The 72,089-nt window shown below is 41.0% G+C and overlaps 2 protein-coding genes across 2 annotated transcripts in view; one reads left to right on the forward strand and one right to left on the reverse strand.

The window, feature by feature from the left end:
- Nucleotides 1-8,909: 8,909 nt before the first annotated feature.
- Nucleotides 8,910-36,744, reverse strand: cdk5rap3 (CDK5 regulatory subunit associated protein 3). The gene is made up of 14 exons (XM_039739569.1): nucleotides 36,625-36,744; nucleotides 32,466-32,511; nucleotides 31,814-31,945; nucleotides 23,561-23,661; nucleotides 22,385-22,433; nucleotides 22,120-22,298; nucleotides 21,853-21,989; nucleotides 21,611-21,758; nucleotides 20,752-20,853; nucleotides 20,546-20,627; nucleotides 15,187-15,275; nucleotides 13,665-13,870; nucleotides 10,265-10,436; nucleotides 8,910-9,735 (listed from the first exon to the last, which is right to left on the reverse strand). The coding sequence occupies exons 1-14, from the start codon at nucleotides 36,628-36,630 to the stop codon at nucleotides 9,670-9,672; spliced, it is 1,515 nt and encodes a 504-aa protein (XP_039595503.1). The 5' UTR covers nucleotides 36,631-36,744; the 3' UTR covers nucleotides 8,910-9,669.
- Nucleotides 36,745-66,863: 30,119 nt separating this feature from the next.
- prr15lb (proline rich 15 like b) overlaps nucleotides 66,864-72,089 on the forward strand; it is a 15,499-nt gene continuing 10,273 nt past the window's right edge. The window contains exon 1 of the mRNA XM_039740090.1: nucleotides 66,864-67,077. The gene's annotated coding sequence lies outside the window, so the exon portion shown is untranslated. The remainder of the gene's footprint in view (nucleotides 67,078-72,089) is intronic.

Consider the following 72,089-nt stretch of genomic DNA (forward strand, 5'->3'; position numbering starts at 1 on the left):
CATTTAAAGAGACAGACTTCCCTTTTTTTATTCATCCCCCAAGTCTGCCTGAGCAATCGTCTTGCAGTTCAGTTTGAGCCTTAGTGGTGCAAAAATATCAGCAGATTCATTAAGCAGACCATTATGTTTTTGTACTTGAGGCGTAACCTTAGTACTTTAGTCCATGTGTAGGGGTGCTTAAGATGTGTGCGAAAGCCGTTGTGTTTTGTAAAATAACATTCTTAAACTCACTTAACCCAATTCAGGGTCATGAGGGGCCAGAGGCTTTCCCAGCACCACTGGAAACATCCCTGGATGGTGCAGCAGCATATCATAGGGATCACTCACACACACACACACACACACATCCACACTCACATAGGGCCAGTTTGGAATTGCCAATTAACTCAACACACATGTCTTTAGGCAAGTGGAAGTTAATCTCACAATGATACAGGGAGAACATGCAAACTCCACATAGCCAGTGTGGATTTTAAACCCAGGATGCTGGCTAGCTTCTGCAAAGCCATGATTCCCTGTTCAGTTTTATTGTCTCTCTTATTTAATTCTCGAAAGAATCACTTTACCTCAGCAACCCTTATAGGAACTGGGAATGTCAAGTGGTGAAGGCATTTACAGTATGCAAAATAAGAAGGGAGGGTATAAGGGAGTAAATTAGCACAAAGCCAAACATCACCTCTCCATCCATAGTCCATTACATATTTGGGCGCCTGAGCCTATCCCAGCAGCATTAAACACAAGGCAGTATCTGATGAGAGGGCACTCGGCAGCAAAAAAAGCTGCAAAAAACAGGGGTACTGAAATGTTGGTTTTGACAACTTTCTACATGAACAGCCAAGTTTTCTAGATGATTCTCAGTGGCACAAGGGCAGTATTGTTGAACTTGATGCAGTTAAGTGTGATCACTACTTTGGGATTGCACTACTAATTCAGTGACTGCATTTTCATTCCAGTCAGTTTTTTTGTATAGCATTTTGAGCCTGCACTAATTGAAGACAGCAAGTTCGGGTAAATGCAATTACAAACTTTACAGATTCCTTATTATATAATAAGGACACATAAAGACACTGATTTGGTTAAACAGACATGAAAACAAAACATTAATTCATTGCAATGATACTTGAGGAGCTAGAGAAAGGTGATGAGGATGGGGGCAGCCAGGCCTGTCCATCTCAGCCTGTTGTCATTACAATCCTCATCAGCAAAAGCTTAATAAACTTTGTGGAGGAAGAGTGCTGAAGAGAGAACAGTGACACAGATGGAAGATGATAAAATCTCAACCGAAGACTTCAGTACCCGCTGCAGAGTGGTACGACCAGCTTCGGGCAATGTCAAAATGATGAGTTGACTGCTGCCAAGGTGTTCACATATTCTTTAGTGAGCTTGATACTCCTGAAAGTATTAAGCTCAGGTCAGAGGCATCAGTTTCAGGTCACACTCATCCTCATGTCCACAGTTATTCAGGTTTAAATGTTGGTTAATATGATCTAAATATCTTCAGGATGCTGGAGAGAAGCCACATGGACAAAATAAGGAAAGGCAAACTCCACACAGCAACCAAGATGGGATTTGAACTAGGGACTCAAGCGGTGCAGTAGCAACCCTCACTAGTGTGCTGCCATCCAGCTAAGATGAGTGAATGAAAATTCAGGTTATTGTAATGTACAGCATCAAAGCTGGATACAAGGGGCATTGGAAGATTTGACAGGATCTAGTATTCAACAAGTAAGAACTTGGAGTTGGAGTTCATATTTATCTGGGTGATGATGCCACTGAGCCAGGAAATGTGCAACATGTAGATGGACATCATCAGCTGTGGAGATAAATGGTAGGAAAGGTGGTTGAGTGGAAGCCTAAAGACACTGAAGTGCAATAACAGAACCTATTGCAGGTAGCTGGAGATTGGATTTGTCATTTTGTAAATTGGACAGCATGGGAGAGGTATGAATGGATAGATAGATAGATAGATAGATAGATAGATAGATAGATAGATAGATAGATAGATAGATAGATAGATAGATAGATAGATAGATAGATAGATAGATAGATAGATAGATAGATAGATAGATAGATAGATAGATAGATAGATAGATAGAGGGGGAACATTTGTAGGGAAAAAATGGAAGAAATCTTGAGAAAAGCAATTCAGAGAGAAAAACCCTTTCCATATAGGTTGGGCATCTAATGGGTGTCAAAATGGGGTAAATACAATACAATACACAGAACAAACCACAAGTTATCCTCTTCACAGATCTAGATGGTAATCTGTCATTGCCACCTCAGGAATACAATAGTAATAGTACAAGTACAGAGAATTGCAAGAGTAGATTATATCACATAAGAGGATTCAGACTTGTTTAGAGTCCTGGAGACCTCAGCCAACAAGCTGCCCCCACCATTACTGGCCATTCCACAGCCAAGTCAGTGCTGGGCCAGCCAATCTGATGAAAAGACCTTTCTACTCAATGATTCCAGTGCTCCCAAGATACTCTGCTGTCAAAAATAATATAGAAACACTAATGAGAACCTAAATATTTTCTTTGTTGTATGTGGATAACCAAAAAGCCCATGAGGCTGTCCTTTAAACTTCAGTGATGTTACATGCCACACACTTCCAGTTGACCTTACCTAGCAACAACCTAGCCACTGTCAACAGAAGGGTTCTAAACTGGCGGTCCCCATAAGATAAACAAAATGGCACAGTGGAAAAATGCATTTCATTATTAAGATCATTGAAACAAAAACTAAATAATCGAATTTCTTGGCTTCCAAAACCTTGAAACTATTGTTTAAAATACTTGTTGAGACTAAGGAATAGTTGTAAAAAATGAAAAACAAAAGGCAGATCATGACGCTTGGTACACTGGATATGCTGATACTCATTAGTTGACATTCTGGACACACATTATGCACAGACTTGCTCATGCTTAATTGGTACTGAAGAATGGATTCAGCTTGCTGATAGCTAATCTATTTAGTGCAGGCTATTTTACAAATTTCCATTCTCTACTTTTCTATTATCATTAGGTCCATGATGGTTTTCCTGCATTGTTGATGTCAAACCCTGGTCAGATCCTTCGTCCTTTTCTAAATGATGTCCTGTCACAAAGATATTGTTGTATGCAGGAGTTATAAGTATGTGAATTTCCCCTTGGGGATTAATAAAGTATGTATCTATTGTGGAGGCTGGCCCGGACACAGACAGGCGGACACGTTGATGTCACCCAACACACATTTATTTAAGTGATCCATATTTACAAGTAGTGCTCACAAACCCCACAAGTCCCCAGAGTCCTGGCCTCAACACCAATGCCTTGCTTCTTCAGGCCGCCTCTTTCTCTCCTCCAGAGCCCCGTCCTACTCCACTCCCGACTCTTGGCATCATATGAAGGGAGGCGGCCCCTTTTATAACCCCCTGGATGTGCTCCAGGTGTGTTCCGACAACCTCCCACGACACGCCCCAGTGTGGCAGAACGCCGGCTGCATCCCTGGAAGCACTCTGGGTGTCCCTGCTCTTCTTCCCTCCAGCACTTCCGGGTGTGGCGGAAGTGCTGAGGTCCAGGGTCTCCAAGGCATTGGGGCGCCCCCTGGCGGTGACCACGGGCCACTACAGGGTGGAGCTTCAAAGCTCTGCACCCATGGCTCCCAAAGGTACCAGGATGGTCACGCCCACATGGTCTAGGGAAGGCGCAAGCCCTCCTCCGGTCCTCCTGGGCGTCCCAGCCGAGTCGCCACCCCAGCCATCTCTGACACTGTCTATCTATTTACAGTATCTATCTAAATACAGGGAAGACGGTGTAAGGCCTCCAACAATTCATTCCAACTCATAAAGCAGGCCATCCAACTGCCCAGATATGATCTCACCCCAGGCAACCAACCCCCATCAAGCACTGGCAGGCTTTGGCCTACAAAGGTCTAAAAATGGGCCTTTGCTTTAAAAGTCCAAAATACTAAATATCCTTGAAAATATGCAAAATATCACTCACGGAAGAGGAACTGTATAACCTCTGGCTAGATGAGACATGTCCAGCAAGTAAATAAATACAAGAGTTTATTAGCAATTACAAAAAAAGCAAAAGAGGCAAAAAGGAGCACAAAAGCATTGCCTAAAAAAAGCATCATAGTGCAAACAAGTCCCAGTACTAAACCCAAGAATAAACAAATGAAGAATGCCTGCAAAACATTCTCAGAACCAGAAGATCAAAAGAAGACACTACTCCATTCATCCATCCTTACATTTTACAGTGTTGCAGGGGAGCTGAAGCCAGTTCTGGCAAGCATCAGGTAGAAGGTAGGAAGAACACCCAGACTAGTTACCAGTCCATTGCAGGGCGAACACACACACGCACACACACGCACACACAAACACACAATCTGAAAACTCCAATAAACTCAATGAGCCACTGCCAGGACCTTCTCTCTTACCTCAATATCAAGACAGAGAGAGGACCCAGCAGCAGCATTGACAGGGTGGCCCTGCCTCCTTGGCTTCCACCCACAAAACACAAAGAATGCAGAAACATTTGACTATATAATAAATACTAAACAATAAACATAATATTAACAGAAAGTACATCAAAACATTTCAAAAACAACAATAAAAAGGAACATAAACACAAGCCAGGAAGTAAAGCTTAGCTTAGCACAGCCCACCACTTGACCATGGCCTCTGAAGGGTACTGTTCTTGGTTGACATTGACTAGGTGACAGTGAACCTCATTAGGTGTATTATTCTCCAGCATTAGAAATTTCCTGATATTTCGACACTAGTATTATAGTTTTGGCAGTTATGTTAAGTTGGTTGATTTGCTCCTGGAACACCAAACATTAACTATAAACAACAAATGTTAGAAACGTGCAACTCACATGTTTTAGGAGTGAATATTGGGCTACTTACTTTAATCAGCACTGTAGCATATCCTTTTCATTTTAAGTTTGAAAATGTTTTGATCGCTCCTTGCATGCTTTTCACCCAGACTTAACCTGCATTTAGTCAAATATACTGTATATTGTACTAAAAGTATTAGATGCTTCATGACTTGTCCGAGATAAGGCCCCTTTCAAAAGTAAACATTGACAGAATTGTTGGGCTAATTTTTTGCCAAATTTTCCACTGGGGACAAATAAAGTTCTATCTATCGATCTCTCAATCTAAAGACAGCAGTCAACTCACCCTGCTGCTTGATGGCTGCTGCTGTTTGTCTTTCACAATGGCTACCATCTATGTTGTTTGACCTCTTCAGATATCCCAGACGATGAATCTTTGTTTCTGACATCTGGACACAGCTGAAGAGAAAAGAGACAAAACTTTGGCTGTGTTCTGGTTGTATCAGAGTCTCTTGTCCTGATGATGTGCTGCTTCCTGCTCCTTTGCAGTTGTTTGTTTCTAAATGTTTAAAAATCATCATTGAAAGGCAAGCTAAGATTTTTTTCCTATAATACTTCAGTTTTTGTTCTTTTATGTGAGGGTGGGCTTCTGGGCTAGCATTAGGCTATAAATTATGCGATTTTTTTAGGGAATATGTGACCCCTGAAAAATGTAATAATTACCTCAGATAAGTACAGCTTTGGTATTTCCCCTCAGCATAATAAAATGCTCGGCCACCTTTGAAGCCCTACAGGTATTGGCATCCGCCCTTGTGGGACTACCTCTAGGGACATCAAGATGCTACTTGATCTATTTGAGCTTGCTAAGTGTTGCCCTCATTTGCTCTTTATTATTCTTCTGTAATTATTTTCCTTCAAAAAACAGTACTATAAAGAGTACAGCCAGATTGATTTGCTGTTACTAACATCTCTGCATGTACAATCCAACTATGTTATTCAAGTACAAGTGCACTGCATTATTTTTGGCTCTGCAAAATGTTTACTTGCATTACGAAAGATGTTATGCAACGTTAAAATGGATTGTCCCTTTATTACCCAACAGTGTAAGAACAGGTACTAGAGGCTTCATACAAACTAGTGGGAGAATTTAAAAAGATTGTTTTTTACCTTGATTAATACTCATTTTCTGGTATGTGACACCATCTCTTTGAAACTCATTTCTGGTAGAGAACCCTCTTCTTCTGGCCCACCTAAACACTTGTGCCTCCTTAAAGACATACTAAATCCTCACTTTTATCAGAAGGTGTGTGCTTCATTATCCTTCAGTGAGCCTGGGCAAGTGACTAATGCACTTAAGATAATACAACAGTGTTGATGGTTCAACCTGCCATTGCCTCACTTGTCTTATAGCTGCCATAGGATAATTACCCCTGTAGAAACAGACCATGTGAAATAAAAGTGGCTGCTTTGCTGACATGACTACTCTCACTGAAACTGCTAAACACTTCCTTGCTCACAGTCCTGACTTGCTCGATCATATATCAGTCACATTTACATTATAGTTTCTGATCTGGACCAAATGGTCAGCGCCATGTCCGTTTTTTTCCTCTGCATACTCCTGTTTTCTCCTACATCCCAGACCCTTGCAGATTGGGTTGATTCCATAATTTTCTTGTAATTGTACTGAAAGTGAGAAAGAAGATGCTATAACCAAACTGGGAAATGCATCAAAGTCGTGGACAGAAAGTGGACAAGAAGAACTAAACACCTTAAAATGTAAAACAAACTCAAGGTCAAAAAAGGCCACACAATGATTCAAAATACAAGAAGAATGAGAAGAAGCATCAAAGGTTTTTTTTTTTTTTTTAAAGAATTGTATCTAATCACAGATACCTGGAGCTGCTAATATTTTTAGTGTCACATTATTGATGTCAACTGTCATGCCGTGTAGAGCCATACTCCCTGCAACCAGGAGAGGCGTAGCAGGCACAAATACAAAGTGGCAACACAGTAAAAAAAAAAAAACATACATAATTAATAGTAATAATAAACATTTCCCAAGAGATAAAGAAAAATTACAAAACCCAAGTGGAAAGACATTTAATCAGACATTATGATAGGGCAAACATAATTTCTCAAAATTAATATTAACCCCTGCGGTGGGCTGGCGCCCTGCCCAGGGTTTGTTCCTGCCTTGCGCCCTGTGTTGGCTGGGATTGGCTCCAGCAGACCCCCATGACCCTATTAGGATATAGCAGGTTGGATGATGACTGACTTACTAATATTAACCCTAAGAGGGATGAAGAATAAATTTTACAGACTGACGTGGAAGTAAGTGTGATACACTGGATGCGTCCTCGAGGTTCAATACTGCACTCCCAGGGCAAGCTTCCCCAAACCTTGACTTAGAGAATGGCTTTAGGAAAATTAATGAAAGTAGTGTAAAGACACTTGATCCTCATCAAATTCCATCTTGCAAGGGAATACAGTTGCTGATCTGTTTGATCCTCATCAGATGGGAAAATGCTGCCGATAAACTCCAAACGTAAAACAAGAAACACACACAAAAAATGGAGTTACTAATTGATTTAAAACTGTTATTTTCTGCTCCTTTACTTTGCCTGCCTGATTCTGAGAATCAAGTAAGAAAAAAGGTAATTACAGAGTTGTGACTACTGTGAAGCTGGTGGGCTTGCCCAGAGTGACTGCCGGTCAGTTTACAGTTATCAGTATTTGGCTGGTCCAAGAAGGCAAAGCACTGAACTGTACACTATACTGAGCTCTAATGAATTTATTAATATACTTACTTAAAGTGACTTGAGTATTCTTCAGTTAGTTATGTTCCTACAACTGGACCACATGCATGGTTGGGATCGGACCCTGCTGGTATCAGTGGTGGGGTCTGAAATAGCAGCCTGGCTAAATAGAACACTAAAAACATATGAAGTATTTCACTAGTGGCCATCTATAGAAATAGCCTGGCTGTGAATAACATGCGACAACGTTTATGCAGTGGTGATTTAACCTTACAATAATCTCTGTTTGATTTATTTACAAAGTCACCTGTCCTTCTTAAATGCATTAAAAAACCACTAAGGCAGGACTGCTTAGACTGGTTGCAGAATTAAACCCTCCATAATTTGGTTATTTTTCCAGTCACCTGTACATTTCTTCACAGACCTGTACTCACTGTATAGCTTCTTGTCTCTACGATGGATTTGCTTTATGTTAATAATTCTGCTAGTTTCCTGTGACATTATACTCATAAAAAGCAAGCTTTTAGTATCAATGAAAGTTTCTAGTTTGCCTAAAAGTGCATTTGCTCTCTTCTCCCTAGTGTGGTATTTAAGTACTCTCCATTCTATTTTGATTAGCATATAAAGCCAATTATTTTGTGCCTTAGGCTTAAATGCAAAGTTGGTGCAACTGTACCACTCTCAAAACGGCACTCGGTGGTACAAAAAGCAGACTGATGAATTTAGCAATTTGTGGGCAGAAGCCGTCCACAGCTAGTGATTTTGAAAAAGCAGCGTCTCCCTGCCCTCCCTGCAGCAGTCTCGGTGTACCATCCATGGTAACTTCTGCTGCACACGTACAAACATAGTCCTTTAGCGAGTGTGTGTGTTTTCACGGCCACATGCTATATATTTTGACCTTCCAATCTCTTAAATCGAATTGGAGAATAAATAGAAATAAAGGGTAACAGCCTCTAAAGTCATCAGCTTGGAGTCTGAAATGAGTGGGGATGTAAACAGAGCGAGATTGGATTTATGCAAATCCATAGACCCTGACTGTGTAGGAGATGGGTGCATCGTGGCCTGCCTTAATGAAATGGCATTCGGTGTATTAACCACAGCTATTTTATTGGCTCTTTGGGGGCAGCCAACAGCTGTATGACATTACATTTGACTGTGTGGGCCACACATGAGGCAAGGCTTAGCTATTATGAATTGGGAAATGACTATTACAACAGCCTTGCATATTGTCGTTAATTTACACGCTTGTACACTCCCTCTCCTCCTGTGTAGCAATTGCTAATGACAGATTGCAATAGCCTGAAAACAAGAACCCATTTTAAAAAATGATGTGGCATTTTGATTTTATTTAAAAATATCCTCAAACAATACAGTATGACGCTAAGCCAAAAGTGCGGAACTCAAACACAAAATAGATATGTCTTTGGGACAAACAAGGGCATGATTTGGAAAAAAAATATATCATCAGTTTTATTTTTTACATTACAATGTTCCCCAAACATATTCTTTTAAAGTCTAACATACTTAGTTATTTATTAATTTATTATTGATGGCCTACCAAAGTAATTTAGCCTCAATTATAAGCTGGGAACGGAAAAATAATCACAAAACCCCACAAACAACCTTTAATGAGATATGCATGTGAAATGGCAGTTTTGAAATGAGATGACAGCCCATTAAGTCAACTTTAAGTACAGACGTTGCCAAAACCAAGATAAAGTCTCTGAGTAAAAGTAGATACCTATAAAGCAACATAAGGACAACGACATGTGACAGTGTCACAGGTCAAAAAGTCGAAGTTCAGATCTTAAAAAGAAAACAGCATTGTTCCATCCATCTAATCAAAGTGTGTTACAATTATTATTTGCACAAGATAGACTCAAGGTCAAGGTGCATGATAACAACCTCCTGTAAAGAGAAAGGAGTGCAAACTCCCAAGGCTACAGATGGAGTTCATTGGGCACAAAACTTGTTACTCAAAGACCTTCCAGCTGCGGGCCATGACTGAGTCCTGTCATCACATTCTCCACAGTTGTGGTGGGGTTTAAGTGAAAGTCAAAATGCACATATAGTGGAAGAGGAACTTCTACATTGCGACTCCCATCAGATTGACTGGCCGGTTGTTGTAGCGACGAGATATGTCAGCTTCAATCTGTAAGGCATAAAAGGAGACACAGCAGCCATGGTGTTTTCATTTGTGTTCCAGAAAGAGAAATGTGAATTGAGCCTTGCAGTGGGTAGCATTGTAATGGTCCAATGTAACTTACAAATTAATTGTAAATGAATAAATCAATTAATACATGAATTCAGTCATTTAAAAAATTAATTATTAAAATTATTTTCCAAAATTATAAATGAATTAGGAAATTGATTAACTAATTTGAGAATGCACTTATTATTAATTCATTTTACTCTTAATGCTGCATACTGCTGAAAATGTCAATAAAGCTGAAATGAACAACAGGGCCAGAGATGTGGCAGTTTTCAGCTGAATTAATAACATTACAGTTACAGTGACATTTAGCAAAATTACTTCTCCTTAAAACAGAAGGGTTTCTTCTTTTTGCCTCTTATTTTTAGATTTATGTTAAGCTCTTACTGTTTATAAAAGTAAGACTATTACAAACAGATCCTGTTTATATATGTGGCATGTGAAGCCCACTCCCAAAGGCCCGTCTTACCTGTTTCTGCAGCTCCCTGGTCCTCTTGATCAGCTGATCCAGCTGAGGCTCCAGTTTTGCTTGCTCAGCGAGAGCCTCTTGTCCTTTCTCTACCATTCTCTGTTGCTTGAGAACCAAAATATCAGCTTGTTTCATTTTCTGTTGCAGAATATCTGTCACCCGGTCCACATACCTGATAGAAGAGGACAGCCAGCACATGTGTGGTTTAGACTTTTATGCAGTTGCTTCAAAAATAATTTGAAACACTGGAATAGTCGTATCATTATTGTAAAACTATTTATTTTTGGTTGACTCCCTCACATTTACAGAATTTCAGCCATTACTTCATTCCCTGTCTCCCTACACAGTCATAGGTGTGGGTCGCTGCAGCTTCAATTATCTTGCTTTACTTTGTTCTGGTAAAATATTAATTTTTGTAAATATTTAGAAAAGTATCCTTCTTTTATATATTATTGATATGACCAAGTATGACAAGGAGGAAGAAAACAGAGACTTCTCCACCGAGCTTTTTTTAATTTTTAAATATTGCTTTAAGTTTCCAGGGCAAATAAACACTTGCACATCTGTGAAAAAATAGGGTTGACTTCAAAAACACCAAACACACTCTTTCACTTAATTACACACATTGTGAATGTCAGTCACCCTTATCTTCAGTTATCGAGTTAATCCTGTCAGGTTTGATATACTTCTTGAAGCACTTTCTCATCCAGGTTTTTAAAAGGTTTGGCATTTCTTTGTTTCATAACAAGCTCAATTAAACACATTAAAAGGATTTCAATGTTTAATATATAACTGAATGACAACAAATCATATTGCTTATATTAGATGTACAGACTTTCAGGGTTTTCTCACCTTTCCTATAGATTACTATGAACCTATCCATCTATGTTCTAAAACCACTGCATCCTGTGCAGAAATGTGGGGAAGCTGGAGCCTGACCCAGCAAGCATAGGGCACAATGCAGTGACAATCCTTGGACAGGGCACCAGACACCACACACACACACACACACACACACACACACACACACACACACACACACACACACACACACACACACACACACACACACACACAATGGCCAATTCAACTTCAACCAATCAACTTAACAGGCAAGTCTTTGGACTCTGGGAAGAAACCAGAACACTCGGAGGAAACTCAAGTGGACATGTGAAGAACATGCAGAGTCGATGCAGGGAGGACCTGGCACATGAACCCTTATCAAACAAGTTCAGGCAGCACTGTGCCACCCTACACAGTACTAGTGTTTTTAATTTTGTGGTGGCACCTACAGTAAATCTAAAAATACTGAAAACATTCACAAAAGGTTTTCTGATTTTTTTTTAGGTGAACCACCTATGCTAGAGATAAACACTGCCATGTTCAAATGTATTTACTAAGTTCTTATAAATAATGTACCACATTCTCAAACACAACGGTGGGAATTAACTAGAGGTATGTTCAAGCATTTCTTCACATAAAACATTGTGGGAATCTAAAACAAACTACAGAGTCATAAAGGTGAAGAAAAGACCTTGACAACATTTAAAAATAACCTGGTAGAAATGTTGCCAAAGCTTAGTTATTAGTTATTAGCTAAGCAAACAAGCTTGATAGACTGAATGATTTATTTTTGTTTGCAGAATTCTTGTATTTGTGCCTATTTGTCACTTTAAAACAAAAATACCCAGAAAAGAGATATATCCTTAACAAGGACAATACTAAAAAGAGACAAGAGGCCTCCAAAAAGTTAAACCGTGACAGCAATTCATTTCTTTCCGTCTCTCCACTGTAAAAAAACAAAAAAAACAAACAGCCTCACACTGTTTCAGGGCGGTGCCAAGGTGTCACCTGCTACACTCGGGTCCCAAATCAAGTGGTCTGTCGTGTGGTGGGTGCGGCGATGCGCTATCAGCACGTGCTCCAACCTCTCTCTCTCTCTCTGAATGTGAATTCAAATTTATGTCTACTGAATCAAAATGGACGTTAGTTAAGTGTTTGGGCCAAATGTTTCAGAAATATAACTATTGCTGTATATGAAGCTTTTGCTCCCGGTCAGCTTACACGATCAGGATATATTGCAAGTATCAGCAGACAAAGCACAGATGCACTGACTGAAAACTTTAAGCAGTACACATTTCCCCTTAAACCAAAATATATCCACTCATCTTCTGAAACCGCTTAATTCAATAACCCTGTTGGTAGTATCAGGTGTAAGGCAAAAAACAAAGATGGAAAACTCAAAACACAGAGCTCAGTCAAAGGTCAGAACTGCCTTCATTGTAAGAATCTGACTGACTGAACCAGCAATTACTAAGTATCCCCAGGGAGTGTGTCTGGAAACCCTTGCTTTAGAGTGCTGTCTGCAGTTTTGTTCACCGAATTACAGAAAAGATATATATTTTATTTATTGATATTATTAAACTACCGTGTTATGGGGGCTCAGAAGTTTATCCAAGTAGTATCAGGTATAAGGTAAGACCCAACTGCAGAAAGACAAACAAGCTGAACATAAGGCACATTCACACACATACATATCCACACACTTACAATGGGCCAGTTCAAGGTTGCCAATCATTCTGTACGGTTTTAGACTGTTAGGCAAAACCTGAGTAACCATTTAAAAGCCACATGAACACAGGGACATTGCGCAGTCCCTACAGAGATCCTGACTGACTAGGCGATTGAACCTTTGAGGGCAGCGAGGCAGCCGAGTTAAAACTGTGAATCACTCTATGGCACCTTCTGATTTGTTTTTATTTTTGTATCACACTTTGATGTTATAGGATGTCTTGTTTTCTTTGCATAGTGTCTGTGATAGCGTAGTTTGTGAAATGCTTTACAGAAATTAAAAATTAACTGACAGAATTTGTGCACAGCGCAAAAGTCAGTACAAGTCTGATGTAGAAGTTTTTTGTCAGAATGGATAGGAGCACAGAAAGCTACTATTTTTGAAATAAATTAAGGCATTAGAAAAGCGAATCCTATCAATAACCTAAAACTCTGCAATACATAAGGCACTGAAGGACATTTAATGAAACCTAAATGGAAATGTATTTACTACAGAAAACAAGAGGCATCTCTTGGACGTGGAAGGTGATGTGACCCCATCCTGTTGTAACAAATTCCCTATCAACTTCTGAGAAACAAATGAATGAAATGCTTGTATCAGCAAGCTTCCAGCTAAATAAGAGTGATGATTATGTGTAAACCTTCTTACTTAAAGTATGAAGGTGCTTGTATAATGTGAAAAGATTCTTAAAAGCCACACCTTCTTGTTACAAAGACTGTATTCCCCTACACCTGAGCCTATTGTGTTTTTTGCAAAAGACAACCCAGATTAGCTTGTCTTATTTTACAGCGTTCTCTCTGACATGTTTTTTATGTTACTTTCACTTACCGGGGGGAGGCTAGGATCATAAACAGGTGCTGCATCTTCTTAGTGGTAAGCCTTTCAATCATGCTCCTAACTTGCACCAGCATGGCTAACACTTTGTCTCGAGTCTGGCTCTGGATAACAGAAGGAGCCAGCTGGAACTGACTCATGGACACCACATCCCCTTCCTCACTCATCTCAGTAAGCCGCTGTGATAAGAATGTCTCCAGCTGCCAAGTCAAAGGGAAGAGGAGTAGAATGACAGAATGAGTGAAGGGGGGCAGAGGGGCTTTAGTCTTTTAACATTTTTATTTTATTCAAAGCCCTGTTCGGCTTCAGTGCACTTTGATGTCACGCTAGAGAAAGCAAATAAATTTAAAAGGTTAGTGTGACAGCTGAGGTCACCAAATAAAAGACTTAATTACCAAAATTATAGCCAGAACAAAGACATCAGGCAGTAACCAAGTTTGACATTGCTTCATATAATACTGTTACACTAAGATTTAATAAGCAGCTTAAATGTGACAATGAAATCACAGCAAATGTTTGTGGCTTTTATAAATAAAGTGCTCCCAGTGTAGTAAACACATTGGTAACAAATGTCCACAAACACAAACAGCGATATACTTTGGAATAAAGACAGGGCTTAAATAATAATAATAATAATTCTTTACATTTATAAAGAGCTTTTCTCGCTATTCAAAGTACTAGATGACAGTAGTCTGCTGCAAAAACAGGGAAAAATATACAACATTTAATAAAAACTGACATAAGGTAATCCCAAATCTTTCAAAACTAGCCATAGCAGCATGCAGGCTGTAATATCAGCCAGGTGCACACCTCTAACGGCTGTAAGCGCAAAATAAAAATAAATAAATGACTAGTATGATTACAGGGGTCTACATATATATGTAATGTGTATGCTTAAATGCTTGATGTACAAATGTTTACTGTATATGCTTATGTGATTGAATAATATATATATATATATAATCAGAAAATACCTATTATACACAGTTTTTTGAGTTAACAATTGGTCTTCACTGGGAATTAGTTTTCCTTGCTTTTCTGTTTCATGAACTTATACTTTGCTCTCAAGGCTACTGTAGACCAAGTAACATATGCTTGGCCATGTGTACAAACTGGAGACCAAAATATCTAAAGTTTGCCAAGCAACACGGAGGTGAAGTAAATGGCAAAGGTGCTTGCACACAGAAATATAGTACAAAAATAAATGCTGTAATATGGTTAACACACACACATCTGCATCAAAATTAAAATCTGAATTCTTTACACAGGTTGTCTAAATTGGAGTTTCTGCTGTGTGTTTATTACTATGTATATATTCACTGCTGTCACTTCCACATGTTGCATAGTTTTATGGTATATGTTGCTTGAGAATACAAATGTGAGATTCACATTTGTCATCCATGTACTATACATAAGGAAAAGTATTCCTCATGTGCTTTTTGTTAAATCTGTGAACCAGCGTACATTGCTTTTTTGGCCGGTTTCTCTGTACAGCGTGGCAGTAGATGTACTTTACCTCCATGAGTTCATCAATAAACTGGTTCCTGGTTTGTGAGTATTCCAGAAGAGTGAGGGCATCCTCTCCACAGGCTAACCCTTCAGGAGCTGAAAATGAGAAATAAATCAACACTGACTGTATGACAGTATGTCAGTTTTTCATTTATTAAAAAAAAAGGAAATTGTCTAAAGTTCAAAACGAGTACGCATCTTTGAAGTGCTTTCTGGCCATTTTACAAATATGAAACTGCATACAAAAAGTGTTTTTTTTTTAACTGTATAAACTGCAGAGTAATGCAATGATTTAAATTACTATTACTGTTTAGTTGTATCACATCTTCTACAAAATTTGTTCTCGCTACAAACTTAAAATCCTAGAAGTTGAAGAACTACAAAAAAACAAAGAGATGAAACTTTAGGGCTACCAGAGATTATTGCTTTTAAACAAAGAGTGTGTTTTTGATAAGCTGCATATTGATGATGGAGTACCAGTCAGCAATAGTCTGAAAAATGGCAGTTGCAGCCTGAATCACTTAGTAGTTAATGTTGAGGGCTCTATTCCCACCCCTCATTTATGTCTACTATCTATATACAGTTTTATTGAAACTGTCCTTAAAGCTAAAATGGCTTACATTTTGTTCACTTTGAACAGCACCACACAAAATAAGGGCTTCTTTAAAGCTACATGAATAACTACTTAATAAACTTAAACGCTGTCAGTATTCAATAGCTCATTTGCTTGCTTCTCAATATAAAATCAAGCAGTCTGGCATAGTTACTAAATTTTGCCAAATGTGAATACGCACATTTAAACCCAAAAACTTAAAGGCTGAGAAAGAGCACAATATGGTATTTCTACAAGGAACACCAGAGGAAAAATAAACAAAAAAGGTATGTTTTACTACCACCTTGTGGAAAAAGTGTGTGCTGCTTCAGAGCCCCAAATCAGTTACTTGCTAAGGAAACCAAAATATCAAACTGAACGATTTAGTGCAAGTTTTACAACGATAAATCTAATAATAAACCACAACAAACAAACAAATAAATAAATACATACAAAAATAACAGGAATGCATAGATGGTCTTTATAAAAAGATCTTTTGAAAAAGGCACCATCTAGTGGTCAATTGTAGAGAATTACTTCAGTAACAAGACTTCACTATATGATTAGTTTGGGACATAAATCAGTGTGGCAGTAGCCCATGACAAACAACACTGTGATGAAGGAAGATATAAATATATTTGCTCTTACAATAAACGATAAAATCTAAGTGTATCCTTTTATAAGGAAGGTATTTGCAAACAGTTCGTCAACATAAGAATGTTACTCCAGTTATTCATCTTTCTGCTCAATCATTTCAATGCATTCCAGGATTACAGGTACCTGGAATTAATTTCAACAAAAATGAAGTGCAATTTGGGAACCAAACTGGGATGGGATGCCTGTGCATGGCAAGGAGGACAGCATGCACACTAACAAGAAAAGCTAAATGCAAATGGGGTGATATACAAAATGCTGAATATATTAAAATTATCCTAATATTCTCAAACCTGCTTTTGAAGACATACTCTATCCAGGTAATGCTGGTTGCAAAGCATGAACCAAACCTGGATAGTGTGGCTATCCATCACAGGGCACACACAGTCACACTAGGCAATTTAAAGATACAGATAAACCTAATACCAAGAGAAGGAAACACCCACAGATCTGTGAAGAGCAATCAAACTCTATACAGACAATATCTAGGTGTGATTCAAACCCAGGTCATGGTGCAAACACGGGTACACTGCTGAATATACTGCTCTATTAAAAAAGGACCACCTAAGTTCATCCATACTGATGTAGTAAACTAAAAAATGTCAGTAAGGATGTCCTAGGACATATCAATGTCAGTGCCTATAACAAAGAGAATAAGGCTACACGTATCTGAATTTTAGAGGTATACATTTGGGCTGATTTATGAAGAATTGTCATCTGATTGACGTTACTTCTGGACTATAATCCTTGACTCTTTTGTTACAGTAACCTTGTATAAGACTGCACAGTTATATGATTCACAATAACCAGATGAATTTGGGTCTGTTGTGAAACACGCAGATCTCTCTCTCTCTCTCTATATATATATATATATATATATATATATATATATATATATATATATATATATATATATATAAAAATCCAACGTCTGTCTGTCTGCTTTTCACGTGAGAACTACTTAATGGATTTAGATCAGGTTTTTTTCTATAATTTGCTTGAACATTCTGGGTGATTTTGCGACTTCTCTCATCACGCTAAATATCATATTTCAGTTGTGGCAGAGATTTATTCGCGCTAACCTGAGAGAGCGGCTGCGGGCCAAGGGGAGGTGAAAGTGTGATGTAAGGAGTGGGGAGCAAGGCGGGGCCCTCCTCACTCACGCGCAAGCCTCTGTTCGAGTCGGCCTACCTTTCACAACATTTTGGAGTGTACCTTGTCTCCACTTAGCTAGTGATACCTGTTTGTTTATTGATTTTTAAAGTTTGTCGTATTCCACTGCTATGTGGGCAGAGCCGCGGGGGACACTAGTCATATATAAAATTGGGCCACTGACCAAGTCTTCTTGGAAAGGATGAATCAGTGCTGGGAATCACGAAAACGGTTGCAAACTCTCAACAATGATCATGGAATTTTAAGCATTAAGGCTTGTGAGTTTATATACGTAAACCACCAGGGAACAAATTCAGACTTGGAGGACAGCAATGGCCTCAGACATTATTTGACAATCAGCAGTCACACTAAGCTTGTGATGGACCTCCTTGCAAATTCTGCTTGATGATGACCTCTTTCTGCATTTAAAAGAACCACAGTCATAGTAAATTTTGACTTTCCACAGAATACCAACTCAAACTTGTTTAGTGTTTGAAAGGATAGACTAAATTCACTTAGCTTAGCGTCTGCCATATTACTTGTGATGAGAGGACACACATATTAAAGCCCTCTATTTCCCTTTCCGACTTGGGAATCTTAAGGGCATTAACTCTCTCAGAGCATTTAATGACAAAGGACTCTGTAGGTTTCAGTCACTGAGTTCCTCGTTCCCTATTCCGTGCTCCTCCTTTTTCTTTTATCTCTAACTGAGGTCAATCCTAAGGACACGCGGAGTCTCTATCACCCCCTCTTTGTCTATATCCTTTTTCTGGATTTTCCTATTCCATTTCTCCCCATAAGAAACCAGTAGCCACCATTCAATCTCACGTTGACCATCCATCTCATGTTAACATATCCTGGAGTACTGTTTTTAAAATGATAAAATTCTTCAAAAATCATAATCTTCAACATACAGTTTCAGGTTGTGCACTGAATGTATTTTACTTCCCATAACTGTTTTACTATGGGCCTTATCCCAATCCCTGTCATAAATTCTGTTTACTAAATGTTTCTGACCCATTTCTCCACAAGTTTTGGAGCGGGGTCTTCTGTTTCCCTGATTAGTTCTTTGTTGACATTTCTCTTTCTTAAGTGCTTTTCCCCTCACATCTTTCTACTCCTTTATCTTTAATTTCTTTAGTGGGTCTCTTTTGCACTAATGCTGCAAAGCTGGCTGTGGCCTCCCACTGGACAATGACTAACGTCCTTGGGTTTGAGCACTGGAAACCATCTTTTTATAGCTTAACTCTTCCGCAACTTTCAGCCATGAAAATGAATGGCCACTCAGGTATTAACAGTGATCCTTCGCTATATCACGCTTCGACTTTCGCAGCTTCACTCCATCACGGATTTTAAATGTAAGCATATCTAAATATATATCACGGATTTTTCGCTGGTTCGCGGATTTCTGTGTACAGTGGGTCTTTTAATTTATGGTACACGCTTCCTCAGTTGGTTTGCCCAGTTGATTTCATACAAGGGACGCTATTGGCAGATGGCTGAGAAGCTACCCAATCAGAGTACGTATTATGTATTAAATAAAACTTCTCAATGATATATGATATGCTTCCCGCGCGGAGCTTCACATACTTGAAAGCCCGAACAGCACGTATTGATTTTTGATTGTTTGCTTTTCTCTGTCTCTCTCTCACTCTCTCTGACATTCTCTGCTCTTGACGGAGGGGGTGTGAGCAGAGCGGCTGTTTGATACAGACGTTCCTCTAAAAAATGCTGATAGGCTACCTTCACATTGCTCCCTTCCTTGCAGCTGCTTTGTCCGGCGGTGCTTCGCATACTTAAAAGCCCGAACAGACAGCCCTATTGATTTTTGATTGTTTGCTTTTCGCTCTCTGTCCCTCACTCTCTGACATTCTCTGCTGTTGACGCGCACTCCTTTGAAGAGGAAGATATGTTTGCATTCTTTTAATTGTGAGACGGAACGGTCATCTCTGTCTTGTCATGAAGCACAGTTTAAACTTTTGACTAAAGGGTGTTATTTCATGTCTAGAGGGTTCTAATAATGTTAAAAAAATGTATTTATAAGGTCGTAAACAGGTTTTCTATGCTCTAACTGTGAAAATATTCGATTTATAAATAAAGAATCCTACTTTATTCATTTATCGCGGTACAGTCTGGAACGGATTAACCACAATAAACGAGGGTTTACTGTAATACTAATAAATGGCAACCTGTAGTCGATCAGGTATACCACACAGAAGTAAAAGGGAGAATTCCTTTAAGGCCTGTCTGTTTTGTTAATTTCAAATAAAATCTCCCCATTTAATGTGGCACTGCAAGCTCTGAATTTCTATGCACTTTTCAATGAAATTCTTAGCACTCACAGGATAGGGGACTGTGAAGGTGGGGACATCAGGGAGTCTATTGTTGTGTACAGTTCAAAATGAATTATGTTAGCTTATACCGGCTTTGTTTTTTTTTTTTTCTTCCAATAAGAATATGATGACGAAAAAAGTAAATTATACTGTTCAGCATCTCTGAATTGTACAAGCTGTGTCCTAATGAGCATAAAACAGATTATTTACTTTGAAAGTCAAAAGACATTCACTACTAAATCAGCTACCAATACATCTACAAAACCAACTTTATTCCCATCCCAGCATAACACTATATTTAAAAGAACAGTACTGGATCACCACAATAGAATTAAATAAGGGGCAGCTGGAGTAACATTATGTCCTTGAACCAGGTGATAACTCGATCATCCAAAATAAGTCCAAACAAACACTTAGAGAGAAAGCAAATCAACTAGAAGGCAACCAGGCCCAGACTTGATCTTTTGTCCTACGATTTGTTGTGTTAGGTGACAACACTAACATTGGCTCATCATGAGTTTCCTTCAAAAACCTAAACACCTAAAAGACTGTAAAACTACAGCAATTCTTAAAATAATTTTATAAAAGCAAAATCCACCAAAACAGAGTAAATTTAAATAAAGAAAACAGCTTACAGTTTATGCCCACGTCCAGTACCTCGATCTCCACAGTGCTATCTTTCTCATCTCCCAAAGTTATGCCTCCTATGCTTTCCTCCTGTGCAAAAGAGGAAAGTAATCACAAGTTAAAATGATATACTGTTTTTCTGTGTGGATTAAATGCACAAGTAATACAAAGTCACCTCCCGATACAGTAAAAAGTCACCATGCAGCAAACATACCGCAGTGTTTCCCCAGTCAATCCCATCTTCCTCCAAAGAAATCCCATAATCTGTCCCAACAGTAACTGCATCACCAGCACTGCCCAAGTCTCCCCAGTCAATCTAAGTGAGAAAAAAAAAAGAAAAACAAACAGGCCAGGTTGCTAGTCCATTGCAGTCTGGGTCATAGTTATGTATTAAAATTAAAATACTGTCTATTCTGTATTCCATGAGATTCTTCTATGGATATAATAATAGCAATAATAATAATATTAATAAAACATTTTGTACCTTTCCCATGCTCAAGGCATGAAAGACACTGGAGACAATGTACAGGCAAACCATATGTACAGACCTTTCTAATGCTTAATCATTTATGAGGAGTGGATTCCACTGACAGAAAACTACTCTCTATATAGCCTACTATCTAATGGAATGCCACTGTTTAATTATTCATTATGATGCACTAAAAGGTCGTCAATGTTGGGTCATCTTTGAGAGATATCCTTCTATGATGGCATTCTAGAGTCCATGTCTTGACTGCACCGCACAACACTGATCCTGGTTTGTGTTGAGTAGGCAAGAATGAACATCTAAAGGCATATTGTTTGCTACTGTTAGAAATTCAATGATAACATGATCGATGATTTGGGGGTTTTTGGCATCCATATTAAAATTATTCTGACACAATAAACAAACATAATTCATAAACGGCAGAAAGTTGTACCTGACATATATCAGTATGCAGGCACGTGTACTAATTTCTGGCTATTTCCAAAATCAACACCAATTCAATCTGAGACTCTAAAAATATGATTATCCCTTTCAAAAACACAAAAGACTCAACCCTTGTATATTTGACCGCCCTTTGAATGCTTACAGTATCCTCAGCAACAGTGTTTGTAGGTGTCCCCTCAATCAGTGGTCTGTCAATAACACTGGGTGGGCTCCCCGTTCTCCACTCATAAACGGTTGTGTTTCCTTTAAGCTGACTGTATCTCAGCATAGGTAACACTGGTTCCTCAGACCTTGAACAAGTAAAGAAAAAGACACTACAATGGTTAAAACACAAGATGATAATTACACCATTTGTAAATAATGAGACCAAACAGATGTGCCTACCATTCACACACAAAGCTGGTAAAGGCAGCGTACAGTTCAATGATCTCAGAAAGCCCCTGTGTTTCTTTGACTATGTCTGATAGAATTAAAGGCAAATCCTTCACCAGTGCTAGCAGCTCCCATTTTATGTTGTCACCCTGCATAAAACCACATTAGATATTACAAGGTAATACCCTTACATTTAACTGAAACTGAAAAGTAAATAAAGAACGCTGAAACCATTCATAAAGGCTGAGCTATTTTATTTGCTCAACAGGTTTTTCTCACCGTGATGCCATACTGCTTGCAGGAGCTGTAGAACTTGTCTCTCATATCTGCTGCCCCACTCTGGCACTCCAACTCTTTCCGGCTAAACTCCTGCTGAGCCTGCTGGCATTTACTGATTTGCTTCTTTAATGAAGGCACCTCGTAGGTCACATTGCGTACCAGCAAGCTTGACACCTCCGCTGAAGACACAAAGTTACAGGTTTTCTAATAAGGACAGGCAACCACTTTGCAATATCCTCAGTCCACACCAGAGTTTTAATCTTACCTAGATATGTGTTGTCTTTTTCATAAAGAGAAACAATTTCCTGCCAATCCTAAAAAAAAGAAGAAAAATGCAAGTAAATTAATAGTGTCATGCATCATGAAAATCACTCAGGTAATGAATGTTGAACTGTATGACGGAAAGCAGCCCAAGGTGCTCCCATTTAGGCTGAAATTGTAACAGAGTGACATCAGGAGCTGTGAATACGCAATCATGAAATCTACTGCTTCAGGGTTTCTCAGGTGCTGTAGGTTTTTCTTCCAGCCTAATTTGTTGATTAGAAGCCAGTCCTTGCCAATAACAGAGCTAATTATTTACTTTTATTACTCTCATTCTGCCATGTCAGGTTATTCCTATTTTGTTGATTTTCTTTCCTAAGAATGTCATGCAAATGTTTTATGAGCTGAAGCAACCTTCACTTTTTTCTATTGCATTTCCTTTCAAATATTTTATTGAAACAGATATGTCATGATGAACACACAGGTATAAAGAGAACACAGGTAAATGGCGAGTTGCTGGTTCCTTTATCATTTGCATGTTATTATTAACTTGCAGCTGTTTAAGAAAACAAGCAATTAAAAACAGGGAACACAATGGTATAATGGGGCACGGTGGTGCAGTAGTAGTGCTGCTGCCTCCCAGTAAAGAGACCAGGGTTTACGTACCGGGTCCTCCCAGCGTGGAGTTTGCATGTTCTCTCCGTGTTTGCATGGGTCTTCCTGGGTGCCCTGGTGTCCTCCTACTGTCTAAAGACATGCAGGTTAGGTGAACTGGCGACACTAAGTTGGTCCTAGTGTGTGAGTGTGTGCGTGTGTGTGTGTGTGTGTTTGTGCCCCGAGATGGACTGTCGCCCTGTCCAGGGTTTCTTCCTACCTTGCGTCATATTCTAGCTGGGATAGGCTCCAGTCCAACCCCAGTTCCACACCACCCCATAACCAGGGCCCTCGTCTGGATTAAATGGGTTATAAGATGACAGGACATGAAAACAGTATAAGACTAAAAGAAGCAAGTAAGAGTTGGGAACCTTGAGAAGTGCTTGAATGAAAAGCATAAAAATTGGTAATTTGCTTCAGCAGCATTAACTGTCTTCTAACTAACAAATTGGGCTAGAAGAAAAACCTGCAGTGACTGAGTGAACATGGGGATGTCTGCTGTGTTGCTCTCATGAGTTTATTTTACCTTCATTCTCTGAGAAGAATATCTTCCAAATATATTTTTAGAGGAGGCTTCTGTTCCTTTAAGGATGTCAATGATTCGTAAACAATGAAAATAGTGGATATCTGAGAAATAAGCAAACACGTGAGAATTAACTTTAGTATTATTTCAGGTTTTAGTACTGTATTTAAATCAGACAAGCAAGAATAGAAACCTGACACACCGTGATAAAAGCAGCTGATAAAGTGTGTTCCACCAAAGAATGTTGCTGCACCTTTCCCTTGTACACCTTGTGATGAAAGGTGAACTTCCTTGAATATTATTCAGAATAAAAAGAACTAGAAGAACAGTATTCTTCCCTGTAACTGAGGCATCAGATTACTGAAAACAGCAATAAAAAGAAGCAAAGCCCCCCAGTCACATAAAAACACACACAGAAATAGATCAAAATACACTAATGGGTTGCAAGCGACTTCGGCAGCAGGCCATACAGTTTGATGATATATTACAAATACCACATACAATGGAGAAATATTAGTACAAGTAACTGATAAGATAATAATTCACATGTCCATCTTTTTTCTGACATGTATCTGCCTATTAATTGTATAGTCTAATAAAGTTGTGCAATTAAGTATTTCCTATGACTTGCAGTATAACAAATAGTAAAAATATGTGCATTCATAGGTCCACAACATTATACATCCACTCCAAAGCCATTTACTAAAGTGACTTTAAAGAAAAAAAGCCATACAAATGTCAAACTTCTCCAACATGTCAGAAAGGAAATAGCAGTGCATTAGCACAGAGACAGTCTGCAAAAAATGCTCACAGTTCTGTGCTCAACATTAAGTTGCTTGCTTACATTTTCCTATTGATATTTCGGGTTAATATTAGTATATGGACTGAACACTGTGGTTAATTAACATTGGCAATTACAAACTGCATTATTGTTATGTTTTAGCCAGGGTTTATTCGGTGGATAATTATATATTCTTTTTCTGTTACTTTTGAATTATTTTTCATGTTTTATGCAATTTTTGCTAATATTATGTTTAAATATTATTGGGTTGCTTTCCTATATTCCTTGTGTTTTGTGGGTGCGTCACCGCTGCTGCCTTTATATTCTGGTGTAAGTGTTGGCCCCGACACATAATCACTGAAATTCTAGAGTGCAGGCTATTATGTATATTATTTGGATTATTTTTTAGGTTTATGAATTTTTGCTTCTGCTTTGGGGATATTTATTATTTGATTACAATTTGGACTTATTAGCTTTGGAGTACCTTTTCGGGCAAACCCTTTTAGTTCTTCTTTTGTTTATGTAAATAAAAACTTTATTTATGAAGATTCTTTTTACACCTTTTCCCCTGTAGCCAGAGGGTTTTCTGTTTATCCTCACCCTTGGGGGAGATTTTTCTTCATTGCAGAAAATATAAAGTATTTTTTTTTTAACCAGTTTCCTATTTGGGTCTGGGCAGGCCTTGAAGTCTGCCAGTTAAGTTTGGGGTATGGCTGCCTGGGGTGAGGCTTATGGAAGACAACAAGTAAACAAGCCTAGTCTGGCTTTTTTGTTTTTGAAGCCTTTGTTCTCTACTATTAAAAGTAACTTTTTTTAGCTATAAATGTTTCTTAGTTTTTACTTTGTGTTGCAACACAGTTTACCCATTGTTGTTGTAAAGCACTTTGAGCTACTTTCATGTATGAAAATGTGCTATAAATTAACAATTTGTTATTAATGCTGCTGCATTCACAATTTTAAAACTACAAAAACTGTTATACAGTAATCCCTCGCTATATCGCGCTTTGACTTTCGCGGTTTCACTCTATCGCGGATTTTAAATGTAAGTATATCTAAATATATATCATGGATTTTTGCTGGTTGCGCTTTCTGGACAATGGGTCTTTTAATTTAGGTTACATGCTTCCTCAGTTTGATTGCCCAGTTGATTTCATACAAGGGATGCTATTGGCGGTTGGCTTAAAAGCTACCCAATCAGAGCATGTATTACATATTAACTAAAACTCCTCAATGCTATAAGATATGCTTCCCGCGCTGTGCTTGTTTGGTTCTCTCTATCTTTCTCACTCTCTCTGCCTGACGGAGGGGGTGTGAGCAGAGGGGCTGTTTGCACAGAGGACACGGACGCTCCTCTACAAAATGCCGCTTTATCGCGGTGCTTCTGTATACTTAAAAGCATGTCTTGATTTTTTGATTGTTTGCTTTTCTCTCTCTCTCTGACATTTTCTGCTCCTGACAGCGCTCCTTTAAAGATAAGATATATTTGCTTTCTTTTAATTGTGAGAAAGAACTGTCATCTCTGTCTTGTAATGAAGCACAGTTTAAACGTTTGGCTAAAGGGTGTTATTTCATGTATAGAGGGCTCTAATAATGTTAACAGTGTGGGAGAGTTTATAAGGGCTTAAAATATATAACAATAACTATACAAACATATGGTTTCTACTTCGCGGATTTTCACCTATCGCGGGGGGGTCTGGAACGCAACCCCCGCGATCGAGGAGGGATTACTGTATAGAATAATACTAAAAGAGAAAAAGTTAAACATGTTGAAACGGTGTGCTTAGGAAAAAACAGAAACATCTCTATGGGGTGAAAAATAAGATAGATAGATAGATAGATAGATAGATAGATAGATAGATAGATAGATAGATAGATAGATAGATAGATAGATACTTTATTAATCCCAAGGGGAAATTCACATAATCCAGCAGCAGTATACTGATACAAAGAAACAATATTAAATTAAATAGTAATAAAAATGAAAAGAATTAAAATAAAATTAATGTTCGCATTTACTCCCCCGGGTGGAATTGAAGAGTCGCATAGTGTGGGGTCTCCTCAGTCTGTCAGTGGAGCAGGACGGTGACAAAAGTCTGTCACTGAAGCTACTCCTCTGTCTGGAGATGACACTGTTCAGTGGAATAATATATAGTATAATAAAAAACACAGGGCTAAGAGACACTAGACAAAGACCACTGTAACTGTAGTTCTACAGAAAAGTGTGGGTATGACAAGACAAAATGACATTGTTTAATGTTATTACTACTGGGTATTTGGCTTTATCTGTGTCTAAGATTACTTACCTGATCAGGACATGTTATTACAAGTGTCCACAGGTGCTTGTTATAGTTAGAGAGCCCAGGCAAATTAAATCTCCTGCTCAGGGTCATACAAGGAGGTTTAAAGTCACGTACCATAGTAACTGCAACGTACTGTCTAATACTGATGAAATAAGTTGTAAGTAAGAATGTGCCCAAGTGTCACAGCACAACTATGAATGCTACCATTTCAGTGATAGAAAACAAGTTCTGCATACTCAAAACAAGGTCACTACAACATTTTTCTAAAAGGAAGCCATCAATTTAGGGTGAAGATTGACTACAGGCGTCATGTGAACCTGTTATTACCACATATAAGAGAGCAATTCTCACATTTTTGCTTTAATCCCCAAACAGATACTCAAACAAGTGGCAGAAGCCAATCACTGATGGAATACAAAAATTCCAGCTCTATCAGATGACATTACAAAATGAAGACACAGAGCAGGTTTTTTCTGCATGTGCATACAGTATATTCCTTAGGTCCCCACAATAAATATTTGTGGCTCATAATGGGGCCAGAATTTCATTCACATGTTTGAAATTAATATGTTCACATTCACATAGTGAAACTGCATGTGAAGTTGTTTTTTAGGCATTTTTTTCACATGGATGACGACTGCTGTTTTAAATGAGCTGGCTAGAAATCTCTTTTACAAAATGTAAAATGTAATCGATTCTAAATCCTGCAAAACCTTCTGCTTTCACTTAAAATCCCCAATGACACCTGATCCTGGGTTGAGAGCTTTTGTACAACATAAACTACAGTAGCTGACAATGGCAGAGCCATGGCGTTCAAATTGTTTCTTGGGTCACACAAGACTTCTTTGGCATTTATGTTTCCAAACATTGTCCAATCAAAAGTCTCAGAGCATCCTTTCAATTCACATACGTAGCAAAGTCTACTGGGGCAAAGCTGACATCAACTCTCACAGCAGTGGGATAAAAGAGCAAAAAGTAATATAAGATAAACCCTCTTGCATTCCCTTTTGTCCCCAAAGAGGAGATAATAATGACAAATAATAAAGCAAAGCATTAGGATTTGATGTCAGCTTCCACCCACAGGTCATCTTATTGTGACTCTAAGATGAAATACAGCAGAGCCCATTTATGCAGTTTCGTTCAGTTCCCTTGAGGACTGCCATGTGGGAGGCTGAGAGCTTTTTAGTAATTAAGTCGTGCAGCAAGCTCAAGCTAAACTGCCCCCTGAAGTATTCTGGTATTTTTAGTTTTTCATTAGGATGTAATCATCACACCTACAAAAACCTTGGCCAAAATGAGTTACTACAACCAAGGTGTGAGAAATACACAGACTTCTGATTAATATTTCAGTCTCCTGTTAACCCTTTAAAGCCACCAAAAGCAAGAAAATTACAACTCTGGGATTCTCAAAAGGCACATTTTAAAAACACATCACGGTGCTATAAATCGCTTAATTGACCAGTTTTTAAGAGAGTATTCCTTCAGACAACACTTCACAAGGCGGATAAAAAGAAAGCTGCCTGCTAGTACTTCACATGTGGGGTGGGGTTACTGGCTTGATTGACAGTGGGATGGGCAGGACTAGACACTTGATTAAGAGTGTCCTTTGACAAGCCTTAAATGGATTTGTGAAATGGGAACAGAGACTTCTAGAGAAAAAGTATAAACCAGAGCCTCATGCAACCTTTATTTCAGTATTAATTCAGTAATGCTCAAGAGTGTGATGGTGTATAGCAGAAAAGTGATGGCTAATACTGATTCTGTGATACTGAAAGTATTGACATTGCAGGAGATCTCCTTAAGGTGTCTCTACTCTTCACTAACTAGAGCCCCAGCGCTTGTCAGTGGAAGGGTGGTGAACTGGTACAAGGCACACTATTAACTTAACCTGCATGATGCCTTGACCATTTTATCATTGCGCACACATGGCGTCTAAGTGCATATATCACATGAAAGTGGCTGTTCTGTGAGATACTGGTCAGGTGTGTGAGGTACTGAGACTTTTGTTTGCAGATTGTTTATGTATGCATATTCTAATTATTAGCTTTCTCTATAGCAAAGTTTCCTAACCCGTGCAGTGTGGCGGCATGGCCGAAAGCCTGCCCCCCTGCTCACCTCCTCGATGATCGCACTCGATTCACAGCTCCAGCATCAGAGGTAGATCGCAGCAGACGCTAGATGAAACCCCAACCACCGATCCGATGATTGCACTTAATTCACAGTGGCAACATTGGAGGTGGATTGTGTCCAATCTTGGATAACATCCCCAATGCCCTGCTCTGATGCTCGTGCTTGATTCACCAAAGAGGAAAAGCGATTGCGTCTGATTCATCTAACTCTCTGGTGATTGTGTGGGACCAATCATCCGCACCCTCACACTTTGACAACTGCACTCGATTCACTCAGGGGGATTACCCCACTTCCCCAACTCAGATGTGAGTGCTAAATTCATAGAAGAGGAACCCTGTGGGTCACAACCATGTGAAAAACTGGGTTGTGACTCCATGAAGAAACACTGCTCTATAGCGAATATTTTCTTTATTCTGTAGTACCCGTGTTCAACTGCTAGAGTACTGGCAGGATTCTCTGCAGCTACCAGCAACACATTACAATTAACTAAGAAGATGAAGAGCATATTAAATCTGCCAACTTCTAATCGACATACCACATTCTAGCTGCAGATATGCAAATGCGTAAATGGAAAAAAAAATACCATTTGAACATTCATATTATAAGCTGGCATGTAATTAACTTTAGGGGATTCTTTAATTTAATTTACAGATTAAAAGATTTGAGTAGTAATTTGGGTCAGTCCCTTCCTTTTAAACTTTGTTTAGCCTTTCACGCTAACTACCAGTGTGCACAGGCAGGCAATGTGGCGTACAGGTTAAGGCAAAGGGACTTTAAATCCTCAAGGTTGCTCACTCAGTTTTTCCTTTTCACTCACTGTGTCATACACTCCAAATGTAAAACATAAATATGTACAACTTTAACAAAGCTCTGAGAGCTTCGCCATGGTATTCACAACAGAAAGACACTACATAAATATATATACATGGTCAAACTTGTGAGCATGGCAGGTGTTTGCTGGTGTTGATTTGAAAGCTTAGCAGGGAAACAATCGCAAAGTGACACAGACATTCACACACTCTCTGCTTCCATCCTCAGATCAGAAGTGAAAAACATCCTCAAGAACGACCATCATTAAATTGGGCTTAAAGGTTAGAAATGCAAACTTTTTTATGCCTCTCTCTCAATGTATTGTGGTGGATGGCCGGCTTCATATTCCGGCCCTCACCCCCAGGCAGCCAGGAGGAGCTCTCCCGACAGCATGGACGGGCTCCGAATTCCAGCAGGGCCTCATGGACTATGTAGTTTTTATGCACAGCCCTGCTGGATACCTTGGGGACCACTGGGAGTCGCTGTCGGGAGGCCCGTGGACTCATATATGCCCTATTACCCGGAAGTGCGTCATAATCCCGTGACAGGAAGAAACGACGTGCCTCCGGGGTAAAGATAAGGACTATTTATCCTGACCCAGAAGGAATAAGGACTTGTGGACTGTTGGGCAGGAACACCTCCAGGTCAGGGAGTATAAAGGATTGTGGGAGCTCCCAGACGGCGAGCTGAGCTGGGAGGAAGGGTGGCTAAGTGTCTGGGTGAGGAGGATTGAGTGTATTATTGGAGTATTGTTATTTATGAGTAGTGTGGAGTGGAGGGTGCTTAGTGCACTGCATTATAAGAAAATAAAAGTGTCTTGGACTTTTACTTGGTGTTTTGAGTGGTACCTGAGAGTTCAAGAGGAGGATCAGAGCCTCTACTGCGACAGTATATACATGAATATAATATATACAATATGAATATAATATATATTATATAAAAATATCCTTAGACGCGACAAGACTTTTTGGAAGAGAGATTTTTTCAGGTCACACCCTCCTCTCAAACATTTTCAAACAGGACCACGACCTTCTCACCCCTCACTCGTGTGAATGCTTTTGTCAGACACACTTCCTGCTCCCTCAGCTCTTATACATTTTAACGTTTTCCTCGCTTTAAGTTCCCAATTAAAGAAGACGTACTATGTCCAAATCTTACTGAAGAATTGTATCACCAAGGGTTATCAGCAAAAGAAATGAGTACACGGGCAAATCTAGCATCGAGAAACGAGGAGGTCAAACAAATTAACGCCAAAAATTTCAAACGGTTTCATGGCAAATTGGTTAAATATGCTGAAACAGTTGGTGGTGAACAATAAGTTACAATATCACATAGAATATCTACAACCGTTAACAACGTCCGGTCTTCCTGTGCATGAATTACTGTAGAAAAGAAGGATGTGTCCAAGAAAGGTAATGTAGTAAATCTTCAGGGGATAACATTAGACAACAAAGGAGATCTTGATATGCCATTCATATGAAAACGTTAACAGTTTCCGGTTAGAAAAGCTTTTGAAAAGACAATCAACAAATCTCAGAGCCAAACATTCGAAAAAGTCATTTTATTTGTACGTTGCGTTGATGTATATGTGACAATTCCCATGAAAATAAAAATCTGCTTAAATTGCACATCTGCATCCCCATACGCGAGTAACAGAAGTGCAAAGAGGCTAACATGTAGCACAGGCCACACACGTTTTAATATATGCATGTAACTTTATTTTTAACCCAGATGTTAACTTCTGATTAAGTTACAAGTGATGTGAAAAGCAGTTAAGGTATAGCTATGGTGACATTCCCCTCCAAATTAGACCGTAGGACTGTTTAACTTCTGCTTACAGCCAGACATTGATAGCGTACTCAGCTAAGATCCACTTAAACCAGTACTGACAGCAGTCAGCAAGATGTTGTTTTAACACCAGTGTGTCTTTATTTGTCATGTATGTCTTGCATGGATTCTTCTGGTTTATGCAAGAAGTTTTTATATCTTCATCCTTTTAATATGAAAATGCACACTTGACTCTTTGACATATCTGAACTACTGTATAACTGAGATTGAAAGGAGCTTCAGAGAGCTGGAAAGTTTATCCTGTGTTTGCATTTTGCACAGATTTTGGTGATTACAAATCATACAGAAGCAATAAAGCCATCACTTTCCTTTTCTAAAAAAATCTTTTGTTTTTATTATTTTTGTACACACAATATGCACTATGGGAAGTTTAAATGCCACACTTACACGATCCAGACAGCAGTTGTTTAATTTCCTCATTCTCTGGCATGTCCTGAATGGCAGCATTGATCTTCTCCCGGATAGTCACCAATGACGTCTGCCATTTCAAAATGCAGTGACGCCTGTCCACCAACCAGTCTGCACAGATTAAATCAAGCGGATCCCATGTAAGTCATTTCACAATTGCATTAATCCTCATTAGCTGACCAATAGCAAAACCCCATCAATATTTTTAAAAGACTTCCACTTCAACTACTTGATCCATTAGCGCGTTTCTAATTTCTGTAACTCTTTGAGTGTCAACATGATTAGTGGTTTCCATCAACCTGCCTCAGTAAGACCACCAGACTTTTTATGCTTTTGCTTATATTTTGGGACAAGAGCTGCTCACAAAGCTACAGATAAAGTCTCACTAGCATAACAGTCTTTAAACATAAAATCACTTGGTTAGCATTTTTATATACATATACTGAGATATTGGGTCAATATACACCCTTAAATCATTTTCTAAATCACGTTGCGTTGGTCAGCATTGTACTTGTAATTAAAATTCCTTGTGCCTGCACATATTATGGGAAGAAGTCAACGTTCTTTCAGTTAATCTTTACGTGTCACTGAACTGCGAAAGTGTTAGTGCCAAATAAAAGTTGTTTCTTACCTAAGAGTTTACTGGTCTGGATGTCAATGGGAAGGTTCTGATAGTCCTGAAACAAGTAACAGTTTTTTCATTTCAATATTAAAAGTCAAACTGGCATTAATCAAATCAACTATTCATTTTTATACTGCCCTTTCATTTTTTTGGCCAAGTGTTTGCCATAAAGAGATGGCTAACACAAATGAGCACATCAGTCACTCACTCAGTCATCTCAGTCTCCATCTACTTGTTCAATAGCTATAGGTAATGTAAGTGGGCTGGGTTGGGTTGCTTTCCTGATTTCTCACTTTTTCAGTGCCTGAGCCATCATCAATATTATAGTTGAACCACAGCATATCTTATGGAACTAAATTACAATATTGTGGAAAATAAAAAACTGAATTTATTCAGAGACACTTTGACATACAGCAGTGATATAAAGTATATGAGTTTTTATATATGTATATATATATGTATATATATATATATATGTATATATGTATATATATATATATATGTGTATATATATATATATATATATATATATATATATATATATATATATATACACACACATACACACTAGCTGCATGTGGTCTTTGAGACAAAAAACAACCCAAAGACTCCTTACCAGTTTTACTATATTTGTGAACTTGGAGAGCTGGCAGTTAACTCTTAAGAATTACCCAATGCAGTGGACGCGGACCCACCTGTGCTTGCTGCCCCACTGGCATTCGTAAGAATACACTGGCGATACCATATCTTGGCTGTCTCGAGAAAATACCTCCAGATAGACAATGTTTTTAGTGAAAACATCAAGCTTTGCACTCCGTTGCTGAGGCGTTTCGTGTGCACATTGTCGAGCCGTGGCGTTTACTTCGTTTTGACGTTGTGCCTCTTCATTTGTGTTATTAGTACGACGTTGTTATTGGCGGACAGCATTTGCAGTACACAGGTGTTTCATAGCAAGGTGCATGAAGTGTCGAAAAAATGTAAGAGTGCATGCATACGCCATCTAGTGGCTGTGGTTGAGCATTAGCAAAGTAGAACAGACTGCTCCATACACACACACAGGCCTCACATACACACACATATATATATATATATATATTCACACGTGTGAACCTTGGAGTCATCTTCCTCGGTCTGTCGAGGTAAGTTGTAGCACCCTCACAGAGAGGGGGTGGGCTGTCGCTGACACTCTCCTTTCCCTTCATAGTTTTGACAGGCAGCCCCAGGATAATGCCGAACTCCTGCCATCAACCCTGAGATGGCTCCGCCCCTTCTGGTCTGCTTTTTCCATCTAAGGCGAATCGCCAAACTCAAGCCTATTCTGTCTAACCACCTCCTGGAATCAGTAATCCATGCATTCATTACGTCCCGGCTTGACTACTCAAATTCCTGCCTTTTTGGTATCAGTAAAGCCACTCTTTCTAGACTCCAACTGGCTCAAAATGCGGCTGCAAGGCTTCTAACTGGAAGTAGCAGAATCCAACACATTTCACCGATTTTAAAAACCCTACACTGGCTGCCGGTTAGATTCAGAATCGATTTTAAGATTCTCCTCCTAACCTATAAGGCATTAAACGGTCTAGCCCCCGCCTATTTGAGTGTCTTGCTCCATTGTCACAATCCCCCTCGTGTTCTTAGATCCGCAGATCAGCTGCTCCTAACCGTTCCCAAGGCACGTTTTAAAGCTCGTGGTGAAAGGGCTTTCTCCGTCTGTGCACCCAGGCTATGGAACTCCCTGCCCTTAGTGGTTAGGCGAGCCGCCACATTCAAATCTCGCCTAAAAACGCATGCACTTCTTCACATTGGCTTTTAATTCTTAATCTGTTTTATTTTCCACTTGCCTTTTGCTATTTTCTATATTTTATTTGGTCCCCTGACCTGTTTTTAGTATCTCTGTTTTAATTCTCTCTTAATGTTTGTTTTTAATATTTTGCTTTTAGTCCTGCTTGTTGTAACTGTACAGCGCTTTGGTCAGTTGTAATGCTGTGTTTTTAAGCGCTCAACAAATAAATATGGTATGGTATGGTATGGTATTGTAAAAACAAGCCTCCCCCAGAGGTTGGGGGCTCATTCAGGAACCAACCGGCAAAAAAGATGGAGCACACTTTAATATACTGTGTTGTATATTTTCCTGAAGCTGGCTGAACTGACCATGAATTTGATAGTGCTTGTGCACACAGACGCACTAAATGTGCCTACGATTAAATGGAGTAGCCCGACTGGTACCCTAAATATTCTTGCTGGCTCTCTTGCCACTGTCTATCTGTCCACCTGCCACTATATATGTATATTTAGTATGCTATATGCAGGGGTAGATCTGGGTGTATGACCAGAGCCTTGTGTCTACCAGAGGCTTTTTCACCAATCCACACTTTCCAAGCAAGATGAAATAATCTGAGTCACCGCATCGAACACAGGAGTGGGAAATACCTTATGCGCTATTAAACTGCATTGCTGAACATATATTCAGCTCTCTGATAAAGAGCTAAGCCACTTGGGTGCCTGTGAGGATCTTAATCCAGGCTTGATGCTATGTATACTTTTGTGTTTATGGTGGTATTTTTAATTATAGTCAACTGTTCTAAACAGACAGGCAAGTAAGATTTTCATAAGACAATACATTTAGGGTTTCTGTGAGTTAACACTACAATTCATCTCCAGAATTTTTTTAGATTAACCTTGATCTTATGTTCGGTTTTCCTTATCTCAAAAATGCTAGATGTTCAAGTGAGAAGTCATGCAAAATGACACCTTTTATTGGCTAACTAAAAAGATTACAGCGCGGCACGGTGGCGCAGTGGTAGCGCTGCTGCCTCGCAGTTCGCTTCCCGGGTCCTCCCTGCGTGGAGTTTGCATGTTCTCCCCGTGTCTGCGTGGGTTTCCTCCCACAATCCAAAGACATGCAGGTTAGGTGGATTGGCGATTCTACATTGGCCCTAGTGTGTGCTTGGTGTGTGGGTGTGTTTGTGTGTGTGTCCTGCGGTGGGTTGGCACCCTGCCCAGGATTGGTTCCTGCCTAGGATTGGTTCCTGCCTTGTGCCCTGTGTTGGCTGGGATTGGCTCCAGCAGACCCCCGTGACCCTGTATTCGGATTCAGCGGGTTAGAAAATGGATGGATGTATGGATGGATAAAAAGATTACAATACGTAAGCTTTCGAGGCAACTCAGGCCCCTTGCATATTGTAATCTTTTTAGTTAGCCAATTAAAGGTGTCATTTTGCTTGATTTCTCACTACATTCATAATGGCTAACACGGTACAACACCCTAGTACTACAAATGTTCAAGGTAAAGAAGACAGAACTGGAAGTGCAGCACATTGCTGGAAATGTTCTGTCAGTCCATATTAGCCGGTTTGTTCAACGCTGTGGTCTCCTGAAGAAGCAACCTGAACTTAAATGACTTACAGTGCCTGAACAAGCTTATCAGGAATGCCTGACCCATCACTGTGCTAACCCCGGACATTCTTATATGCTGTCTGAATCTTAAAAAGCGAGTTAATTCAAACAATGGCAGATGAAGTGGGTTCATTTAGACAGCAGTAATTGGCAACTAAATAACAAAAACCACTAGCTATTTAATCTGAACTTGACACCCCCTTGCTTAGACCAACCTCTGCTGGTCAGCTGGTTTGCTGGATTGTCCCCGTCTCACTAATAACAAAGTAACGCACCGTTACGTATTCTCTAACCCATATTTGCCGGGAACACAAGACGCAAGGCAGGAACCAACCCTGAACAGGGCGCCCGACTCCGAAGTGTCACCCCGCATACTGATTCACCCAGGGGACAACAGACAGCCAACATTTAACTTAACAAACGTGTAGGATATCTGGAAGGAAAACTTTATTGTCAATAGAAAAAAGTGACAACGTTCATGGCACTCTAGTGCGTGTGCGTGGACATTTGCATTAAACAACTCATCTCAACACAGGGCAGCATTGCTGACGTCTAGCATTTTAACTTGCCACACATGCTTGTGAAAAGACACGCGAATGACAATTAGTAGGACTTACAAAAAGAATAAACACTGTCAGACTTCGTTTGTATTTGTTTCATACAAGACTTTAAAAATATCGCGTTTTATATTGTGCTTCAAAGTTTTCTGAAAAGCCGCATTTTCCTTTTCATTCATTCAGTCCTCAAAGGTTGAAATAAGACACACAGATCATACCTGCATGACGATCAGACCAGATTTTGACGATTTATAAAAGTATCATTAAGCCAGCCCTTTTCGGTGTCGCCGGAGTTTACGCGACTCTATGACGTTGCCGATTGACGATGATGATGGCCAATCAACTAGCACAATGCGTGACTTGCAGCCAATGACAAGCTAGCATTGGCTTGTACGATGGCCCAATTAGACAGTGTAACGCTGCGCTACGTTCTCTCCATTATCCAATTGAAGCGAGAGGGCGTTGTCTCAGTCACTGATTGCTACGTGTTTGTCTTTACAGATGCGGTCGATTAATGGAAAATCGTATTTAAACGTAATTTCTTTCTTCACTGCTGAATAATTTGGACTTGCAAATACATATTGTCCGGCAACAGATCTTTATTTATAATAGAGTGGGCTGATAATAGCCTGTTTCTGGCCTTCTTAATGAGCGAGGAGAGTTTTAGACTTTTCATGATTTGGTAGTATTGGCCGGGTTAGGCTCCTCTGTAAAAAAAATACTTAAAAGTGACAACAAGGGCAATTCCTGTTAGATTAAATTTGTTTTTAAAGCACACTTGAGTTATGAAACATTTTCTTAATTGCACTCCTCGACTTTCACTCACTGGTGGCGATATTCTTCTTCTTTCGGCTGCTCCCGTTAGGGGTCGCCACAGCGCATAATCTTCTTCCATATCTTTCTGTCCTCTGCATCTTGTTCTGTTACACCCATCACTTGCATGTCCTCTCTCACCACATCCATACACCTTCGCTTAGGCCTTCCTCTTCTTCTCTCCCCCCTGGCAGCTCTATCCTTATCATCCTTCTCCCAATATACCCAGCATCTCTCCTCTGCACATGTCCAAACCAATGCAATCTCTCTGACTTTGTCTCCCAACTGTTCAACTTGAGCTGACCCTCTAATGTCCTCATTTCTAATCCTGTCCATCCTTGTCACCCCAATGCAAATCTTAGCATCTTTAACTCTGCCACCTCCAGCTCTGTCTCCTGTTTTCTGGTCAGTGCCACAGTCTCCAACCCATATAACAAAGCTGGTCTCACTACCGTCCTGTAGACCTTTCCTTTCACTCTTGCTGATACTCGTCTGTCACAAATCACTCCTGACACTCTTCTCCACCCTGCCTGTACTCTCTTCTACTCCTCTCTTCCACAATCCCCATTACTCTGTACTGTTGATCCCAAGTATTTAAACTCATCCACCTTCACCAGCTCTACTCCCTGCATCCTCACCATTCCACTGACCTCCCTCTCATTTACACACATATATTCTGTCGTGGTGGTCCTACTGACCTTCATTCCTCTCTTTTCTAGAGCATACTGTATCTCCACCTCTCCAGGGTCTCCTCAACCTGCTACAGATCACAATGTCATCAGCAAACATCATAGTCCACAGAGACTCCTGTCTAATCTTGTCAGTCAACCTGTCCATCACCATTGCAAATAAGAAAGGGCTCAGAGCTGAACCCTGATGTAATCCCACCTCCAACTTGAATGCATCCATCGCACCTACTGCAGACCTCACCACAGTCACACTTCCCTCGTACATATCCTGTACAACTCTTATGTACTTCTCTGCCACTCCGACTTCCTCATACAATATTACAGCTCCTCTCTAGGCACCCTGTCATATGCTTTCTCCACGTCCACAAAGACGCAATACAACTCCTTCTGGCCTTCTCCATCAACATCCTCAGAGCAAACATCTCATCTGTGGTGCTCTTTCCTGGTATTAAACCATACTGCTTCTCACTAATCATCACCTCACTTCTTAGCTGACCTTCCACTACTCTTTCCCATAACTTCATACTGTGGCTCATCAATTTTATCCCCCTGTAGTTTCTGCAGTCCTGCACATCCCCCTTATTCTTAAATATCGGCACCAGTACACTTCTTCTCCACTCCTCAGGCATCCTCTCACTTTCCAAGATTCCATTAAACACTCTGGTTAAAAACGCCACTGCCATCTCTTCTAAACACCTCCATGCTCCAGATATGTATGTCATCTGGACCAACGGCCTTTCCATTTTTCATCCTCTTCATAGCTGTCCTTACCTCCTCCTTGCTAATCCATTGCACTTCCTGATTCACCATCTCTACATCATCCAATCTTCTTTCTCTCGTTCTCTTCATTCATCAGCCTCTCAAAGTACTCTTTCCATCTGCTCAACACACTCTCCTTGCTTGTGCGTACGTTTCCATCTTTATCCTTTATCACCCTAACCTGCTGCACATCTTTCCCAGCTTGGTCCCTCTGTCTAGTCCACTGGTCCTTTTCTCCCTCCTTAGTGTCCAGCCTCTCATACAACTCATCATATGCCTTTTCTTTAGCCTTCGCCACCTCTCTCTTCACCTTACACCTTATCTCCTTGTACTCTTGTCTACTTTCTGCATCTCTCAGACTATCCCACTTCTTCTTTGCCATCCTCTTCCTCTGTATACTCTCCTGTATTTCCTTATTCCACCACCAGGTTTCCTTTTCCTCCTTCCTCTTTCCAGATGTCACACCAAGCACCCTTCTTGCTGTCACCCTTACTACATCTGCTGTAGTTTCCCAGCTGTCTGGTAATTCTTCATTGCCACCCAGTGCCTGACTCACCTCAACAGGCAGTCTTCTTTTTTCAACTTCCACCATTTGATCCTTGGTTCTGCCCTCACTCTCTTCCTCTTCTTCATCTCCAACGTCATCCTACAGACCACCATCCTATGCTGCTTAACTACACTTTCCCTGCCACCACTTTGCAGTCTTCAATTGAAACGGCATTTTCGCCAGTCCTGATATCAGAAAACTGATTTCTGATGCAGAATTTGATGACGCGATGAATGAAATGGAACGAGAGGCTTGATTATCATTTAAAGAGGTAATTTTTACGTAACAATAAAGATCCAAATTATAGAGTGTGACCACGAGGGGATGGTGCAGCACCCAAAACCCCAGACACAACTTCTCAAACACAGGTTCTGAGTTCAAATAATAATTTATTTGATAAAAAGTACCTGCAACGGGTTTCTTAAACATATGCTCAAGCATAATATGCTTCATTTCTCTCTCTCTTTTCTTTCTCAGCACTTCCCAGGTGACCTTTGCTTATCCTCCTCTCCCAACTCACCTCGATGAAGTCAGAGGTCTTCTTTTATCATAGACCTGGAAGTACTTCTGGTTCTTAGGCATAGCACATTGGAAACACTTCAGGGTCGAAAAGAAGCTCCGCAAAGTAGGGGTCACGTATCCTTGCAGCACCCACCGGAGCCCAACAAGGCCACCTTATGGGACTACAGTTCCCATCATGCCTTGCGGATGTCCATAGAGGTAACCTCGTCTCACGGATGCTGCTACCTATTACATCAGGGGAGCATGTAGCCATTTATTGTTGTCTCCCCCTGCCTCCTGACTGAACCCATCCTGACAGGGATGCCAGCCCAGGTATGCTGTCCATCTAAAAAGAAAAAGTGAAACATTTATCAGTTAAGTTTTAGGAAATTGGCTGCAACATGAGTCACAAAAGCTCACTTTTTGGATTCCGCATCTGTAGTTTTTCCCTGACAATCTTGGAGTGGTAAGTGAAGAGCAGAGTGAAAGATTCCATAAGGATACCAAGGACATTGGGATGTCAGTATGATGGCAGACCACTGCAGGATGGTTCACAGGGACTCACCAGAAGAATGATGGGCCACAAAATGAACAAATGAAGAAGTGACAAAAACTAGAGAAATTAAATGAGGTCATATACAGCATATGTACAGTATATGTATATATATATTTGAGTATGTATTGTTGTTTTCTATATATATATATATATATATATATATATATGTTTAACAATAGAAAACAGAATGCATATTTTCATGTTAAATTGATTTAGAACAGATCAGGTTAACATCACATTGTATTTGTGATTAAATGGTGTAATTTGTTAAATTGTAATCAACATTCTTTTGATGTAAACATTCTAATTATATATTTTACTGTGTTCATGAATACACAGTATAAACAATAACTTCACAATTAAAACAATTTTGTTATGAAGTGAATTTTAGAGACCTGTGGTATGATCGAGAAATGCAACAATGATTTTGTTAGAAAAGCTTTAATTTCAGATCAGAGCTCTTCAAGAGCTTGTGTTAAGTGGACTGATCCGTACAGCACACCAAACTTAAGTAAAATGGTGTGACGACTAGGGGGCATTGCAGGTCCCCAAACCCCAGACACAACTGCACGGACACAAGTCCTACGGTTTATTAGAGTAAATTACAGTAACTAAAGCTTCTTTTGATATAATAACACTAAGACAAGCACAATCACTTTTTTTTTTTCTCTTTGTCTTCTTCCTTCTTCCTCCTCCTAGGCAAGCTTTGTCCTTCTTCCATCCGACTCCGACTCCAACTCGTCTGGGTGAGCCAGAGCGATTCCTTTTATCCGAGACTCGGGAGTACTTCTATCCAGTTGGAAGTACTTCAAGGTCAAGCAGAACTTCCTAAAAGCAGGGATCATAAATCCCAGCAGTCCCCCCTGTCGGCACCCATGGAATCCAACATGTCTGCTCCATGGCACTACATTTCCAGTATGCCATATCCATTTGGGTACTGATGCCCATGGATGCTGCCATCTAGCATATGGAGTCCTCTGAAATCTCTCCATTATGTTGTCCTCCTGGCCGGGTAAGGGTCCTTTATCCACCCCTGCTGGGATGCTGGCACACTCCACAAATTGTTGGCATCTCATGTCAATTTCATGGCAAAGACAGGAAGTGTCCTGCCTTTTCTTTCTCCTGACCTCCCAGTCAAGGAATGGACTGGGACCAATCCTGGCAGGGATGCCAACCCAGGTGTGCCATCCATGACAATGGAGATCTTCTCTTATAAATTTCTTGTCCCCAACAAAGTCAATGAAATTCATGTTTGAATCCTTACTCTTATTATTATTCTTGTGACAGGTGGCTGAGTACATTTTCTAATCTTGGTCTCCCTTATGTTCATTCTGCACCAGGAATGGCTGATTTTATAGCCGTGCCCTCTCTGAAGTATTTTGCTCGGTGGTTGCTGCTCTCTTGCTTGCATGTTTTGGTGACCTTGTGCAGACGTCTGAAGGTATGATATTTAGTTTGATACTCAAAGGAGTGTTATTAAGTTTGTAACACCCTAAAGTTACTTTGTCTCTTGGGCAAGTGTCATATCCACCAAGTCCTAAACTCCAATGTTAACTTGAGATTGTTCTCTCATGATGAAGAGCCCATGTTTACGTCTATAAAAAAAAATGTCAAGTGCTGTAATCATTAATGCTGATAAAACAAATTCTTTGCTTAAAAACATTGTTGATAAGTTCAGTGGATTTTTAATAGTGTAATTTTGTTGTATACATACTGTCTATTTATCCCTAGTCTTAGTTCATTTCTTTTTTTGATAATTGTTGTATTTGTAATTTTATTCTTTAAAAAAAGATTGCATAAGCAAAGGCAGTCAATTGCAGTGATGAGTAACCTTACAGATGTGTCCAAATGAATTGGTACCGTTCTACTATTTAAAAAAAGCGAAATAAGCTGAAACTAACAAAACTAATTGGCATCCACCATTCTTTATGCCCAGAGGGGACTGGGTGGTCTCGTGGTCTGGAATCCCTACAGATTTTATTTTTTCTCCAGCCGTCTGGAGTTTTTTTTGTTTTTTATGTCCCCCCTGGCCATTAAACCTTACTCTTATTCGTTGTTAATTAATGTTGATTTATTTTGTGTTATAATTGTGTCTTTCATTTTTCTATTCTTTAATATGTAAAGCACTTTGAGCTACTGTTTGTATGAAAATGTGCTACAGAAATAAATGTTGTTGTTGTTATGGCTGAGCAATGGTAGCATTGGTGCCTTTCCTGCATGAAGTTGGCCTGTTCTCCTCATGTCTGTGTGACTTTCTTTTGGTTGCTTCGGTTTCCTCTCTCTGTCCAAACACATGCAGGTTAGGTGGATGCTACATTGGACCACGTGTGTGTCTGCTGTGTGGGTGATTTCGTTCATTGATGGCCTTATACCCTATGCTGGCTGGGATAGGCTCTAGCCCCCCACCCCTGACCCCCGTGACCCTGGTCTGGATGAAGCGGGTTAGTAAATGACATGACATTCCTGCTTTCATATTCCACAGAGTAGACATTTGACAGCGGGTTTCGGGAGTGTGGGGTGAATTGGACTTAGACACAACAATGCCATGCAGATGCCAAAGGACATTTCAACCAAAAATTGAACTCGGGTCTAAGCAGTGTGGGACTGGAGTGCATTCAGCTGGTCATAATGCTGCTCTCTCCATGAAAGCTGTCAGACTCCATTGAAGATGAGAACTGCATGAATAGGACATAATAAACTCAGCAACCAGGTACTAACAATATGCACATCTTGGAAGAAGGCCCCACTGACACTGATAGAACTTTCATTTGTGGCAAGGATTCTGGTGCTGTGGGATGGCAGCATTGACCACTGTGCTGCCCACCCCATCCCTCACTAGTCAGCTGCCACTTTCCTCAGTATGCTTTTGTCTTTCTCAAAATTTCCCTTAAACGTGACCATAAGGAATGAGAGGGACATGATCCTGAGTACCTGTTAAGTGCCTTCTTGAATTATTCATATTGTATTATTATTTACTACGGTGGGCTGCTGCCCCACCTGAGGTTTGTTTCCTGCCTTGCGCCCTATGTTGGCTGGGATTGGCTCCAGCAGACCCTGTAGTTAGGATGTAGCGGGTTGGAGAATGGGTGGATGGATATTATTATTTACCAGTAATGGTGCACTGCAGTTAATACACTTGACTTGAGCATTCGGCCCTGTTGGATGCTGCCGAGAGTTGATTCTATAATAAAATAAAGTCAAATTAAAAGGAGGAATAACCTTGGAGGTCAATCATCTCCCCGAAAGCGTAGTACATGTGTACCAAATTTCAGGTCAATAGGCCAAACGGTTAACAAGCGACAGGTGATTTAAAATCCTGGACAGACAAACAAACAGCCACGGTAGCACATTATATAGAAAGATTGTCCTCTGTGCCTCTCTTTTCTCTTGCGTGTTTTCTTCTGCTTTGATGTGTCTGTGGTGCTTTTGCACGGCCTTAACTTCAAGACATATTCCTCTTAGTCTGCATACTCCTAGCTCAGGGGTCCTCAATCACGGTGGTCCTGGAGAGCCGCAGTGGCTGCAGGTTTTTGCTCCAACCCAGTTGCTTAATAAAAAGCACTTATTGCTAAAGTAACACTTCTGCTTCACTTTAGTGATTTTGAGCCCTTATTGCTTAATTTTGTCTTAAACAGCTATTTTAATTGCTCCTTATTATCAATAACATGCAAATGACAAGAGAGAGCAGCATTTCTCCATTTAGCGTATTTACATTTACACCTGTGTGTATTTATCTGTTTAATTAAATACTTGGAAGAAAAATGAAGAGAAAAAAGTGAAGGACTGAGAATTACTCGTCCATTTTAGCCTTCAAATCATTTGCATGATAGAAAGGGAAAGAAAATCTAGGATATGAGAATGACCTGACGTAGCAGAGTTCATTTAATTTCATAGCTTGTTAGTGCTTTATTGGCAAGAATTGCTTTCTATTTAAGCAACCAGGTCAGAACAAAAACCTGCAGCCACTGCGGCTCTCCAGGACTGGGATTGAGGACCCCTGTAGCTTGTTTGTAAGCGCAATACAAAGTTTGTCCACAAGGTGGCACAATGGAGCTGCTCTCCTCCCTCCATTCTTGGTCTTAGCCAAGGGTCTCATCTGAACAGCTGTGTGCTTCTCTTTTTTTCCCTAGAATAATAAAAAATATTCCGCTCAGCATTACCTAATACCACATGACCAAACCAACCCTCGACACCCGCATCATGCGTCACGTATCAATTAAAGTGTGTGAGAAATTTGTAGACTTGTACAAATAACAAGAAATGTACAAAAGCAGAAGGAAGAAATTAAAGGCTTAGAGAAGCTTACATCTGAAGAAGTCTGGCGGAAGAATTTGAGACCTCAGAACACCAGAAGCCAATTCTATGAGAGGGTGGGGATCGCTTTGTGAACGATCCTCGTCCTTCTTTGTGTTGATGTGACTTGTGATTTGAATTAAGGATCAAGGACAAACGTAACAGACAGAAAACTTAAAGTGAAAGCACACTTTTGACTTCCTCAATGGAAGGAATGAATGCCGATATGAGAACACTCAATAGGGGACCGCGGGAGCCCAGGTAGTAAGTACACTGGCATGAAATCTACACGTGTGATGTGAAGATGAGGTTGCTGTCATGTGCAAAAAAGTTTGAACACTTCCATTCAGACGACAGGTTTCTGTTTATCTGCTAAGTGACAAGAAGTTAACAAAACCTTGGAGGAGCTGGTGTCACCCCTATGTGCAAGTCAGCTTAAAGTGTCAGCTAGACCTCTACCCTTACTGTCAGTCTCCCCCCATAATGGGGAAAACTGTCCTTAACAATATCTCTGTCTGCACTAAAATCTTGATTTTCTGATTTATTTTAGGTTTCAGAATATGTAGATTCCAGTTCTGACAGTGATTTTCCCATTTGAAATGTATTTAATTTGGATGAATTATTTTTGCATCTCTTGTGATGCTGTTTTGTTTGCGGGCACTGCCATTTTCTGCAGTGGTCACTACTGCATTACAAGTAAGCAGTCCAGAAGAAGAGACCGTGACATCACAGAGCCGTGACTGTAAAAGTCACACCAAACATTTCGTATTCATATTGCAGAATGAAAACAAAGAGATTGCCATGTTGGTTTGATTCTGTTCTTGGCAAATGAAATATCAACTACAGCTTACTGATATTACCTGCAATGTTGGCTGGTATGTTGGGCAGCAACCATCGTTTCCCCACTTCTGTCCATCTTGGGCAGGTTTCTGTATGGTTCATCGTCTTCAGTTCTTTTCTCACAGTTCAGCTCCAGGTATTCTTTGACCTGCCTCTCTTATGTTTGCCTTCTGGGGTCCACTAGGAAGCTGTTCTCGTGGTGAAGTCTCACTCTCCTCTGATGGTTTGTCCAATCCATCTCCATCCTATTCTGATGATGATGGTGTCCATGCTTGTTTGCTTGCATCTAGCAAGTAGGTCTGAATTTGATTGTTCGTAGTCAGAAAATCCAAAGGATCCTTCTCAAGCTACTGGTGTGGAATGTTGACAGTTTGGAAATGTCTTATTCCGTCATCCACCAGCATCCTGATCCAAACAAAAGTGTAGACATAACACGGCTCAGGTGAAGTCTTAGCTTGGTGTTGATACTGTACTGTACTGAAATGACCTCCGCTCATTGTTTAGCACCCTGAAGGCATTTCTGGCTTTGTTCAGTCTGCTCTTGATGTCACTGCCTGCCCCTACATTACGTCTGACTGTACTGCCTATGTAAGGAAACTCATCAGTCACAGTTAGGTCCTCTCCATCCACCTTGAATGATGAGGGATTTGAAATGTGAAGTGGCAGAAATTCTGATTTATGCTAATTTTCAAACCCACTTGTTGTTCATAGATTTTAAGGTAAGTCTTTTCCTGCATGTGCTCGTGTATGTGTGAAAGAACAACGCAAGGTCATCTGAATAGTTAAGTTCCTCCAAAGTACAGAACCATTAGATTCCACTTGTTTGATCTCCTCTTGTGCTTCACATCACCTTCAAGTTGATTACCTGAGCAATACTGACATTACACATCTCTGTTTCACTTGGCAGCCGTATTCAGTGTTGTCCACCTTGCAGGTAAACTTGTCGTAAAAGCTCTTGATGAGAAGAACTATCTGCTGTGGTATGTTGTCGTTTCTCAGTGTACTCCAGGGGCTCTAACTAAATCAATAAAGGTGATGTATGGCTGTCTCTGCTGTTCTGTGTGCTGCTCTCAGATGTTGTATAAAGTACAAATCTGACAGCAAATCCCCTACCTTTGAGGAACCCAGTCTGTTCTTTTCTCAGCTGCTTATCCACAGCTTCAGAAATCTGTTGAATGATGATTTTGGCCAGATTTTGCTCTGGACTGACAAAAGAGTGATCCCATGCCAATTGGCCAATGCTCCTTCCTTTACGGATCTGGTGATGATGCCTTGGCTCCAGTCTTCTGGTAATTTATTTCCTTCCCAACGATGAATTTTGGCTTGACGACTGTGTGTTTGACTTTCCAGTTACAAATCTTTGCCCGTTTCCTAGTCCACATCTTATCTTCTGGTCCTATTCTAAATCATCAGTTTAATTAATACATTTTTGGCTTCATGTCCCAGCCTTTGACGTCTGATCTCCTGGTCCCTTATTCAGTATTATCTGCCTTTCAGCACCTCGGGTAGAATACCCTGGTTTAATGGCCAGTGGCCTCTTAATTCTGATCACAGTAGTAATTCTAAAGCTTTTCTTGACCAGACATAGCCCTAGGGTTGACTGGCCAGAACCTCTAGTGTCTTCAGGTATCCCTGCCAGACTGCTGGCTCAAGTTTACCAAGAGAGCCAGACAAACCTACAGGGGCCTCAATGGCATCTCTTGCTGGCACTGGAACTAGAACTGTGTTTGTCAACCGTTCTGGTGTCGTGAGCCACTTTTTCCAATCTCACTGTCTTTGTGACCCACCCAGCCCCTGGTTAATCAAGCGTGACTGAACATAGCGTGGGAATTGATCATGACTATCAGAGTGCGGTAATCGATCCCTGGAGCAACTTGTGCAATCAACTTCACGACTCGCAGCGACCAAACACCATTATAAACAACGGCAACTCGTAGCCCTATAGTGGCAACCTGTGACCCAGAGGTTGAGAAGCTGAAACGTGTGTGTGTCTGCAGTAAAATGAACCTCAAAACATGAACAACAGTAGGAAGCACAAAATGCCTGGTGAGGGTGGACAGTCAAGTCATCAGATCTGGGACCATGTTATGGACCCCCATAGGCTTATTTTCAACAACCCCAATTCCAATGAAGTTGGGACGTTGTGTAAAACGTAAATAAAAACAGAATACAATGATTTGCAAATCCTTTTCAACCTATAGTCAATTGAATACACTACAAAGACAAGATATTGAATGTTCAAACTGATAAGCTTTATTGTTGTTTTGCAAATCTTCACTCGTTTTGAATTTGGTGCCTGCAAAACTTTCCAAAAAAGCTGGGAGAGGGGCATGTTTACCACTGTGTTATATTACCTTACCTTTTAACAACACTCAATAAGCGTTTGGGAACTGAGGACACTAATTGTTGAAGCTGTGTAGGTGGAATTCTTTCCCATTCTTCCTTGATGTAAAACTTCAGTTGCTCAACAGTTCGGGGTTTCCGCTGTCGTATTTTGCGCTTCATAATGCGCCACACATTTTCAATGGGAGACAGGTCTGGACAGCAGGCAGGCCAGTCTAGTACCCGCACTCTTTTACTACGAAGCCACACTGTTGTAACACATGCAGAATGTGGCTTCGCATTGTCCTGCTGAAATAAGCAGGGATGTCCCTGAAAAAGACGTCGCTTGGATGGCAACATATGTTGCTCCAAAACCTGTATGTACCTTTCAGCATTAATGGTGCCTTCACAGATGTGCAAGTTACCCATGCCATGGGCACTAACACACCCCCATACCATCACAGATGCTGGCTTTTGAACTTTGTGCTGATAACAGTCCGGATGGTCCTTTTCCTCTTTGGCCCGGAGGACACGACGTCCATGATTTCCAAAAACAATCTGAAACGTGGACTCGTCAGACCACAGCAGACTTTTCCACTTTGCGTCAGTCCATCTCAGATGAGCTTGCGCCCAGAGAAGCCGGCAGCGTTGTTGTTGATATATGGCTTTCACTTTGCATGGTAGAATTTTAACTTGCACTTGTAGATGTAGCGATGAACTGTGTTAACTGACAATGGTTTTCTGAAGTATTCCTGAGCCCACGTGGTAATATCCTTTACAGAATGATGTCGGTTTTTAATGCAGTGCCGTCTGAGGGATCGAAGGTCACGGGCATCCAGTGTTGGTATTCGGCCTTGTCGCTTACGTGCAGAGATTTCTCCAGATTCTCTGAATCTTTTGATGATATTATGGACAGTAGATGATGAAATCCCTAGATTCCTTGCAATTGTACATTGTTCTTAAACTGTTGGACTATTTGCCCACACAGTTGTTCACAAAGTGGTGAACCTCGCCCCATCCTCACTTGTGAACGACTGAGCCTTTTGGGGATGCTCCTTTTATACCCAATCATGACAAACACCTGTTTCCAATTAACCTGTTCACCTGTGGAATGTTCAAAACAGCTGTTTTCTGAATATTCTTTAACTTTCCCAGTCTTTTGCTGCCCCTCTCCCAGCTTTTTTGGAAAGTGTTGCAGGCATCAAATTCAAAATGAGTGAAGATTTGCAAAACAACAACAAACTTTATCAGTTTGAACATTAGATATCTTGTCTTCGTAGTGTATTCAATTGACTATAGGTTGAAAAGGATTTGCAAATCATTGTATTCTGTTTTTATTTACGTTTTACACAACGTACCAACTTCATTGGAATTGGGGTTGCACTTTCCTCTGCTGTCAATTGGTCATTTCACAATTCTAATGGACTTTAGACTCTCCTGACTTGTTTATGTGAATCACTGTTTCTGAACCTGAAACACAGTTTATGTGTTCCCGTATGTTAACAAGGAAAGGATTTTGTGTAAATGTCTGTATGTGCTAAGCCAGTGCTCAGTGAGGGGCACGTTAGAAAAACGGAAGTGAACTGAATTTGAGGTCAGCTCATGCGCTTGTCAGGACTGCATAGCTCACACGGGTCCCTGAATCTAACAGTTTGAGAGCTAAAGGTCCTGCAGATGAATGTGTCTACACAGTGCGTGTCCCGGACAGACAGGAGCCGTGCTGTGAGGAGAGCACAATGGTCACCACTGTAACCTCCACAATGACTTTTCCTTTTCCAGGCGCACGTTGGCCTCCTTCCCCTTTGTTGTATAATTCTCCATCATATTTACAGAACGCCGTATCTCTCGGCGCAGGTCCACTCGGCTGTCTGATTTGGTCAAATACCTTTGCCTCCCTAGAGTCACACTGGTGGCTTATCAGCACCCAGTCGTATCAGCAGCTCAAGAGCTTTTCCACATTAATCAATGCTATTAACAGGCACACAAGGAGATAAAAACAAAAAGCAAAAAGCAAACATCCGTAATCAGGGCTGTGGTGTGCACAGTCAGAAGTCGAGGCAGGATCAGAGGCACATGGCCCTGCATTGTCAAGGGCCACCCTTGGTGCTGAGGAGGCCTATGACGTTGTTATTGTTGACTTCAACCAGAGTCCTCTGCTAATTGTCAATCCCTTTTTAAAGAAATGGTGTGTTTGTATGCTTACACTCAATAACATAGTGCCTTTCAAAGCTGTAGTAATCCCAAAGTACGCACGTTTAAGGGCTACAATCCACAGCCCCCTGAATTGGAGTCTGACACCTTCGACTAACATTGCACATCATGCCCAACTTAAACTCACACCATCCACCCGTTGTCAGGCTCACTCGGTTCACTCCAGGGTGAAGGGAGGCTGGAGACTGTCTGAGCAGCACTGGATGCAAGGCAGGATGAGGCCTTCCACCGTTCGTTGCACAGCTCACTCACTCATATTGGAGTCACCAACTAACCAAACTGGCACATCTTTGGAAAGGAGGAGGACAGAGAAAATGCCACACAGATTTGGGGAGAAGAAGCAAATCCCACACAAAGCCCAAGCTGGGGTTCAAACTTGGCACATTAGAGCTGTGATGCAGAAACACTAACCTTTTCACCATTAGGCTGCTCACACCCTAAATTGAATTTTTATTTTATTGAGAGTCTGGTTGAAGCATTTCTGTGTAAAGACAATCAGCAACTTTTCAATACCAAAACAGTCAAAATGGATCCATCCATTTCTTGTGATAAGCTGATTGACTGCTGCACCTTTCATTTTGTTTAAATAACTATGAAAGGCTCCTGATTCCTGGAGTGCCTGGATGGGAGCATCTTATATTTACATCAGGACCGATTTTAATGGCCCACCTGGTTTCTAGTAACACTGACCCCCAGGGTCAAACATCTGTTCAACAGAAGGGCAGTGAGGGGGCTTGCAAGGGTCTCCAGTCCATCACAAGACACACTCATGCACTCCAATCAGTCGAAATTATTGAGCGTGGACATGGGGAGAACGTGCAGACCAAACACAGGCAATGAAAAGGCTGGCATTGGTGGGAAGCAGCACAAACCATTGTGTACCACTGGGGCTCTTATATTTTTTAGAATTCCCTTTGGCACACTGGTTAGTGTTGCCACCTCACAACTCACGAGGTCTGTGTTTAGTTCCTCAGCACTCAACTTAGGCATCATCTTTCAAAACACGCAACACCGCTTTTTACCGCGGGTTTCTCAATCCTTTATTTCTCTAAGGTTCCCCAGAGAAACACAAGAATAATTGAACACTACGAGTAATTATATACCTTCTTGCACTTTTGTTGCAGTCTTGATGAAGTCGTTGTTGTTGCTTTTTTAACTTACATTTCTTAACAGCAGTGGTATTGGTGCTGCCTTGCAGTAAGGAGACCAGCGTTTGCATCCTGGGTTCTCCCTATGTACATTTTGCACGTTCTCTCTGTGTTCACGTGGGTTTCTTCCCGATGCTCCGGTTTCCACCAACTATCCGAAGACATGCAGTTTAGGTGAATTGGTGACGCTAAATTGGCCCAAGTGCTTGTTTTATGTGTGTGTGTGTGTGTGTTTGCCCTATCTGGCTTTGTTCCTGTCTTGTGCCCTATGCTACGTGGCATTTGCTGCAGGCCCCCACACTGTGATCTTGGTCTGGATTGGGTGGGTCAAAAAATGACAAGGCATCTATTAACAAAAGCACATCTGCTGCCATGCTATCGCACTGCCTGTGTTTTTAAAACAAAATTAAGAAGCCATTTCAAACACAGCCTGTGTGTGTTTATTAAACTAAAGTTATTTTTAACTAGTGCCTGAATTTCTTAATCATAACATAAAATGAGTTGCCATTGGCCGATGGTAAATAATAACCAGGAATAATCAAAATACAGAATATGTCACTGCAGATAACTTTAATAACAAAAGGTGCTCACTTGGCTTAAGTATTATTTTTAAAATATGTATTTCTGGGGCAACACGGTGGCGCAGTGGGTAGCGCTGCTGCCTTGCAGTTAGGAGACCCGGGTTTGCTTCAGAGGTCCTCCCTGCGTGGAGTTTGCATGTTCTCCCTGTGTCTGCGTGGGTTTCCTCCCACAGTCCAAAGACATGCAGGTTAGGTGGTACTGATGATTCTAAATTGTCCCTTGTGTGCCCTGTGGTGGGCTGGCACCCTGCCCGGGATTTGTTTCCTGCCTTGCGCCTTGTGTTGTCTGGGATTGGCTCCAGCGGACCCCCGTGACCCTGTAGTTAGGATAATGGATGGATGAATGGCTGTATTTCTGAAAATACAAAATCAGAAGTAATTTTTACAATACAGAATTAATCACTTCAGACTTTTTTTGTGACTTAATTACAGAGGCTACTTGTTTATCCTCGGATTCAGTACTGCAGCGTTTTCATCAGCGATAGTCGTCTATAACACAAGTGTAAGCATATAACAATCAAGTCAGTGGAAAAGACAAAAGTGTCGTTTGGCTGGGTGATTGCAGTCAGGTAAGCCACAGGAGGACCGGTGGGCCAGCCATGACACCTGTGCAGCTTTACAAAGTGAGCAGAGTGGTGGCAGTGGCGTGTGTAAAGTCAAGCTTCCATTTCTTTAGTGAGACTGTCGTGTCTTTGGTATCATGTTGAAACACTGAAGTTCTTTATAGCAGTGTGCTGTGTCACCTCCTTTTGACTTTGTCTTGTTAGATTATTGCAAGTGGCCTGTTGAAACTCTAATGACAGACCAACGGCCATGATGCTCTGTGCTGTGTAGATTAATGTGAGCGGAAACTGAAGACACATTTTAATGGTGTAGCTGTATTCCCATTTCAATTGTGTAACAAAGGTTAAAGGTGGTCTTTGAGAAAACAGTCATTGTGCACTATACTGTGTGCAACATATTTTAATAATGATGAAGTGGTCTGCTTTAAAATGATAAGTTTGACATCCCTGCTGTTGCTTGATTGTTAGTGATTTGAATATTTTGCTGCAATTCTATAATTATTTTCAGTCACTTTGTGGCTCCCCTGAGGCCCCTTAATGGGCTGCAGCCAGTTGAATATATAATATTTAATCTGTGTGATGTGTTCATACAGAAATAAAGGATCATTTAGGTAAGATTTAATTTTTAAGTGAGTAGAATATAAATGTAGAGCTTATAGGAAAAGGCTAAAGAATTTAATATGACTGAGATGAGTAATTGTTTTCCAGGGGGAAAGCAGTCTGAAGGCTGATGTGATGTATGCAAATACACTGATAAACAGGCTGATGGGATAGAAGCAAATACCAAAAAGTATCCACTAGCACACACTTATATAGTGTCAGGGTTAATAGATTGTTCAGGTTTTACTCTTAAAATAAAACAGTGTGTAGGCTTGTAAGAAGACAGAGTTAAGTGACTGAGACCCTTTTAGTTAATATATCGTTGTATTAGCTACATAGTGACAATCAGACAAATAATGTGACCATTGTGAAGTTATCAGTTGTATGATTCCAGCATGGTACAACTACCGCTTTGTTTTTGTGAATATGCAGTGATCAGCCATCAAGGTACTCTATAAAAGACACAGCGCTTTTGAGCATCTCAATTCTTTGTCACCTTCTTCCTGCAACACTCTCTGGAAAACTGCTTACTCTGGAAATGCTCAAGACTAGATAGATAGATAGATAGATAGATAGATAGATAGATAGATAGATAGATAGATAGATAGATAGATAGATAGATAGATAGATAGATAGATAGATAGATAGATAGATAGATAGATAGATAGATAGATAGATAGATAGATAGGAAAGGCACTATATGATAGATAGATAGATAGATAGATAGATAGATAGATAGATAGATAGATAGATAGATAGGAAAGGCACTATATGATAGATAGATAGATAGATAGATAGATAGATAGATAGATAGGAAAAGCACTATATGATAGATAGATAGATAGAGATAGATAGATAGATAGATAAGGCACTATATAGATAGATAGATAGATAGATAGATAGATAGATAGATAGATAGATAGATAGATAGGAAAGGCACTATATGATAGATAGATAGATAGATAGATAGATAGATAGATAGATAGATAGATAGGAAAGGCACTATATGATAGATAGATAGATAGATAGATAGATAGATAGATAGATAGATAGATAGATAGAGATAGATACTTTATCAATCCCCAAGGGGAAATTCACATACTCCAGCAGCAGCATACTGATAAAAACAATATTAAGTTAAAGAGTGATAACAATACAGGTATAACAGACAATAACTTTATATAATGTTAACGTTTACCCCGCCGGGTGGAATTGAAGAGTCACATAGTGTGGGGTCTCCTCAGTCTGTCACTGAAGCTGCTCCTCTGTCTGGAGATGATCCTGTTCAGTGGATGCAGTGGATTCTCCATGATTGACAGGAGTCTGCTCAGCACCCGTTGCTCTGCCACAGATGTCAAACTGTCCAGCTCCGTGCCTACAATAGAGCCTGCCTTCCTCACCAGTTTGTCCAGGCGTGAGGCGTTCTTCTTCTTTATGCTGCCACCCCAGCACACCACTGCATAGAAGAGGGCGCTCGCCACAACCGTCTGGTAGAACATCTGCAGCTTCTTATTACAGATGTTGAAGGACGCCAACCTACTGAGGAAGTATAGTTGGCTTTGTCCTCTCTTACACAGAGTATCAGTAATGGCAGTCCAGTCCAATTTATTAAAGTTTGCTGTTATCTCACTAACACTCCCTTGGTTCTTCTGACACTACCAATCAGAGGGGTTTGGGTTTTTTTTCTCCTAACTCAGGTCCTTCAGGGAAACAGGGAGACATCCTTGTTCGGCCCTCTCAGTGTGGAAAACTGGGTGAAGTTGTAGTCCCAGAAGCATGCGGCCTATCTTTGCTGCAGTTCCCAAGGGTGAGTATTGTGGGATGTGTATGTAAAACAAGGTCAATAAGCAAAGGGGCATTTTGTTTTTGTTCACGGATAAAAAAACAAACCTAGGAGGCTAATGTAGGGCCTTTCATGGCACTACAACAGTTTTCATGATAAAACACACACATTACAAAACCACTTAAAACAATGGTGGGCAGCGTTGGTCGTGGAGGACCGCAGTGGCTGCAGGTTTTCATTCCATTTGCTTAAATAGAAACCGATCCTTGCCAGTCTCCGGCCTTATTTAATTTTATAGCTTGTTAGTCTGCAATGTTAGGTTCTTATATCGTAGATTTTTTTCCTTTCCAATGATATCATCCAAATGATTTAAAGGTTAAAACGGATCATTTTCAGTCTGTCACATTTTTCTTATGTGTTTTATTAAACCATAGTGTGCATGATGAATCCACACACAGGTGTAAACAGAAACAAGTCAGATGGAGAACTACTGGCTCCATTGTCATTTGCATCTTATCGCTAATATGGACCATTTAAAAACAGTGAGTGCAGCTGTTTAAGACTGAAATAAGCAATTAAGGGTGGGAACCTTAACAAGCGAGACCACTAAAATGAAGCATCAAAATGTCACTTAAGGAATAAGTGCTTCATCAGCAATAACTGACTTCTCATTAAGAAACCGAGTTGGAACAAACACTTGCAACCACCATGGTCCTCCAGGACCAGTATTGCCCACCCCTTAAATAAAACCTGTTTTTCCAGCTTAAAAATGTTGAAAAATGAAGAAAGATTCTAAATATGGAGGATACTGAGACATTCGTTCATTCATTCATGTCTAGTACATTAAAAGCTGGTGGGTGCGACAATGCATTGTATTAGTGTATACTTCCAACTAACCAACCTACCGATGCGTTATTCACAGGCTGCCTAAACTGCTCTGATATGCAGCTTTCAGTTTATTTATTGTCACATGAACCAGAAAGTATAAACACATAGCCCCTGTTCTTAAGGGGGCTTCCAGTTAAGCTTCAGTCTGATTTCAAAATCATCTTTCTTACATATAAAGCCTTACATGGCTGAGGCCCTGCTTACTTGTCTGAGCTTTTTTTTTACTTACAACACAGAGCATGCATTCAGATCTCTAGATGTCGGCCTACTAAAGAGTTTAAGGTTTAATAAAATAACAGTGGAAGGTTGAACGTTTAGTTACAAGGCTACAAAGCTATGGAATGGTCTGCCTGCTACTATAAGAGGTGCCCCTTCGGTCTCAGATTTTAAATCCTCTCTGAAGGCTCACAACTTTAGTCCGGTGTTCCCGGATTAGAGCTTCAGATTAGCTGTGCACATTGCATCTCTTGTTTGTTAGTCATTTGTATAAAAATACAAGTAATACACTAATTATGAACAATTCCTATGTTCTGTTTCACTTATTGGTGTCCTGCTGTGGCACTTGGTGCCATTGCCCCATGTCCAAGATGTTTTCCTGCTCATGGGTAGACATCTGGGATACTGGGAACCTTGGAATCAACAGATGGAAAAACCTGGTTGTTTTTATACGTTCCACCACAGACCTATTCTGCAGAAAGCCGAAGACGTGGGAGAGCAATTGTTTGGCCAAGGTCCCTAGGACTATGACTGTATTTGACTTTGGCTATGCCCACACTTGCACATTTCTCTCTATTATAAAAGCAAATCCTGAGACAGGACATTTTCAAAGAGATAATTTGAAGTCCTGCGAGACGAGACTTTGGCCACAAGATTTTTTCAAGCCCCACCCTCCTCTCAATCATATTCAACCACTCACACGGCCCTCCCACCTCTCATTCGTGTGAATGCTTTTGACAGACACAGTTCCTGCTCTCTTAGCTCTTATAAATTGTTATGTTTTCCTCACTTTAAGTTCCCAATTAAAGAAGATGTATTATGTCCAAATGTTATTGAAGAATTTCATCCTGAAGGGTTATCGACAAAAGAAATGAGTACACGGGCAATCCTACCACCGAGAAACGATGAAGTCAAACGTATTAACACAGATACTGTCAATCCGTTACACAGCAAATTGGTTAATTGTGTATCAATAGACTATGACGGTGCGAAAGATGAAAACGTCAGCTTATAATAACCTGAAGAATATCTACAACCGTTAACACCGTCTGGTCTTCCACTGGCTGAATTACTGTAGAAAGAAGGATGTATCCAGGAAAGGTGATGTAGCACATCTTCAGGAGATAACATTAGACACCAAAGGAGATCTTGATATGCCATTCGTATTAAAACATTAACAGTTTCCCGCTAGAATAGCGTTTGCAAAGACAACTAACAAACATTCGAAAAAGTTGGTTCATTTATTAGAGAGAAAGAAATGATATTCACTCACGGGCAGTTATACGTTGCATTGTCACAATGAAAGTCCAAACACAGAATCAAGATTCAATGCGATATTGATGAATATTTAATTCAAAAAATAGTTTTTACTCAAGTTTAACAGTAAACGTGTAAGTTTAAAAAGTATTTGCATGTTAATTTCAAACCCAAACAGAATGAAAACGTATAACACAACGACAACGAATAACTCTAACGCAACATGAAACATAATTTACTTTGAAATTATCACATTTTACTATTTTTAAACATGAAGAAGACTCACTGTAATGTAAAATAGTTCTGTTATGCATATGTAACAATTCCCATGAAAATAGCAATCTGTTTAAATTGTACATCTGCATCACCATATGTGAGTGGCACAGCCGCAAAGTAGCAAACGTGTAGCGCCGGCCCAGAGGTTGGCAAGCAAAGCGAGCAGGGAGCAAATTTTTTCATTTAAAAATGCAGTCATTAGTCTCCATTTTCATGTTTTATCCACAATAGCCTGGCATTTTTAACCCCCAAAAAGGGAGGCTTTTGAAAATTCTCTCCTGAACCGTATGTTTCTGAAAATGCCAGGTCGGCTTTGCAATTTAGATGGGTGAAAACGCAGACTCTAATTGTGCTTTGATTTGCTTGTGCTTATCACATGGCCCTTCTCTGATTAGATCAGGCCAGTTACAATGTCTCAAGCCTTGATTGGTCACCCTTCATGGAGGAAAACCATAATTCAACAGAGCAGACATGGAAGAGTTGCTTTCCATGTTGCTTACCTGCATGCATCTGAGTTGCGTTTTGTACAGTTGGAATGCTGCAAACATGTGCAAAAGGTGCATAAACCCCATGGCAGGCAGCGTTACCAGGCCTTTAAGGATTGTACCGCCGATGGGTGCCGTGTCTAGTGCAGGTAAACATCTGTGCCACATGCACTTTTGGTTGTTTAAAAACTCTGATTTTAAATGAACACAGTGGAGTGGATGTAACGTTTCTTCTGTTCTAACTGAACATGGACCACCCAGAAGTTTATTTTCTCTAGAAATGGTGCGGACTGAATTTTCATTTTATTCTCCTTCATTGTCTGCTGGCCACAGTTCAACAATGACTTAATGGACAGATATTACTGGGCTCTGTTTATGCTAATCAGTTCTAAGTCACTTTATTTCCTGTCAGTTCATTTCTGTGTTATTATGTGTACATGATATGTTATTTGTAAAGTCTGTATTTGTGCCCGCTGGATTTGTCGCAGCATTTGATGCCTGCAGACAGTGAAGAGCAGTCACTTTGCATGCAAAAATCTCCCCATAAGCATTATTTATCTGTCCACTCTACTACTATTATTACTGTAATTCATTTATTAGGTGGCCATTGTTTTACAGCAATGAATCTACTGATCATAAGGAGTGACTTCTCTTTCATATTTTCTTGCCATAAAGAGTGGGGTGGCAAGAGAGCGAGTGAAACCACTCAGCAAACCTGCTTGTCCAGTACCAAGTTTCGAGTAGCTCATTCAGAAAAAAACAAAAAAAAAAAGCCAAAATAAACAGAAAAGGCAAGAGGCGTGCATCATTCCGGCCCCCGGAAGGGGTGCAGCAGTGCCCAAACAGCTGTGACTTCAACAGCACAGGCATTGTGTAAGCAGTGCACTTACAAAAATAAAAAATCATAGAAGAGAAAAGAGGCTTGGTGCTGACAGTGGCAACAAGGGGCAGCTGATCTAGGCACATGAGTGAGGGTGTGGCGGGCAGAAACAAGAGACAATGCATCAAAATTAGAGGGGAGGCAGTGAGGCCGGCAAAAGGATGGGAAGAAGAAATCGGCATGAGCTTTTGTCCACCCAGGTCACCCCTGAAACTAACCCACTTAGTATTTATTATGTCCGGTAATTTGAGGCTGACGACAGACAGACGTTCAATCATAGACACTGAGGCCAGAGATTACGTTAACTGCACCGTCGTCTTTCACTAAGAGTTTCTGCAACCACTTGTACAAAGATATCTCTAAACCCCACTGCGGTGCCCCCTGCTGCCTAGGAATACTGCCCAAACATTATTACATTTATTCCAATACATAACAGTATTTTGTCCTCATGTACTTGTCTTTTGTAAGTCACATTGGTTAAATTAAGATGAAAATGTAGGGGCCTACGCAGGTGAGTTATAGCATTTTGACTGATCTTTTATTATATGGACATACAGACAGTGAAGCAGCTGCCCCTGCCCGCTCCTCCCTCTCTCCATAGTTTTAAAAGAGCTAGGTAGGATTTTAGCAGGTGGGCACATACACATACACACAACTCAGAGGAGCACAAACACAAAAGGAGTAGCCTGCAACACCAAGGTGATCCAGAGGCAAACAAGTCCCAATACACAATTGAGTAGGCAAAGTCAAAAAACAGAGCAAGGGTTCAAAATCCAGTACGGGAAAGCAAAGCAATAGAGACTAGAACTCACCAACATTACAAGCGCATTCAATGAACCACATGGACTGTGTGGTTTTCCTCAGGCCCAGTGTCTAGGCGGACCACCCAAAAAACACATAGAAAAAGATACACAGACATAAACAAACTAAATGATCAATAATGGCGACATTAAAAGTGAATGAAACAGACAAATGTGAAATTTGAACACTATCCAGGGTGAACCCTGGCTGAAACATAACAATGATGAGGTATAGGGAGTCACACAAGTAAAGTTCAAATGTAATATGGCTGAAAGGTCCAATACTCCTGTCCTGATATTCCAAATGAATAAACACAGTTAGGCACAAGGAGGCAGACCTTAGAATATTAACAACATGGGTGTCCTCAGCTTTTCTGTCCACTTATCCAATTCACAGTTATGGGGAGTTGGAGAATCCAAACACTGACTAAAGGAGCTCTGGGGCCAGCCACACTCACTAGAGATGTTCTAGTGGTAAAGGCACTGAACTGGAAACCACTGTGACCATTGTGTGGGTCTGAACAAGTAACCATGCCTGTCCAATGATGTTCATTTTGAAAGATAATATATTAAGAGCATGAGAAATTAGACCAATGAGGGCATTTTGTTTTATATATATTATCTTCTAGCCAAGCTGTCCTCATACCTCGTCCAGATACCTTTTAATAAGTTGTCAAGGAATCTACGTGACTCTGATTTGTTTCAGATTCCAGCAATCATAAATCAAAAAAGCCACAAAGTGAATTCCAATAGTCAGACTCATGATATCTGCCAGCACTGACCACAATAAAGCACCGAGGTCACGACTTAATCACCGTGTGACCCTGTATGAGTCATGTTACCTGCTAGTACTGCAACATTGCACACTTTGGAAGGGGCTATAAAAATCACAAGGCCATAAATCCAATCCCTGTAATTACCTGGCTGTGTAAACCTGAGTTGCTCACTTCACCTCAAAGTGATTCCATGGCATCTACTCTTAAAGGCACTATATACAGTACAGTGAAAAAAGACTCAAATTTAATCTCCACCACTGAGTCACGGCACCTGCCTTTTTGTGTTTGTCTTATATATAATTATGTATCCATATTGTTTTTCCTGTCATATAATTCAGTGAGACAGGGGAGCATATCCTGGTAGCACTGGCCATAGTGTCGGAAGCAGCCTTGGATGGGACACCAGTCCATCAAGGATTTCCCAGTAGTGGCCCTTGAGTTTTGCTACCTGTAAGTGACTATAAAACGGGCACTATATAAAAATTCTCACTAGTAAAGGTGCTATATAAAAATGCAGAGACACACTACTATACTAACTGTGTGACCCTAAATCAGTAATTTGACCTGTGTGATGTAACAAAGGCATGGTATAAAACCACAAAGTCACATATGAGGTCCACACTATAAGAAGTGGTTACTGCACCTGCATGATGCCTGTTGTTATTGGCGCTATATATAAAATTACAAAGTGAAAAATTTAATTTCCAATATTAATGCAACCATATGACCCGGAAAATCCTTGGGTACTGTTGGTTTGACTTTGTGTCGAATGAGCGGTTGCTCATGGAGTCCCGAATGAGGCACATTACCTGCATTGTGAGGGAGCATCTGTTACGGCACTACGGCCATGTGGCCCGATTACCCGAGGGTGATCCAGCTCATAAGATCCTCATTGTTGGGAACCCGAGTGGCTGAACCAGGCCAAGGGCACACCCATGTAACACCTGGCTGCGGCAGATTCAGGGTCATTTCCGGAGGGTGGGACTGGACCGCGTGTCTGCCTGGGGGGTTGCAAACCGGGATCCTGAGTTGTTTTGCCGTGTAGTGGGTGTGGCAACGCACTGTAGCAGTGCATGCTCCCCAACTTGACTTGACATATGACCCTCAGCGAATCACTTCACCCATATGATGTTTTGTAAGAAAGGTGCAATATAAAATCTCATAGTTACATATTTATTCCACAACAAGAACTTACCATATGATCCTGACTGAGCCACTGCACCTGCATGATGTTTGCTATGAAAGGCGCTACATAAAATCACCATCCATCCATCCATCCTCTTCCGCTTATCCGAGGTCGGGTCGCGGGGGTAGCAGCTTAAGCAGATAGGCCCAGACTTCCCTCTCCCCGGCCACTTCTTCCAGCTCTTCCAGGAGAATCCCAAGGCGTTCCCAGGCCAGCCGGGAGACATAGTCCCTCCAGCGTGTCCTGGGTCTTGGACGTGCCCGGAACACCTCACCAGGGAGGCGTCCAGGAGGCATCCTGATCAGATGCCCGAGCCACCTCATCTGACTCCTCTCGATGCGGAGGAGCAGCGGCTCTACTCTGAGCCCCTCTCGGATGACTGAGCTTCTCACCCTATCTTTAAGGGAAAGCCCAGACACCCTGCGGAGGAAACTCATTTCAGCCGCTTGTGTTCGCGATCTCGTTCTTTCGGTCACTACCCATAGCTCATGACCATAGGTGAGGGTAGGAGCGTAGATCGACTGGTAAATTGAGAGCTTTGCCTTACGGCTCAGCTCCTTTTTCACCACGACAGACCGATGCAGAGCCCGCATCACTGCGGATGCCGCACCGATCCGCCTGTCGATCTCACGCTCCATTCTTCCCTCACTCGTGAACAAGACCCCGAGATACTTGAACTCCTCCACTTGGGGCAGGATCTCTCCTCCAACCCTGAGAAGGCACTCCACCCTTTTCCGGCTGAGGACCATGCTCTCGGATTTGGAGGTGCTGATTCTCATCCCAGCCGCTTCACACTCAGCTGCGAACCGATCCAGAGAGAGCTGAAGATCACGGCCTGATGAAGCAAACAGGACAACATCATCTGCAAAAAGCAGTGACCCAATCCTGAGTCCACCAAACCGGACCCCTTCAACACCATGGCTGCGCCTAGAAATTCTGTCCATAAAAGTTATGAACAGAATCGGTGACAAAGGGCAGCCCTGGCGGAGTCCAACTCTCACTGGAAACGGGCTCGACTTACTGCCGGCAATGCGGACCAAGCTCTGACACCGGTTGTACAGAGACCGAACAGCTCTTATCAGGGGGTCCGTACCCCATACTCCCGGAGCACCCCCCACAGGATTCCCCGAGGGACACGGTCGAATGCCTTTTCCAAGTCCACAAAACACATGTAGACCGGTCGGGCAAACTCCCATGCACAAAATGAAATATAAAATCACGGACTCACATATTTAATCTCCAACACTAATGGTCACGGCATTACTCTGAGTGAGTCACTGCACCCATATATTTGGTAATGCCATGGTCATTTTCTAACCCACTCAATCCAGACCAGGGTCGCAGTGGGTGCCAGAGCCTATACCAGGTGGCATACAGTGTAGGGCAGGAACAAAAACCCTGGACAGGGTGTCAGTCCATCACAGAACACACACCCACACACTAAACACACACTAGTGCCAATTTAGTGTCATCAATTCACTTTACCTGCATGTCTTTGGACAGTGGGGTGGAACCAACGCAGACACAGGGATAACATGCAAGCTCCACACAAGGAGAACCCCTGGTACCCTGGTCTCCTTACTGTGCCACCTTGGTAAGAAAGGTGCTAAATAAAATTAAAAAGTCACATATTTATTCTACGCCCTGCCCGGGGTTTGTTTCCTGCCTTGCGCCCTGTGTTGGCTGGGATTGGCTCTAGCAGACCCCCATGACCCTGTGGTTGGGATATAGCGGGTTGGATAATGGATGGATGGATGGATGGATATTTATTCTACACCAAGAAGTTAGTATATGTCCCTGACTGAGCCTCTGCATCTGCATGATGTTTGCTATGAAAGGTGCATTCTAAAATGACAAAGTGACATATTTAATTTCAAACACTAAATGCCATCTTATGACCCTAAGTGAGTCACTTCATCCACATGATATTCTCCATGAAAGGCGCTATATGAAATCACTAAAGTCACATATTTAACCGCCAAGTGAATGAGCTGTTTGACCTACTAGGCCCCCTAGTGCAGTAACAGGGAGACCGCCATTCTTTTTATGTGACTTGAATTAGCATTATGTTCATTATGGAGTGGCACTGTGCAATATAACAAGGATGACTCAGCAACCTGAGAATGTCACACAATTATTTTGGAATTGTGGAAACCATTGTACCTTGTACTTGTGACTTGTAAGTCACTTTGGACAGAAGTATCAGGTAACAAATTGATTTAGTGTAAAGCTGCGTCTTGTGAGGTGAGGTCCCTCGCTGTGGTGTCTGGAATTTGTGGCCATGCCCAGAGAATTCCTGTCAAACCACAGATATCTCTAACAGAGTAATCTAGTAAATCACTTCAGGATAGGACGCATATTTCAAAATTGAGCTGACGCTGAAACTGGTGCAGCAGCAGGTGCGCCGCCTGCGCTCCAAGCTCACCTCTGCTTTGTGTTCTTTTCGCCTCGAGGCTGTTTGATCTTCAGAGCTTCTCGTCGGGCCTCTGCAGCTTTTCTTTTTTTCTCGCGCTATCTGCTGGCAACAGTATCAACAGCAAATAGTTGGCCAGACTGTCGACTCAAGTTTCCTGCAAATTAATATTTAACACAATTACAAAAACTGAAGTTCCTCTGAAAACTGCCCCCCCTCCGCTATGGACCAAGGTCGGCACGTGGAGCCAGAGGAACAGCTGAGTGCCTCGGCTTACATGCAAAGAGAAAGCGCCTATGCAAATCCCCCTGCTCACATGCAAAGCAAGCTCTGGCCTTATTTGGGACCACCGAGAAACACTCCCTTCAGCCCAGAGTTTCATGGGGACCGAAAGAAGATGACAGACAAATGGGGGGTAGTTCATAGCTGCAGGGTGTGGGGCTCAGTTGTGCAAGCCTCAGACCAAAACTGCTTAGCAAGTACCGGGCCACTGTAAAGAGGGAGAGACCCACAGACGGAGAATGGAAGGTAATTGGGGGATACATGGAGAAGGGTGAAGGAAACTTTGATTTCAGGGGCTCCCAAGTTCAGTCCTGGAGTACCACTGAGGCTACAGACGTTCATTCCAACCAGTTTCACAAATCAGAGGGTCACTCTCATGTCTCACCTGTCTAATTGTTTAGCTGGACTTTTTCTTTTCTTATTCTGCATTAATATCAGGTGCTCTAGTATTGTATTTGGCTTCAGGAGAAGTTCAGAAGGGTGTCTTCTTTGTCATAGCTTTGAACTCTTAACTTTCTTTTAGCATTTTTTGTTTCAGTTCACCTTATTTCTGAGGGGTTTGCTCCTTAAATACTGACAATTAGTAATGAGCAGTGCAGACACGGGTGCAAATGAAACAGAAAGTTAAAGCAGTGCTGCTACTTCAGTGCCACATGTGTTTGTGTGTTGCTTAGTAATAAAGCACTAAGTTAGGGTGTTCATAAGAAATGTAATGTAAAGTGTAAATGTAATGTGACAAATTTCTATTCTATTCTGATTGAGAATATTTAGATTTTAAACATTTCGCTTGAATCACACATGTTAATAATTTGAGGTAACTATTTTTGTTTATTATGGACTTCTACCTCAGTAAATCGTCACTTTTCACCCTCTGATAGAAGTCCATGGAGGGCAAGACCGCTAGTGAAGGATCAAAGAATCACTGGCCTTGAAATACTCTAAAATGATACCCAGCCTGCTTATGTTTGAAATTCGTCATTCTTAACCTTCAGGGAGCGACTCAAAGAATCAAATACCATAAACGTTATCATATTTGTGATCAGCAACCTCGAAATTCCACTGATTTTTAAGTTTTGTGGAAAGGAGTAAACCCTTCCTATCCCATTAGGGGGTGAACCCCAGGGGTCGGTTAATGTGGCCTGCACAACTTCAAGTCCTGCTGATCATTTTTGCAAAGACACCTATCAGTTTATTCTTTATCATAATAATGATATTTCCTGCACAGAATGTGCTCTAAAAAATGGCCTAAAAATAAGGGGGTTTTGGGTCTAGTGGGTCAAAAATGCGGGTTGCAGCTAGAGATTGCTAGAGTCTTGCAGGACGAGTTGGAGGACACATCATATGTGAGGGTTTCCCCATACTGGTGAGTCAGGTATAATTCTTTAATAATAGTAATAATGTTTTGCATTTACATAGCGCTTTTCTCACTACTCAAAGCGCTCAGCAATTGCAGGTTAAGGGCCCAACACAGCAGAGTCCCTGTTTGGCATTTACAGGATTCGAACCGGCAACCTTCCAATTGCCAGTGCAGATCTCTAGCCTCATGAACAATAAAACTGAAGTAATTTCAAAGGATCCCCCAGTAAAATCCCGTGGAACATCCCACCCATCATCCCCTTTTAACTGGACTCCTGCCTTTATTAAGCAACACATTAGCTTTCTTGCATCAACTCTGAAATTACAAAACGGATTTGCTACGTTTTTAGGAGAATGTCTCAAGCATTTCTATGTGCGACATTAATTGTTGTTCTTTTTCTTGATTTTTAAGATTGTGCTCTTTTTGACATTCTGGTCATTTAAGTCTTTTTACATTGACTTGTTTGGCTGAATACTTTATCCACGGTGACTTACAACATTTGAGCTACAACTGGTTACATTTATTTTGATTTCCCAAATGGAGCACAGGCAAGTGAAGTGACTTGGTCAGGGTCACACCGAGTCAGTAGTGGAATTTGATGTGCAAAGCTTTAATCTCTATGTCACGCTACTCACAAGTGAGTTTTACACTGCGGCAAATGCTTCCCTTTAGTTTTCTGTGTCATTTGCACCCGTGTCTACACTTCTCATCACTAATATTCAGGACCTGAATACAATGAATGGAGTAAACGCCACAGGAAAAGGTAGATTAGAAAGAATATGACACAATAAAGTTAACATTTAGAGATATGAAAAAATTGAAAACTTCTGAATAAGGTTTACATATGAAGATACGAGCACATATTTCTGAATGCAAAATAAGAGAAGAAAAGATTAATTAAACAATTAGATCATTTAGAAGGGAAACTGGTTAGAATGAAAAATTGCAGCTACAGTGATACCCGAGGGCTGAACCCAGGAGCCGCTGCGTTGTCTGGTATGGCGCCTCTCCATAGTGCACTTTACAGTCCCAGCTGTTCACATATTGGTTCGCAGACCCACCCTGAGGCACACAGTAAGTCAGAGATGGGAAATGATCTGCAGGCCAGAACCTTATCCACTGGGCCACAATGCCTGTTAGATAAACACATTGGTGGAGCAAGAAGATCCCAGTGCAGACGTCTCAGTGTAAACAGGGATAGCCAGGTTTTGGGGTGGGGGATTGTGGTAGTGTGCGTGTGTAAAAGTGAGTCACTCCAGAGGTGCTCGTACGGCCTCATAACATGTTTGAGATAAGGGCGAGCAAATGAATAAGCAGGTGCAGCTACCAGTCAGCCCGCCCCATCTCAGCAACACCCTTCCTCTTACTAGCTGCTTCTTCAACCTCTCAGCTTAACCTTTGTAATTATTTACACAGAGGCGGGGCTTAATATTCGCCCAGAGAGAGCGAGCGAGCGAGCGAGAGCACACCTGTGCGATCCACCTGAACCTGAGAGAGTGTGTAGAAGCGGACATACAGAAAGACAGCGCTCTCCTGCCTCGCTCTGCCTACCAGTCCGGGATGATTTCACGTCCATACTGACAACTACTTGGTTACCCCAGTCCTGCCAAGGAGGATCCGCTATCACTCCCTTGTCTGTCAGTGCACAGGTAAGTGTCTGTTTTGGTAAAGGCTGCTGGCTGACAGGAAATATTTGGGGAAAAGTATCATCTTTAATAATAAGTGATCAATCCATCCATTTTTTGAGCCCACTTAATCATATTCTGGGGTCTCGTGACGAGCCAAAGCCTGTTAAATATGACTGAGCACAAGTATTCCCTGAAAGGGAAGCAGTCCTAATTGAGAAGATTCAACAAATAAAGGGACTGAGGGGGGAAATAATACTAAGTGTTCATTTTCTCCAATCCCCAAAGGCGGCCTGAGGGTCTACTGCTGCAGGAAAAGGGGATCACTTGGAGATTTTAGTGATTGTCCGATTGGTGGTTTATCTGCCGCTTGATTGATGTGCTGCGTGACTGATGGATTGGTTTCTGTTTGCCTCTTTGCTTTCTTCTCGCCCCGAGGAGCTCACAGAGCGGCCGGCTCATGCATATTGTATCAGTGAGCCCTGATCTTGTTACTTTGGAGCGGACTTCATTTAATTAGCCAACTGGTGTTCATTTCCACTATTTTATTACGATTGGTGGAAGTGCACGACAGGAGCACACAGAGGGGAGTGCAAGGTGGGCTGCCGCACACTCTTAATTTAAATAAATGTATTCTCAATCCAACTTAATTCAATTAGGCTCATGGTAAGCTGGAGCCTACCCCAGCAGCACCAGGTGCAAAGCATGAAATGCAGCTGGGCTGGGAATACATCCTGTCTCGCACCTGCACGTCTTTGAAGATGTAGACATACAATACAATACAGTTTATGTTTGTATAGCCCAAAATCACACAAGAAGTGCCGCAATGGGCTTTAACAGACCCTGCCTCTTGACAGCCCCCCAGCCTTGACTCTCTAAGAAGACAAGGAAAAACTCCCAAAAAAAAAACCTTTTAAGGAAAAAATGGAACAAGAACCCTTGGGATAGGCAGTTCAACGAGAGACCCCTTTCCAGGTAGGTTGGGCGTGCAGTGGGTGTCAAAAAGAAGGGGGTCAACACATTACAATACAAAACAGAGAACAGAACAAATCCTCAATACAGTATAAAAATAAAAATTTTAGAAGTACGTAGCAGAATTTAACAGTAGATGATATCACATAATATGATATGTTTGACATGGGAGAACATTTACATTTATTTGCTTAGCAGATGTTTTTATCCAAAGCGACTTACAAAAGAGGTCTGTGGGACTGTTTGGGGATAAATGTTAAAGGACAAGGGCACAATATTGGTCATCACAAGTGAAGAGCTCAGAACAAAATCCAGGTGAATTACACCTTTGTTAGTTTCAAGAACCTAACAGCCCAGTTAGACAGAAATTCACAGAACAGGAGAGTCTGCAAACGCTTCTTAAACTTACTGAGGGAGTCAGGGCAGCTCAAGAACAAGCAGAGTCCACACAGAGACGAGCCCTGCGTGCGACTCTGTAAAGCAGCTGTGCTAACCACCATGCCACCGCACTGGCAACACAGGCAGGTTGTTGATTGAAGCCCATCTGACACCGAGCTGTTTGTAGCCCTGCTAAGAAGTCCACCTCCTTCTAATGGGCATTTCAGTGTGGAAATCCAAAAGGCAGACCTGCACACTGAGACATGGGCACGCTTGTCCCACCCTTGTTCCAGATCTGTGATACCCAAGTCCTCTTCTTCAGCTGGTTTCCTCCACTGCAATCTGAGCTAAAAGCGCACTTGTGGTAGCAAGCTAGAGGGCATAAAACAGGTCTAAATGCCCTCCCAAAGAGATACCCACACCCTGACAGGTAATGTGACACCTTAAAACAAGCCTGGCACGAACAGTATGAAAAAGGGAAGGAAATCTCAACACCTAACCCACATGCAAATGACACCTACAGTATGAAGAAGAGCAATCTCTCTGCTAATGTGGCATCATAATTAATGTGAAATAGCATTCTCAGACCTGCTTAATGCAAAGTGGGGCTGTAGTGGGAGCCACGGCGTATGCTGGCCATAACTTTTGGCTTATTGCCTTAATATGAAAGGCACTATATAACATTAAAAATGACCAATAGCCTTTCCGAGAAATAATGACTATGACTCACCTCGTGTGGAGCGTACCGAGGCTGCTGCTTTGAAATCTCAGCTCACGAGGATTTACATCCTATGCAAAGCAGAGAAGGTGAATGATTCGGGCGTTCACGGCCATAATGTGAGGAGCAATAAGCAAAACCCTGAGCCGCTGCCCGCTGTGAAAACACCAATCGGGTTAAAGACCGGAGACAGTGCGCTCCCTCTTTGGGGTTCTCAAACTGCAGTCAATCAAGTTGTCACAGAGGCATGTGGTGCCTTTAAGTGCTTAAGAGACTTCTGTGATGGATTCAAAACTCGGGCAACATTCAGCGTGTGCAGTGCCCAGGACCCAGGGTGCCAATCAGCCATCATGGACTGAAGAAATAATCAACTGTTAGTCAGATATTACTGGAAACACAGAACTCTAAACTTTGTTTTCTCTTTTTAATTTGCCTCGAATGTAAAAAAAAAACCTTACTGTAAATATGCAGACCCAAAGAGGGTGCCCACTAGTGCCAGCAAGTAGCCACGGGGCATTTCACAAAGATTTAAAAATCCATTACAGTTCTTTGGTTTATAGCCTGTCAGTCTCAAGCAGACCAAACAATTACAAGAATGTCACTTTACAAAGAAATATAAGAAAACCAAAAACGTTTTTATTACGTATAGCACCTTTTGTGATAAACATCCTCAACAAAATCCTCCTACCCATCACGCCTCACTTTATATGACGCCTTACACACTGTGTGAGCACTTAAAACACTTTTGTCCACATATGTTTTACTCCACAGCTAGCAACTTCTCATGGTGCTACTGCCATTGCTAGTTTAGGGCACACTTGTTAATAATTCGTGTTAATTTCGTGTCAGGGCACTATAATGGGTAAAGCGATAACCTCACAGATCTAGTGTCCTGGGTTCAAATATCTTTTCCTTTTGTAGTTTGCATGTTCTACCCATGTGTTTATGTGGGTCTCCCTCTAACATCCCCACTTACTTGAAGGTGATGTTAGTAGGCAAGTGGCCCTGTGTTGGGTGAAAGGGACCTGCCTAGTGCCCAGTGTTGCCAGGTTAGGCTGTGACCCTGAATTGGTGCAGTCGTTAGTGCTGCCGCCTCATTGATCCAGCATCCAGAGTTCAAATCCTTCATCTGTGTACAATATGCTTGTGTTGGGGGTGTTATATTAGTTTTGTTTTTATTTTGAGAGATATCCTAATGCGCACACAATCAAACATTCTTTAATACTGCATCTTCCAAGGTGACCTCTAATACATTCATCAATTAGTGCAATCCATCCTGAACAGGGCTGTGGGGAAGCTGGAGACTGGCAATCATCAGGAGTGAGGAGGGAACAATCCCACACAAACTCACACACATACAAACACACACACAAACTCACACAAACACACATACAAACACACACACAAACTCACACAAACACACACACATACTGTACAAACACACACAAACTCACACACATACAAACACACACAAACTCACACACATACAAACAAACACACATACTGTACAAACACACACAAACACATACTGTACAAACACACACAAACTCACACACATACAAACACACACATACAAACAAACACACATACTGTACAAACACACACAAACACACACACATACTGTACAAACACACACAAACACACACAAACTCACACACATATAAACACACACAGCAGGCCAATTTAGCATCACCAATCACCTAACCTGCATGTCTTTGGACTGTGGGAGGAAATCGACTTCATTTTTGTATTGCAATATCACATGCCATAGTGATGTAACATCATATTTTATCACGACACCAAAGCTCTTAGTCCGTTTAGCACTTTTTTCCATCTTAATGCACCTAAACATTTTTTTGCAGTCTGACCTCATTCCTAATACACTTTGTTCATGTGAACACCACTTCACTTCTGTTATAGCGCTTTTCCTGCTGAACACCATTCCATCCATTTTCTAAACACTCTCAATCCAATCACTTAACACAATCAATCTTTCTTTTACACGTCATAAGTGTCGGCACACCAGTGTTGTTGCCACACACCTTTGAGGATGCAGGTTCAAATCCCAGCCTGGCCATCGTCTTTTGGAGTTGCTGCCTTCTATTCACACTTGAATCGGTTAGGTTAGGGTTAACTGGTCGTTCTAATTAGGCTCGGTGTGAGTGACTGAGAGGGACTTGTGTCCCCATCCAGACTTTTTCCTGCTTCATGCCTATGAATGGTTTAATCGAAAAGGAGGTTGTAGCAACGAGAACAGATCGATGGATTGATGGTCCAATGTGAAAACTACGTCAAGGCACTTCAGGGCATGTTTTAGATAGAATGCAATTTGTCCCACACGGGTGCATTTAAATGAATCAATCATTAATTTATATTGCATTTATTAATATTAAACACATTATCAGTGCATTTTTATGGTGTGACCACAACCATAAAACACCTAGATTATCCTTTATCTTATATAGCAAGTGACGCTGTGACAATCGCCTTTATACACTACAGTTCATTCTTATCTGGTGTCCTTTGTGGTAAAAGCAGTGCCGTTGATCAAAATGCTTCCCCCTCCATTTTTAGTGAACCTTTCACACTGGGCCTTTAGTTTGTATAATCCAGGGGTGGGCAATGTCGGTCCTGGAGGGCGACAGTGGCTGCAAGGTTTTTGTTCCAACCCAGATTCGTAATGAGAAGTCAGTTATTGCTGCCAAAGCACTTATTGGTCAAGTGACATTTTGATGGTTCATTTTAGTGGTCTTGCAGGTTAAGGTTCCCCACCCTTAATTGCTTATTTTTCAGTACTTAACTCTTTCAGGGCTGGTGTCAACTTTAGTCAAAAGGAGAAGCTGACAATGGTAATCAACTATAAATTGTGACAAAACCAACCATTATGCTTAAGCTGGAGTCTCATTGCTAGAAGGCAAGTTAGCTTCATTGGTTTTGACCGCGATTTCCGGCGCTCCCGTGAGTAGCA

This window comes from Polypterus senegalus, chromosome 17 (assembly GCF_016835505.1).
Source record: "Polypterus senegalus isolate Bchr_013 chromosome 17, ASM1683550v1, whole genome shotgun sequence".
In the NCBI taxonomy this organism is placed as follows: Eukaryota; Metazoa; Chordata; class Cladistia; order Polypteriformes; family Polypteridae; genus Polypterus; species Polypterus senegalus.

Excerpts from the sequence above, each read along its gene's own strand:
- cdk5rap3 (XM_039739569.1), bottom strand. Across the intron at positions 21,990-22,119 it reads GCAAGCAGTATGGCATCACG|GGTGACAACATAAAATGGGA; the intron begins GTGAGAAAAACC and ends GGTTTTATGCAG. Across the intron at positions 20,628-20,751 it reads TTGACTGGGGAAACACTGCG|GAGGAAAGCATAGGAGGCAT; the intron begins GTATGTTTGCTG and ends TCTTTTGCACAG.